The sequence below is a fragment of the Trachurus japonicus genome, chromosome 18 (assembly GCF_045865225.1).
Source record: "Trachurus japonicus isolate A0001 chromosome 18, Traja_1.0".
Taxonomy (NCBI): Eukaryota; Metazoa; Chordata; class Actinopteri; order Carangiformes; family Carangidae; genus Trachurus; species Trachurus japonicus.
Genome location: NC_140924.1, coordinates 26,330,860 through 26,402,948, shown reverse-complemented (window position 1 = coordinate 26,402,948; position 72,089 = coordinate 26,330,860). Strand labels below are relative to the sequence as shown.

Below are 72,089 nucleotides of genomic sequence, written 5' to 3'. Positions count from 1 at the left end.
GCATATTTGAGATTTTCATGCTTGTGCATGCCTGAGTGTTTGTTTTCGTATACGAGCTGGGGACAAACAGCCTGACATTAAAACGAGAGTGACTCCGTTTGAATACCGTTCAGTGGATTAATCATGAGCCCGAGTGTGCTTTGATTGTATTGTCGAGAGCTGCACACGCAGGCAGTATCGGCAGCAACCTGCCACACCATCGACAAAAGAAATAAAATGGAACTTTCTTGGCGAAAACATCCACAGACCAATATTTGTCAGTGTTGACATGAGAATAGAGGAAAATACTAGTGTGTGTGTGTGTGTGTGTGATCCTGGGGCTGTTTTGGTCCAGTGTGTGTGTGCCAGCCAGTGTAATGGCAATGACTGGTGTTGTCTCCCCCAGCACACAATAGCCCGGACGCACAGACAAAATGTCACTCGACAGGCCTGCCTCTTCTATCTCTCTCTGCCTCCCTCCTTCTCTCTCTCTCTCTTTCATTCTTTTTTTCCTCTTTGCTGAAAGGGATGCGATGACATGGACGAGTGCATGGATGAGTGATGGAGCCGGAGCATGAGAAGCTGTGACACCGGGGCACAATACGTACATTTATGACTAAACATCTCGGAGACATGAAAGCGCCCTAACAGATAGATAATTGGCTGTGGCTGAGGCTTCTCCCAGCGAGCCGGAGACAGTGAAGGGGCTGCAACCGTCAAAACATATCAAGGTTAATGGAGTTTTTCCAGAAATGTTGGTTTCTTTTAAAAAATCTCAGTATCAGGGTTGTGGTGGTGGGAGTGGGAGTGGGAGTGGAGGCATCACGCCACACAGCAGGCAAAGCCCTTGACACAAAAAAGATATTTCAGCGCCGTGCCGTGCAGGGATCGCCATCCTGTTTCCCTGAGAGTGGCAGTGGAGGAGATGAACGGCACCTGTGACATTTCTAACAGGAGTGCTGGTGCAAGTTTGACATTTTAGACAGCATCATTAATTTGATTAAAGAGGAACTATGCAGTATTTTTAGCTTATAACTATGCTACATTTTTTACCTTAATTAAACAGTAATTATGATGGTTAAATGAAATAAATGGCTCTCTGCCTTCCACCTATGTCTCTTGGATGAAAACCAAGCTTGTAAGATCCGGAGTCCCAGCTCTCGTCTCTGCGGCACTGTGAAACAAACATGCTCCGTAACCCGCCATCTCTTGTTTATGAGAGATGAGACCACACAAAAACACATCGTAACATCATATGATATACAGTGATGGGAATAACGGTGTTATAAATAAGCATTACTAACGGCACTACTTTTTTAGTAACAAGGAATCAAAAAAATTACTGTTTCCCCCGTTATAACGCTGTTACCTTACTGACAATGCACCGTTACTCGTCACAAAATAACAGTGTATGTTAAAGGCTACACATTTTTTTCCAGTGCATCAGCTGGTTGAAAAAAAGACGTTTATCTGGAACAAACCAACTCACTCAGTATTCCTCCGCACAGGCAGGCTCCAAGCCTTAGTTGCTTTTTTGGGGAAAGTAACTTTACCCAAATTTTTTTTACAGTAACATGCCCAACACTGTATATGATTATTAACACTATTTTGATTGTTTTCTTGCTGGCTTTGTTGTAAATAAATGAACATGGCTGGGAGGAGGGTTAGCAACACACTTGCATAGTTCCCCTTTAAAATAATGCCAACTTTGGAGGCCTTGCTGTGGTGTTTCCATCCGTCTTGTTACCTGCTGCAAAACAGAGCTGCAATGTTTCTTTTTTATTTTGGGATGTTTCTACTTTATTTGCATTAAATTTCCGCATCGCAAAAAAGAACAAAGAAGCATCGCTACAAGACATACCTAACGATGTATCTAAGAACAGCAGGAAATTGGATTTTCAAAACAACCCATGGCGCTACAATAAGTTGAGAGACAAGCGAGATTGCAGGTGTGCATGCATTCGTTTTGAAGTGAGAGAATGGATGGGAGGGAGGCGACTTTCCTCCTTTTTCTTCTGGATGAAAGCGTCTTCTTTCCTTGTCACTGTCGCCCGTCGCCGTTGTCATAGTACTGTGAAAGAGGATGCACCAGGCCACCGACTGTCAAGTAAACGCCGAGCTTGCAAGACAAGCTACCAGTTCCCATTTGTGAGAAGTGCTGCTCACTCCATTCCCTTGTTTAATGCGAGCAACGTTTTCCTTCTTGTCTGCTTCTTTTCTGCAAGAGCTGGATGTTTCCTCGTCGGGCCGCAGCTCAATCACGACAAGAGAGAGACTGGGGGCAACCAATCTGAGGAGATCAGACACATACATGCACACGCTTCTACTCAAACACACCGGGAGTTTAGCGGCAAGAAAAAAAACAGTCACTAGAGAGGAGAGGACAGGCAGGGCGGGCCGGCTGAAGTGAGATGGATGTTGGCTCTCGGAGGAACCTCACAGCACACGGCTGCTGGGACTTAGAGATAATTTGCTGCTTGTCTGTGAAAACAAGATGTAAAGCCATACTTTATTGTTGTCCTTGCTGTCCCATCTGCCACGGGCCGGAATGAAAATGACCTGTGAGTAAATGCATCTGCAGGCTAAGCAAGCATCCTTCTGCATCCTGCCTGACATGCAGTCCACACATGCATGGGTGCACACGACTGAGAGAGACTCGGATAACGGCACACAGAAGACGTCTGCACAGAAAACACACCCACACTGGCCACAGGTTCAGTTCACAGTTGATGATGGAGCCCTGACTCATAAGGCTTATTTTTAATTAGCTACATGGTCATTAAAATGTGTTAATTGTATGCATTGTGTTAATGTAGTGTCAAAGTCAGCTAAGGACGAGGCTCGGTGGAAACTGGTGGTTTAGCGGCTCTCCAGTAATGCAGTGTGACCCTGCGTAATTTCAATATGATAATTGGAAGAAGTCCCTCTGCCCCCTCCATGCACACACACACACACACACACACACACACAAACACGTGCACACACCGTCTCTGGACAAACTTTGGCAAATGAGGAAGCGATATAGCACCCCCTTTTGGTGGGCTCTCTGCAGGGATTAGTGTGTTTTCATTACAGGGTAACATCAACACATCTGCTGGAGGGAAAACACATCAAACATTAGCAGTAATTCACCAAAGCAGTGAAATCCACCAAGGTTTCCCCAAATTGTGGTGATGGACAAATAGCAAAGTGCCGCGCACTAATGCACCCTAGTCTACACCCTCCGCACCGCTGGGCCTATCAGTCAGTGTTATGGAGCAATTTGGTGCAAATGGTGAAGCAGAAATCGGCAGCATTCTACAGCCAAATCACCCACTCTGTGGAGAAAATTAATTATTCATACAAAAGCAGCACAATAGTAGCCTAATAATTCAATCCTGCCATGAATAATGCATTTCAAATGTGAACAAAGCAGAGGTAAAACATTAACAATGTGTTTGTCTTTTTCCATCTGCAAATTGGAGGCCAGTGAATTACAGTCAGTTTGAGCAAGCTCTTATGATTTGATAGGCTTCATACAATTTATAATAGTATCAGTAAGTGATTTCCCCTTTACCTGGCTGCACACAGTCTCTTCTAAAATATTAGAGAGCAAGTTACATCTGAGCAGCAATGACAGTAAAACACCCACACTCACGTATACATAAGCAGAGTAGTCTAAAAGCGGTACAGTGACCATACAAGTGTCGTGTCGGTGTCAGATCTATTTGGTAAAGTTATGAAATTTGCCCGTAGGCTGAAACTGTAGCACGACAGTCGCCATTTTGGTTCAAACCTCCTATTGGATAACGGATGCGAGCGGTGGCCCGGAGCCCTGGAATGAAGCGCAGTTTCATGTCCCCGTGCTGCTGCTTTCAAGCGCTCAAAGAAAAATCGTAATTAGGACCACAGCGTTTGGACGAGTCACAAGAAGCGGTGTACTATTGCTCAAATGATTGAGGTTAGAAAGTGTCACGTTGTTTTTATTAAACAGTTGTTTATCACACTCTATAAGCACTTACGTAACAATAATTTTATAATAATAAACAGCTGAATGTTGGTTAGCCTCATGCACGGGAGAGACTTTCGCGCCGTAGCTCAGAAGTCGGAGCTGAGATAAGGTCAGTGAAGGCAGCATAACCATCAGTCTTCCGCCTGTGGATACTCACACGCAGCTACAAAACATGACTGCTTCTGCTATCGTCCGGAGGCTAGCAGCCCTGTCAGGGGCTTCTGCGGTGGCAGCTGGGGCATACGGAGCTCACGGTGGGTACACAACATTAGCTCACACAACGTACCCATGCACGAGTCTTTTCATTCAGCTCAACAGTAAACAGAACGAGGAGGAACTGTGGTGTCACCGCTCTGTAGTCCAGTCTCCATTCTCTAAAATGCTAATTTAAGGTTCGCTCACTCCTGGAAACATTAGCATGGCTCTGTATAGAGAATGTATGTATGCATTCAGTGTTAAATGCTATAATTGTAAATTCGGCACCCATAAGACCAATGCAGCTGCCCGTTGTTTGAGGGAAATCATCAATTTCGTAATCAAGGTGACCCGCCTCCACAGTGTCATGGAGGAGCAGGCTTATTTAAGCAGTGGGTCAATGGCAGCCAACTGTCCATGTTGGTCTTTTGGTAACCTTGTTAAATGAGTGATTAAGACAGTAGGCTGGCTCATACAAGGGCATTACAAGTATCTAAAGATATTACACTGGACTATTTGACAAGATAAGAGGATGCAACAACATTACTGTGATCATGTCACCACAGGGTTCACCAGCACTGATTAGGCTACTGTCTAAGCATAAGACTTTTGTAGACATCATGTGATTCACATATCAAAATAATGACTGCACTAGAGTTGCAGGATCTCCACAGTACAGTAAAGTTGATGTGTTTACAGCCACTGGGATCATGATGCCATATCGAGGGTACACTTGAGAATAACATTGTCATGTCGTGAACTGCTTCATGTCTCTCATTCCAGGTTTCAAAGACAAAGACCCTGATGATTACCAGAGAGTGGTATGTTAATAACAATATCTGATATTCAAAGTTAGCTAGTTGATGATTGTGGCAGTCTGCTTGTATTGTCTTCACTTGAGATTGTATTGCAAAGATATTTAAATTTACATGTTGTAGTTTTGAGATTGCAGTTATAGTTTGGGAAGTTTATTACTTGTATGTTTTGTGAGCTTACAGACATAATTAAGATGAGGTTTTCCTGTAAGTATAAAGATATTTTCCTGTCTGACCTGACAGACCGTCACCGTCCCCTGTGCAATTGCATAATTAGGCCTAATTGATGGAAATGGTCTAATTGGTACCTGTTGGTAACCTTTTTCCTTAATTACTTATAAATTATCCACTGGCTTCATCAAGTTGTTCTTTGACTCAGTTAAATAAAGAGTAAGGATTGCTGTTTTTTCTTCTCTGAAACCTCTCTCCCTCTCTGTGTGTGTCTACCTCTCCAGCTCTTTGAAACTGCCAATAAGTACCATTTCTACCACAGCTTGGCCCTGCTGGGTGCTGCCCACTCTGGTAAACCTGCTGTGGTGAGTATGGAAGCCTAATCCCAGCTCTCAGGGCACTGAGTGTCCTTTAAAATTGAGCCAGTGCGATAGTGTCAGCCAGTCATTTCCTGTCTGTCCCACACAGAAAATCAACATTCTTTAGGCCGTAATTACAGTGTTTGCAATTTTGTAGCCGGCAACTGAGCACTGAGATGGTTTTGCACTTTTTGTGTTAGTTTTATTACATTATGACTAACACAATTAGCAGTGCAGATTACACACCGACAACACTGTGAATGGCTGCAGGCTATACATTCTCAGGTTCCCTCATTACAGTTTTATTTATCTATGCTATACAGAAAGTTAGAAGTTGCAGCTGCTACTTTCAGGACTGATAAAGCATTTCCATCTCTTGTGGGTTCGGTTAAACAAACACACCTGTTAAAGTGTGTTAAAGTATACAGCGTTGTTGGCTTATGATGATAAATTCGACACAGTGTGAAAACATGACAAATATGATTTATTATGGCGTATACTGACATACAGTATACCCTATTCGCACGGGATTAGTTTTACCTGGGGACATCTGGTGATTTGTAAATTACCCCCCACGTCTGTGTTTCTTGTGGTGCATTCGCACAGGATAAGTGAAGTCTGTATTTTACTCAAATTTACTGACATAAGGCTCCGACATGACGTCAAAGCTGCACGTCGTAACATCCGCTGCTGTCACATCCATGTGAGAAGCAAATGTAAACAAAATGTCAAAGCAGCAACGTGACTTCGCAACAGTGTGCAGTTGTTGTCGCAGTAACGGGCCGTCATGGTATTTGTATTTAGTCTGTTGAAGGCCGCCGTCATCCATCTCAATATCCTCCCAAATTTCGCTCTTTTTATGGATCTGAGCTGTTTATTTAAATGGGTCTCCAGTACCAAGACAAGACTGTATTTGCACCTGTCAAAATTGCCACTCATAATTTCCACCGCAGCCTCCATGTTTCAACCTGTACCGTATGGTTTCAACCGGGGAAGAAGTAGAAAAGGCGCGCAATAAAAAAAAACAAAAAATGCCCTTCAATTACTGAGATGCAGATTGGCACGGGACTAGTTTTACTAGTATAGTAGGTCATTTGCGGGGGAATTTTTACTTTTGAAATTACTGACATGGCGCATTCGCACGGGATTAACTCATTAGATTAGACTCATGTTTTCATTCATCAAGAATTAAAGTCAGAGGTTGGAAGACGATCACATACCGTCGTAGTTCCGACCATAAACGGCGATTCAGCGGCGTTATTCTCATGACTCGCCACGAAACTGAAAGTAAAGAAACGCTGGTCGGCTCGACCAGCATTTCCGCCACCACTATGATAACAAAATAACGATAGAGACAAAACCATACCATATATTTATCGAAAATGGGCCCATTAACAAGTGTGGGTAACGTAGATTCATCCACATTAATATGAGACTTTTTTATTGTCGTTCTGCCGATGGAGAAACTCCTTGTTGTCCCTTTAATGCTCTTGTGCCGTCCCTCTCTCAATGTCTCCAGGCTGGCACCCTCCTGATCGCAGGCATGGGGATGTTCTGTGGCTCTCTGTACCACCAGGCCCTGACGGGGGACCCCGGTCTACGCAAGGTGGCTCCCATGGGGGGCATGGCTATGATCGTCGGCTGGCTGGCCATGATTCTCTGAGCTGTACCAGCTCACACCACCACCACCACCACCTCCTCCTCCTCCTCCTCCTCCTCCATGGGCCCACCGTGTGACACTAAATTGTCCGACCAGAACTGGATGAAGGGGCGAGCCTGGAGACGTTTGTGTGTGCTGAAGTGCTGAGTAATAAAGTCGCCCCTCTGAACCGCTCCCTGCATCCGGTTGTGGGTGTCAGCGGGTGATAAGGTCACGGCAGCTTTATCACTTTCCAACCATTGATGTCTGTTTTTTTGGCTGCTGCTCTTTGCTTTGTGTGAATTCAACTGGAAAAGCAAATGTAGTGCATCTCAGTGTTGATCAATGCTATACATCATTTGCTTCTACAGTAAATCCAGTTTATATATTTATACTGCATATGTGACAAATGCACTAAGAATCAAGATAATATTAAATAAACATTCTTTCTTATGTCTTGTTGTGTTGCCAAATTCTTCTTTATCACCTCCTCACAGTGATCAGCTCCTTTCATCCACTTGTTTGTGAATACATGACCAGACCTTGACAGTGAATATCCATATCAGTGTCATATCTGCTGTACACACTCATACTCAAAATAAGAACAGTGTCCACTAGCTTGCCTCAATTACCCATCTACCATCACTTTAGAACTAGCTTCACAAGTTGCCAATAGCCACTAATTAGGAGCTGCTCTGGTACAGGAACCTTTACTTGAATTATGTTCCCTTGGCCTGTCTTGGTACAGGAAGGAGTGTTTGGTAATCAATGCATCCTGGGTGGATTTACAGCTGAGGTAATGCTGGATCACAGACTGGCACTTAAAGAGGAACTACACAAGTCTGGTCGCTTTTCCACTGTTTTGCTAACCCTCCTCTCGGCCATGTGCATTTGTTTACAACGAAGCTGGCGAAAAATCAATACATGGAGCGGTGGATAACTTGTATAACACATAGGATGGTATCATGTGTGTATTTGTGTAGTCTTATGTGTCATAAACAAATGATTACATTGTGCGTTGCAAGGTTGGTTTTCAGCCATGAGGCGCCAGGTGGAAGGCAGAGATCCTCCATTCTCACTTGTAACAAGTCACAAGTCATGTAGTTAACTATCACAACTAGTTCGGAGCTTTTTAATTCAGGTTAAAATGTAGAATAGCCACAGGAAAATCCTGCTTAGTACATCTTTAAAGAAAGTCAGTGCCCGTTGGAAAAGAGGGCCCTCAGTGTGTGGTTTTCAGTGAAGGGTGGATAAACCCATAGGATTCACCACCTATGGCAGCTGAAGGAAGTCGTCTTTCTCGCAGCTCTGAATGTCTTCGCAGCCTGGAGCGTTTGATCCTCTAAGTGGCAGAACACAAAGGAGTACATTACCCATGGCCTCCCCGCAGCCGGGACCATGTCCCAGCCACTCGGCATTCAAATTGAAAGCGAAATCCATTGAAACACTAATTCGCCTTTCTGACTGTAGGCCCGCAAATGGGGACCTTTAGAAAATAGCTGTATAAATCTTCAGGTCAATTTGCCGGGGTCGGCACATAAGCCGAGGCTCTGCTCAGAAGAGAAGGAGCTATTGACTGAACACGTTGCCAGTGAGCTCTTGATCACGACTCATAAAACCCTCATTAGAATTAAGCAGCTATTGGGAAGTGTTCTGCTACTCCAGGACTGAGCGATCGCACAGCGTGGAGAGCTCTGACACTCCAGTCACATATCGCTCATAAACTTTGAAGTTTATGGGAGACACCTGACTGGAAGTTACAGGATGTTCCTCACTGCCGGATGCATATTTAAAAACACCATCATCAAATTTTCAGATAGGTGTTAAATACTTGAGGGGAAACTCATGTGATTCTTCGACGAGATGCGAGCTGCAAATCTTTTCTCACACCACAGTCTTATTTTAGAGCTATTTATTTCTCTTCTCAGTAGGTGACGCTCCGATGTGCAGATGCTGCTGCTGTCAGCACAGCACCACGTTAAAATCCATTAACTGGATCACACTGTTCTGCCCCAGCAGACCACATTTAATGTGTGGGCACATGAGGGATGGAAAGTGAGATGAAGGGAGACACTGGTGTCTGGTCTCTAATCTTCTTTACCTTCCCAGGTAATTCAGACAAAGCACGTCAGTCTAATCACAATGTATTAGAACAGTGCTTGTCTGTCCTTTATATCATTTTCCGGCAGCACTCAGGGTACACTGCCTTTAAAAAAGATTGACTGTATTTGCATAAGTGTCCACCCCCTCCAAATGTGTTATTAGCATTTTTTGCTGCCTTCATTTTAGCCCTTAGCCTCACAGGCTTGGCTTTAACCTACTGCATGGTTGGGGGCTAAGATTTGCTGTTCAAAATGTCAAATCAGCACAGCACAGCTTAAGTAATTAGACACAGACATAATAGATTTTGACAAAACAATCCTGACTCAAAGTCAACTTATTATTTTCTTGTGCTTCTTTAACCATATCATATGATCTTCATCACCGAATGGAATGGAGTTATGAAATTAAGTCATTCCAGCAGATCTCCATGGCAACTAACCAGACTAATGAATATAAAGTTTTAAAACTTGTTCCGATGCACAATACTGTACTTCTACAAATTCAACATGATGGGAAAGCAGGCGGCTTTTTGAAGGCCTGGGGGTCTGGAGCCTACGTTGGCTGAATGGTAATCCAACCTGGCTCACAAGACTTCAATGGCCTGCTGCATCCCACAGTTCACACTGGGAGATTCTGACGGTGTGTAGACATGTTTGTCTCATCACACCACATAAGATTCTTCCAGCTGACCTCAAAGTCTCCCGTGTGTCTCTGAACCTCGGAGCCCCTTCAGACTTGTCGTTGTAGTGGCCTCCCTCACTGCACTGGCCTCCTCCCTTCACACTTATGGTATTTACGAGGTGAGGATGACCTACTACAGGCAGCTTTACAGTTGTTTATTTTATAAATAACCTTAATTAAAAAGATCCAGAGTAATTGTGATAGTTAAAGGGATAGTACACCCAAAATTCAAATTTCACTCATTATCTACTCACCCTCATGTCAACTAAGAGCTGTGAGAAGTCCTGAGTGCCTTCTCTGAGTTACGGGGGGGTCGGTGCAGCAGTATTTGTCCATATAATGGTTGTCAATGGATACCAACTTTCTTCATCCAAAAAGACACACCAAAAAACATCCAAATACCTCCAATGTCCCTCTTGTATTGAAGCCCCGACATGAGAAATTGTTCTGAAAAAAATTAAACAAGTCTATATTTTAAGCTTGTTTGTAGCGGAAGCTCCCAGTGTCACAGTTCACTGCTCTTCCTGTTATCGGCAGCGGAACAATTTGTCATGTCGGGGCTTCAGGGAAATTACAGACAAGCAGTATAGAGGTATTTGGATGTTTTTTGGTGTGTCTTTTTGGACGAAGAAAGTTGGTATCCATTGACAACCATTATATGGTCAAATACTGCTACGCAGAGAAGGCACGGGGGACTTTGAAACTTCTCACAGCTCTTAGTCAACATGAGGGTGAGTAGATAATGAGTGAAATTTGAATTTTGGGTGAACTATCCCTTTAACTACATGACTTGTGACTTGTTACGAGTGAGAATGGAAGCTCTCTGCCTTCCACCTGGCGTCTCATGGCTGAAAACCAACCTTGCCACATCAGTTACCTGGCCGCTGCCCCGGTGTCCCAGCTCTCATCTCTGCGTACCGCGACACAAACGCACTCCACAACCCATAAGCTTTTGTTTATGACAGTTAAGACTACACAGATAGACACATCGTTACATCCTGTGTTATATAAGTTATCCACCGCTCCATGTATTGATTTTTCTGCGGCTTCATTGTAAACAAATGCACATGGCCAGGCGGAGGGTTAGCAAAACAGAGGAAAAGCGACCAGACTTGCAGATCCTCTTTAATATGCGTCTCCAGTGTCCACAATGAGATCCGATCACACATTTGCGTGGGTAAATTAAAAAAGAAAAAGGAATTAGAATAAATATTTCTGTCCGTGTACAGTAGTTGTATGTGGATACAGGAATGCGTCCATGACCACCTTTGGAGATGGTTTGTCCTCATTGGGTGCGTTTACACGCTTTCATGTGGTCAAGCACTATCCAATTGCAATCCAAAATGTTAATGCCAGGTGTAAACAGGGTGTAAGTGAAGGAGAAAAGGATCATTCTATCAAACCTGTCTGTTACATTCAATATAGGTTACATGCAGCCAGCTGCCTGTTGCCACAGCTTATAGCTTAGCAGTGCATAAAGAAAGACTGGGAACAGTGACAGCTATAGCCTGTGTCTGCCCAGTGGGAACTAAATCCATTCACTCACATATCTCCAACTCATTAATTGACACGTTAAAAGGAGAAAATAAATAAATAAAAAGCCCTTTTATAGCAGATTATGTGTTTCTGCTGATTGCCCAGCGACTGCTTCTCCGAGCCAAGAAACATTTGTCTGATAGCTGTTTGCCCCCTGTCTCCAGTCTTTATGCTAAGCTAAGATATTTTGCTGCTGGCTGTGGCATCACATTTAATGGGCAGGACAGATATGACAGAGGCATTGATTTTCTTATCTTACTCTTGAATGAGAGAATTTCTCAAAAGTCCCTTAATGACTGGTTTACTCCGAGGCATGTTCAGCGACATGGAAATGTTCTGGTATCCGCTCCCTGACTTGAGCTCTTCAGTCACTTGGACTAATCCCAATTGACTTCATGGTGACTTCATGGTTTTTGTCCAGATTCCCTTTTCACAACAGTAGAAAAGCATGTGAGCATGGCCCTGGAGCAGAAAGATATTGTGATATTGTAAAAAACAATCAAATAAAAGTGCTTTAGCTGCAGCCTGTGTGTGATCACTGTCAAATACACCACTGTGACGCTGTAAAACATAAAACACTGAGGCTCAGTCAGGGTGAATATATTTTTTTTTACAGGCACTGTATGTTGCTTATACAGAACATAAAGCAGGACGGTCCACAGAAGCAAACCCACTGGCAGAAACTCTGTCTGGGGTTTCTGTACTGTTGTGAGCGTCAGAGAAAGAAGCAGCAGAGATACTGACGATAGATATTGTTAATTATACCTCCAGGGACTTCCCCTGCACTTCACAAGCTTTCCTCTCCTTTCTTTCTCCACTCGAGAATATATTATTTAGTCAAAATTTTCCCCCCTCTTTTCCTCTCTTGCCCTTTTCTTGTCTTACCCTGCAGACGGATTTAATTACATCAGCTCCTTCTGCTGGAGGGGGGCGGGGGGGCTCCTTGTTTCATTGATTTTCTTTTGGTCCTGGGTTTGTTTTGGTCAAAGATGAAGAGAGTGGCTGTGCGAGAGAAGGTGATAGAGAGCTTATGGGAGTAGATGGACCGACTATGGATGGGTGATTTTTCTCCAGATCCTCTCTTTTAAGACCTGGAATGAAACACTATAGGCCATCTTTACCCAGAGCTTCCTCCGACTCATTCACACGGATCAGGGGATGCACAAATGTACCCACAGACACACACATACACACACAGGCAATATATTAAAGTGCATGCTGTATAATACACACCACAGCAGTGCCAGATCCCCTCTCAGAGGCATCAATCAGGCGGGGGTGGCTCTCACAGCGAAGCGGAATGACTATAATGGCTGTCCTGAACGCTCCCACATCTTGGTCCTCCCGCTAACCTTTTCAAGCCACTTAAATGGTGGTCAGCGCCATCACACCCTCAGATAGATTATTCCCTCACTTCAATGGACAGTGAGGCCCCATCACTTCAGCCCCCTTTTTCACGGCTTTATACCCAATCATTCCACTTCAATCTGCAGCACAGCGATGACGGCCATGCATCAGAGGAGCTAAGTGGATGACACCGGAGGGAGCCGCCACTGTTACCACATCACCATAACCACTATCAGCGGCGGCCGTCTCGCTGAGTAATGTAATGTCTGGGAATTGTTATTAGTCAGCTGGGGGATGGTGGATGGCGGCGGCGGTTGGAGTTAACACGGCGCGCTCTAAATGACATTAAACAAGCTGTGTATAATGACGTGGTGCAAGTCTGCGATGAGGGATAAAATTTGAAAGTAATGAATAACCTCTGCGACCACGACACAGTGTCAACTTATTAGTGCTCACTCATCGTTTGCTGATCACTGCAGGAAAATGCAAGAACAGAAACGGCACGTGTAGACAAGTAGGCCTATCAGTGCCAGAGCAAGGCCAGTGATGGAAAGCAATTAACACCCTGTTTACACCTTGTATTAAAGGCATAGTAGCATTTTTTAAAAGTGGGGTTGTATGATCTACAAATAGCCCCTAAGTACTTTAAAGCAGAAGTAAGTGATATATTTGTGTTAATATAAGTCTTAAATAGTTATATCTTCCGACAGCAATCACTTACATAGAGTGTTTGGTCTGAAACACGGGTCTGTCAGTCACTCTGCTCTGCTCTGAGCCGAGGAGAAAACATTTATCGTATCCTACAGTTTTTATCCAATGAGGAGAGAGAACGGCATGCAGGGCTGTGTGTGCAGCCAAGGGATGCCGTGAATGTGGCGACGTAGGGACGAGGACTGTTATGGTGCGTTCAAGGAAACTCGTATTTTTCCGACCGTGAAGTTGTACCAGTTCAATCTGGTACGAGTTCACCGGTCGGAAGTTACAAGTGGCCGTTATAGTGACTTTCACCGGTAAAACAGGTCGGAAAAACACGAGTGGGTTGCCTGGAACGCTACAAAGTCATAAGTTGTGACTTGAAGCTGTAATTTACGATTTCAAAAGCCTGCCTGGAACGCAGCATTAGCGAAAACGACCGGACCACTTACTTCTGCTTTAATTGCAGTAGAAGACTCTCTGCACTCCTCCCGTTAGCAACGCCAGCCCATAGCCCTGCCCAGAGATTTACAACATACAGTGTTGTGAACGGACCCAAAGAAACGGCCTATTTTCACGGCCTAAAAGAGGTTTTACCTGAAAAAAAATACACAGTTCCATTGTTCGCTATAATATAATTTTTTCCACCCCTTCAAAGTGCAGGAAAAACGCAGTTTTTATTTGGACCTAACCAACTGCTGATCGGCGGGCGCTAACCCTGGGCGGAGGGATACATGAGTTGGTTAGGTCCAAATAAAAACGGCGTTTTTCCTGCACTTTGAGGGGCTGAAAAAAATTATATTATAGCAAACAATGGAACTGTGTTTTTTTTTTTTCAGGTAAAACCTCTTGTAGGCCACGAAAATAGACCGTTTCTTTAGGTCTGTTCACAACGCTGTATGTTGTAAATCTCTGGGCAGGGCTATGGGCTGGCGTTGCTAACGGGAGGAGTGCAGAGAGTCTTCTACTGCAATTAAAGTACTTAGGGGCTATTTGTAGATCATACAACCTCACTTTTAAAAAATGCTACTATCCCTTTAACATGTGTCTCGTATCCAGATTGTAATTTGACCGGATAGCATATCCAGTGTGTCCACATTGAGATCTGTTTGAGATCCGATCACATATTTGTGCAGGTAAATTAAAAAAGAAAATCAATAGTAGAAGTATTCCTGCCCGTGTACTTGTATGCAGATACACTGCCGTTTATACTTGTGTTCAATACGGTCAAAGTGCATCCCCAGACCACCTTCGGAGCTGGTTTGGCCGATTGGATCACAATCCGTCCTCAATGCGTCTTGGGTGCGTTTACACCTGTACTTTCATGTGGTCAAGCACTATCCAATTGCAATCTGATCACTGCATGTTCATGCCAGGTGTAAACAGGGTGTAATACCCTCTATTTGCATTTTTAAGGTAGGGTTTTAAATTCTACTACAACATAAAAATGAGAAACCATGTAGGCTGCTTTTTCCTTTCCCAAGACATTTGTGTCTACAGTAACTGAAGCCCTCATGTTGTTAAATCTCAACCAAACAATAATTTTTCTATTCAAAATTTCTCATGTGGTTTCATTCAGCACATTTTTTTTAAGACATGTCCTTGGTTGTGATTCGATCCCTGTTGAGAACCATCAGATGATAGATAGATTTAGGGACACATATCCAGTAAATGAGAATTGTATTCTTCTTACAGCAACTTTCCAATCATGAAAAGTGTTCATTTGAATTTGTAAATCATCATATTGTACTATACAGTTTTAGGAAAGGAACAAATAAAGAATGAATGAATGAAAAAACTGTCTCAGATGTTTCTTTTAAACTAGCTTGCTGCTGGTCATGATCACATAACATGATCATTTCAATTTGCTTGAAAATAACAGACATCAATTAAACAATAAATCGATCAACCTCAACTTTAATGTTTTGCCTGTCTTCATCCACATCTGAGGTTGTGTCATATTTTGTTATTATATTATTTAAAAGAACCAACATTTCATCAAGCCCAACAATGTGAAATCAGGATGTAAACTTGAAGTTATTTTCAGTCGGTTGCTTTTGTTCTCAGTATTAACCGAGGACTGAGGTTTTTGTCTCGGTTTCTTTTTGTGCATGTCGGAAACCTAAAATAGATTTCCTTCCATCAGCTCTGCCAATCTCTTCTCCTTATTTTTCCTTTACCTCCATTATTCTTATTCTCTCTTTTGCATTTCGTTCTTTTATCATTTTTCCTTCACTGATTTTGCTGAGGAAGCACTGGCTTGGTGCCAGAGATCGAATCTTTGAAGATCAGACCGGCAGATCATCTCTTGATCTGAAACATTTAAACCACATGGCAGCAGTTTTAGCCTGATCTGACTTGCAAAGGGGGGTTTCCATGGCAGAGCCACCTATGGATGATGTATGGTGGAATATCATACATATTATATTTTATTATTTAATATTTTTGTTTCATTATTCACCTCTGTGGGCAAAAGAGATCAAAGAAGGAGAGGAAGAGTTAAAGCAAAGACTTTAAGAGTCGTAGCCCTGGAGGCCAGGGTTGTCTCCTTCCCCTCATTCTGCAGATGGGCAGTGTCACTCCCTCAGCCTGCTCATCAAGTGCTGCTTGGTACAGCATTATCTTGATAAATGTTCAGCTTATACAACTGAATGGGCCGATGAATCAGACGCTGTATGACACTTAATGGACAGCTCTTCTCACAATCAGAGAGACTGCAGTGTGGAACTGAGCAATGATCCAGTGACAGGCTAAGAGAAAAGTCTGACTCATTATTTCAGACACTATCAATTCAAAGTAGTTCAGTTTAGCAGAGATGATGGAAATAATATATAATAATAATAAACACATGAATATCAGTTCACTTGTTGTATTCCTTATTTGTCTTTTGTGCCATCTTCAGTAGGGGCCTTTTTACTGTGATAATATACTGTATAGCCTATATAATGTCATATGAGCTTAATGCTCCAGGATGTGGAGTTTTAAATGTCTGTGGTTCAGTGGTTCTTGCTTCCCTAATAAGAAGCAATATCTTCATTGTGAGTTATGAGCAGTTCAGTCCAAAAGTGATTTAGTCTGCAGGACTGTTGCATCAAATTGTTTTTAAAAGCTTAAGTATTCCTCAATAAAGATACAGAGGAAGTAAAAAAATAAAACACAAGGCTTGACAATTGACTATTCTCTTGCTTGGTTCATCTCTTAATTGAACATATGGGTGGTGATTTACATTCCATTGAAGTATTTTTAAATTAATTGTGGTATTATAGTTAAGCATCTTTAGTTCAGAATTACATCTTTGAACTTTGAGAATGTCAAGACCAAGAGTTTTATGTATTATTTTTATTTGCCAGTGGGGAGAGTAGCTACAGATGGTTCATGTGGTTGGGGTCTTTGCATAGCCTAATCGAAATATTAGTCTACACAAAACCCTTGTAATGATATTGTGTTTATAACTAAAGCTACAGCTAGAAAAGCTAAATGTCATGACATTAAGCTATCTAATATTGTGTATTGTGATTATTGGATTATTTGGCTTTAAACCAATCCTCAGATGAAAGCAAAAACATTGTGTGCATTGTGTTTTGCATCAATTTCGATTTTGATTTTATTGGAAAAGGAAAAGAACAGTAGCCTGGCCAAAATAGATCCTTTAAGAATTATCACCGGTAAATTGCTACATTGTGCCACAGGAGAAAAGGTTATTCATGACCTTTAGCTTTAAACACAGTATCATTACAGAGATTTTGTGAAATATACGCAAAAGCTCTAACCACAGAAACCACTCTCCTGGCTGGTGAATAATTATCCTAGACTTTACATAAAACTGGTCTCAGCACTCTCAAGAGTTCAAATAGTGACTCTGAACCAAAGGGTTATCTAAAGTATAATACCAGATTAATTCAAAAACAGTTCCACAGAAGAGTGTACACAACCTACATGTTTTATTAATAGATGATCAAGACATGATACATGATCCAGTGCAGCAGCCTGCCCCTCTGCTGCAGAGACTCCACTCCACTGCTGGAATTACAAAGGACTGCTTCCATGCTCATGCATCAAAACACTGGCTGTGCAGTCGTGAAACCGCCCTGCCCTGCTGCTTCCCTCTGAACCTCAGCTCTGCCTTATCTTCTTTGCGGGGGGACAGTTTTATTCATAAAGCTGACCGCACCAAATCCTTTTGTAGTTTTGCAATGTGGGGGCGTGCGTGCAACACAAACTACTAATCCCTGGATCCTCTTGAGTAGGACCATGATTTCTGGGACGGTGTTGCCAGGGGGAAGGTGGCGCCTGGGACCTGTTGGAAATGACAGCTGAAGAAGGCGGATTAAAACACGGGGATCACAATAACAGTAAACGCAGAAGATAGCGAAGAAACTCCCTGGCGTCACCGTGTAAAGGGTGTGTGTGTCCGTCCGCGGTGTTTTAACAGCTTTTAGCTTGATAGCTAATGATTTGATGCGCGACTCGCGAGCTAACGAGACAAGAGCTGAGTACATGTGGGTGAACGTATGCGTGTGAGTGTGTGTGTGTATGTATAGATTTAAGAGTGAATGAACCTGTGTGTATGTGTGTTGTATGCACGGTCGTGTTTCGCAGCACTTGACTCCACTGTCCCCACCTGTCATGTTAGCTAGCATGCTAATTTGATAAAGCTAGTTGGCTAATATTAGCTAATAAAAGAAATTAGCTGACTGTGGGCGAGGCACGTCACGGACCTTATCACTACCAGTCGAGTGGTTACTCTTATACTGTCGTACTGTAGTTACGTGAGTCTGTCATTAGCAACCCGGCTGTATTTTTCTGAGCCTATTAACGAACTATGTCATTATCTAATGTTGACTGTCAGGCAGCAAGCAGGCTAATTTGCTAAAGTATTAGCTTAGCGAGCTAGAAGCTGGGAAACTCGCTCGCTAATTGACCTAGTTCTGTGGGGCAGAGGCCATGTTGTCATTCCACCCGACTCAACTTTGTTTACATTATAACTTTTCAGCTTGATAACGTTCAAGGCGGACTACTTTGTGCAATTATTCAAACATGTTAACAATAAAACACTTAATATACGTTGTGTGCGTACCAGTGCATCACTCAGTTAAGGTAATTCCCTTGTACTTAACGTTAAATGCTTTAAAACTAGTTGTGGTATGCAAAATATTCCGCAAAGTACTTGATAACCTTCCACTCCTCTAACCCACACTCTGCTCGTTTACAGAGCAGGATACGAGTCTTTTTTTGTTATTAAACTTTTTATTTGAAGAATAGGGTATACATGTTGCTCTCATCAAGTCTTATCTTTAAAGAGACATAGGTAAATAGATCAAAAAAGAAAGTAATAAAGAAAGAATAAATCACATCATTACAAAAGCACCCACACTCGTTCCTATCACTGTACTCCTCTCAAGGATAAGAAAAATGAGAAATGATGATGAGAACTAGAATTTAAAGTCAAGTAAATAAAATAGATAAATACACAGCATTAGATAAAAATAGACAATAACAGCTGTAATATTAATAAGTTTGTCTGCCCCTTTAGCACCTTCCTTTATCCATGACTTCTCCTGTGAACAGTATCTCATAGCGGGGTGATTGGATATGAGTCTTTAAATCTGGATATGAGTCTTTAAATCTTAATTAGTTTGCTTTATAATTGTGAGCATCATTGCAAGTCTCATATAAAAATACTAATTACACACGAGAGGGCTTCTGGCTCTCCCCCCAGTGGCTGTTAAATAGCCCACTTTTGATGATACTACATTTTGAGCTATGTGAACAAACGAGTACTTTGATGTACAATTTTCTTCAGAGTTTCTAAGATATTTCTCTTCTACAAGTAGTAGCCTAAATGTACTCAGGCTCTTTATTCCTGTTAAACAATCAAGTGTTTTACATCAAGATCCCAATTTCAACTGTTAAAATGTAATATTACTTGTTTATTGTGACATGTTTCTGTACAAGTGCACCTCAAAGGCACATGATTCACACAAGGCTGCAGAAAACAAAGCAAGCATTATACATCAGTGAAAACATCTAGACTTAACAACACCAAATCAGTCTGAACATCGGCTGTAACTCACATCCTGTGAATGGAACAAATCAATAAATAGGTTTTGTTCTTGTGAAAAATACTAGTAGTTATTGTTAGGCTATACCTCTGTCAGGGTTTATGCTTGTTGGTCTGGTTTGCTTATTTCTTAGGGAAAAAAAGTATTGAACCGAATTGCACTGAGCTTGGTGAGGGATGGGGCACAGACCTTCTAGTTCGGCTCTGTAACGGCGTAATTCGTCCCCCGGGGGGGACCCATTCTGACCGTGTTAGCCATGAAAATAGGGTCACACAAGTAGGCTAACAAACCTGAAATGATTTCTCTCTTCTAAAGCTCACTTTCCCTCACCCTGCAGGGTTTGTAGAAATGGAGTCCCTGATGAGTGCGGTGGCTCCGCGTTCCCCGGCCCCTGCCAAGAAACTGTCAGAGGTGGACTTTCGGTCGGGGGCCACCTTGGAGCAGCTGTCGGCGCAGGTGTCTGAGCTGGTGGTGCTGGAGCAGGGGGAGTTTGGAGACCAGACTGCCTTAGAGGTCCACACGGCTAAGGACTTCATCTTCAACATGTTGGGTATGTCACTGATTCATGCACCCTGTATCATCGATGTTCCCGCCAAAATGTCATGTTATTAAAACCAAACACGCAGTTCTGAAAGCCCTGTAGCTATATGACTAGTGATGGGATGTAGGAGGGGAAATGCAGTGAAATCTCTGCTCAGATTGTAAAGCTGCACAGGATATTCTCTCACTCTATTTGCGTATTACTAATTAAATCATAGTGAAATTGAATATTACATTTATTTTGCTGCATGCCCTCAAACCTCATCACTCTCACCACATGATGTGCTGGTTCTACAATCACAATCACTGTAGTGACCATAACTCACAGTGTACTTTGGAGATTGGGAGTTAACAGTATGAGCCATATATAATATTTCCCATTGTAATTTTAACAGAGGGTGATTTTAATGCAGTGGAAGCCTGTGGGACAGTAATTATTTATTGCCTGGAGTTAAAGTTACTGTCAATTAACTATTAATATACTTGCATGGGTTTGAATGCAGAGTTCCATGGTGTAAGAGAAGAGCGTATCCCACTGCGGAGCGTCTGCCTCGTCTCTATCTGTGTGTTTTGTGCCATTTGCATCGTCTTAACATAAAAAAATCTAAACTAGCGAGGCAGCTGTCGTCTCCCAGCAAGCAAATGTGCATATAGATTTATTTACCCAGGGCTTCGTCACTGAGCAGTGAACAATGTGTTCAAGTAACACACCCTTACGCTGGTACACACTAGAGGCTGATCAGTACAGTCACATTCACTCACTGTATTCAAATGTGATGAAATATTAGATAAAGAGAACGCCAGTATCCAGAAGTAAACAGCGTATCATGAGGTTTTTTTTTCTGTATTCTGAAATGAATGAAACATGAAATAATTATTCCCAGTGGAACTAAGAGGTCCCATGTTGATAAGTCGTGCTATACTGAAACGCACCCTGGCATGCTGCTCTTTGTATTTGATATAGAGCTCTATAGATCCCTTCTTGTGGGGAAAAAGATAAATAACTAACAAACACATAAGTTCAAGTCATCTTTTATGTATTATCTGTTTGTTTCCGTGGCTTTATTCTCTTCAACCAGTGACTTCTGAGTGGACATTTTTCCAGAATTGTACATTCCTGATAACACATTTCTTTGAGGCCAAAAGGACAAAGCTGCTGCATTTCATTTAAATAGGATTGGACACATTTCTCTTTAAAGGGATAGTTCAGCTTTTTTGAAGAGGGTTTGTGTGAGCTACAAATGCCCATTAAGTTCACTAGATGCAGTAGAGAGGTCTCTGCTCCCCCTCACTGAGAAACACTGGGACACGGGCAATACATGTTGTGAATGAGGGACAATTAATCAGCATATTTTCGCCTCCTACGAGAAGTCCCGTCTCAAAATAATACACCAGTTCAAGAATACGATCTGAAGTAAAGCTTTACAATGCATCAGCTGGTTGGAAAAAAGTTTTTCCACACAGGCAGGCTCCGCGACACGCTGTATCACTCTGCCTCTTCACACAGCTGAACAGTGGAGTGATACAGCGCGTCGTGGAGGAATGCGGAGGAGTACTGAGTAAGTTGGTTAGTTCCAGAAAAAAAGTAAATCTTTACTTCTGCTCATACTCTTGAACTGGTGTATTATTTTGAGACGGGACTTCTTGTAGGTGGCGAAAATATGCAGATTAGGCTAATCGTCCATCATTGACAACAGTGTATTGCCTGTGTCTTTCAGAGACCTTTTTACTGCATCAAGTGAACTTAATGGGCATGTGTAGCTCATACAACCCCACTTCAAAAAAGCACAGATCCATTTTAATGGTGCAGGTTGTGAGACAGCAGGTGTGAGAGACATGTTTGACACTAGGCTTGATCTGCATTGAGATAATGGACCAGGGACAGTGTGTCAATTAGTCTTCCAGTCTCTGTGGCAGGTGTACTGATCGGGAACATGTGTTTTTGAGCGTCAGATTTCACACACATCCAGTATTTGACTCACATGTTGAGTCTGCATGGGTCCCCTGCTGACTTGCAGACGCCAGCCTGTCTCTGCCTGACTCTTGTTGTCCTGTCAGCCGTGAGTTAAAAGTGAAGTGTGTTTATTTGTCCAATAGGTGGCACTCTGCCCCCTCCCTGCTGTCCTCTGTCATCCCCGCTCTTTCATGTCCCCATCAAGTCTGTCACTGGAAATCTGAGAAACGCACGTCGGGGTCATCATCCGTTAAAGTTTTGTGTGTTTTCTTTTTTCGGCTCTCTTCCCAACTCGCTCCTGCGATTTCACTCCCCCGGTTTCACATTCCTGCAAGTCCTCCTCGCTCTCCGTCTCCTTTTGTCGTGCGGTCGTGCTATTCCTGTCAAATTAGTAGTCTTGCATCGGTTGACAGGCAGCTCCAGCTTCTGATCTGCTTCACTCTTCTTACCGATCTGAAATAGCTTCCATCCAAAAGGCTGCCACCCCCCAGGGAGAAATCACACAAGTCAAAAAAGGAACCCAGGCCTGTTTTTTTATTCTTGTGTTATTGAATCACCACATACAGGCAGAGATTCTTTTTTCTGTGCAGACTTATAACTTTTTTTTTTTTTTTAGCTGTTGCTCTGCCTTTCTCTTTGTTCGGATTTCATTTTTTTATGATTTGGGTGAACAGTCCTCTTTCCTGTTTGTCTGCTCCTGCTCTCTCCTGGTTGAGAATCTCCTGGTAACTTTGTTTTTTGTTTTTTTTACATTTCGAGGCTGCTTCTTCTGGTATAATCACCAGTGGTTTGCTGGAATTGCATACCCGGTGCCTCGCCACCCGCTGCGACAGCTCCGACTGTGTAAAAAGCAAAAAAAAGCAAAAAAAGAAGAGAGTTTGGTGCTTTCAACAGAGGGAGATGGTTTGTGTTGGAGTCTAGGAATATAAAGTCAAGTATGCAGTGGTAGCTGCATTAGCGGCTCTGTGCCTCTCAAGGCCCTGCAGCGGATGAAAGGCAGTACTGAAAAGCAAATATCATCCTCCTGATGGAGGGGCTTTGTTACAGCTTGCCAGCCTTCAGGAAGAGTCTCATCATTGCTGCAGGTGTGTGTGTGTGTGTGTGTGTGGATGCTGAACACGAGTGGCTGTGGCTGTTTTTGCCTGGCTTTTATAAAGTTTGAGCAGCAGAGGGAACCCCACTGGGCTTTGCACACTGTCGGGGAAAAGGAAAGAGAAAAGAGATTAAACTCTCTCATGCGCACACACACACACACACACACACACACACACACACACACAAGTACACTCAGTGATTTTATTTTTCTCACACACTGACAGATCCAAGAAGAGGCTTTTATTTACCCTGCGTTTGAGTAAACACTGTGGTTTGCCTTCAGGCAAGCGTGGGGAGGGGGTGAGGGCGGGGTGGTGGGGGGGCTACTGTATATATCTTTTGAAAAACAAAAGTCTGATGAAGGCAGAACTGGATCTTCACTGCCGGTGAAGAGGAGGCCGGGGCGAGAGGCCCAGACGTAGCCTCGACCCAACTTTTCAGATGTGAAAGTTTGTTAGCGGCGCTTTGGCAGAGCTCAGTTCAAGGTTGGCCCCTCCCCCTGATGTCGGTGAGAATGATACTTTTGATCTGAGTTTAAAGAGTCATGAGCACTGTTGTGTCTCGGCACACATCTTTTTTTAAAATGTTTTTTTTATTTTCCGAGACGGGAAGACAACCTGTTGCAGCAGCGAGTGTTTGGCTCAGTCGTCAGATGCAGTTAAACGGGAACAGGGAGAAAGAAAAGCGCTTCGTTATGATCGTGTTTTCTTCACCGCGTCTTCACTCTGTCCTGCAGTAACCTCTGTTTGTTGCCTTCCTGTTGGGCTTCTTTCATCAGCCCCCCTTTGTTTTCCACTATCTCTCACACTTAGGCCACTTAATGGTATTCACATTTAGGCTTGAACAATGACGAGTGGGGGCGTTAAGAGGGAGGGAAGTGAGAGGGTGAGTTGGTGTCCTTCAGGTCAGGAGAGGCACGAGCCAAAAGTTCATCCTGAACTCATACAAAAAATGGACAATGGAGATGTGTGTGCATGAAGGCCGGTGTTGTTATCAGTCCACTACAATCTCAGATTCTCCTGCGTTTCTCTTGCTATAAAAAATGGAGATTTGTGTGCAAACCTTCTGTGTAATAAGAAATGGTGAGGGCTTCAGACTAACTTTTTTTTAGTAGAAGCACAATGGCCCTTAAAGGGATAGTTCAACATTTCAGCAAATTGGCTCACTGCCATAATCCCTATAGTCATAGCAGTAGGTTTGTTACCTTTATTTGTCAGTGCAAGCTATTTTTAGAACGGCCGAGCCGAGCGGCGAGCTGCTCAGAGCTACGCTACAGAGACTAATGGGATTTCTTGGTTTCCCTCATCAAACTCATCAAATACACAATCCAACAACTCCAAAAGGCTCTCGTGGACAAGTTGTGACCTGCACATTCACCACGCTATGAGATAATAACACAACGTTACGAGACAGAGTTGTTTTCAAGGCAAATGCAGAGACTGCTTGCTGAGAAACTGTCCCTGACAGGAACGCACATCAGCGGTTTTGCATGAATTTACCTCTAAAACAACTCCGTATAGTGACGTTCCGTGATTATCTCATAGTGTGGTGAATGTGCAGGTCACAACTTGTCCACCAGAGTGTTTTGGAGTTGTTGGATTGTGTATTTGATGAGTTTGATGAGGGAAACTAATTCCATTAGCCTCTATAGCGTAGCTCTGAGCAGCTCGCGGCTCTGCTCCGCCGTTCTAAAAACAGCTTGTACCGACAATTAAAAGTAACAAACCTAATGCTAAGATTATAGGGATTGTGAGCCAATTTGCCAAAATGTCAAACTATCCCTTTAACTTCAACTTTTACGAGCCCAAGCGGAAAATGTGGGGGCGTAAATCGACTTGTTGGCAAATATCCACGTTTCCTTTTCTTTCATGATCCTCACACACATTGGCCTGCCACCTGTAATAATGACAGATTCCAGATTTTTGAGTCGTCCCTTTCATATTCCACCTGTGTAAAAAAATAGAGGGTAAATTTACTGGTTGCACATGCACAAGTAGATGAAAAATTTACTTTACTTTACTATTTTAGGGGCAAAATGCCTCCATTTAGGGGCAGTCTAGAGCTCTAGTGATTATGATTAATTACAAGTATGTAAACTGAAGGATTATTGATCAATAAGCTTTAGCTGCCTACTGTACCTTGGTACAAAACCTGCATGATGACACATTTCCATTTTCTAATGGAATTCATTGTCTTATTGATAGAAAAAAGTTTCTGTGGAGAAAAAATGACCAATTTGCACTGTAATGTGGACAAAATAGCAAACCTTGGTGTCTGGAAGTGCAGAATTCCTGCAGGGATTCATTTATTTTCTGTGGCTTTTGTTTTTGCTTCTCACCATCTCACATCCCCAGTCAGTCAGAGCACTGCAGACTTTAATACTGGATGCACTAAATTACTTCTCCCAAAGTTTCTGACCTTCGTGTGGCTCCTCAACCTCTCCTACGATATTATGAATATTTTATTTTGGCCCTTAAAATTTAACCAGGAGGGATTTTATTTTTTAACTACCAGAGTGGGCGACTCCATCCCCTGTCGGGGAAGCGGCTCACTCGGCCAGGCCGTCTGCTGGCCGGCTGGATCCACACACTGTCTGGCCCGTGTTTGACTCCAGCCCATTAACGCTGGTGAACTTGTGTTCGACTGACTCACAGCTGGATGCTGTTTCCGCCGCTCTGACTCCCTGCCTCATTTGAGGACCCCCGGCCCGTACTGATGCAAGTTTTTAGCGGGAGGCTGGGATTCAGGGCCAACATGGCTGCTCCGGATGACTAATTCTCCGTTAATGCCACTTTGCTTTGGAGCGTCTGTCTTCATCTGGCAGCCAGGCCGTATCCATGGCACTGCAACAGTAGATGAGTGAACCGTTTGATTATTTCGGCTTTGTTTCGTCTTCAGTTTTCATCACTGCTGACACACTAGTGCCAAGCAGCAAAGATGATTAGCATCTTATCTGTGATGAACGATGGCCGTTGTTGTTCGCCGACACCTTTTTTGGCATTTAGCGGCGTTAAATCTTAATTGTTGGAAAGCTGGCGCCAGACCAAAAGTGAAGGCAAACATAATTTAGTTGATGTTTAATTAGCTGAGTTCAAAACCTCCTGTAGAGGAGGCTCTTTAACAAATGAACCAACAACTGTCTGTGCCTCAAACACAACAAAAGAGAGCGTCCTGTCTGAACACAGCCACAGACCGACAGCACATCTTACCATTCATTAAGCGTCTTTCATTGTTTCTAATTAAATATGACTCGGTGGCTGTGGCGTGTTAAGTAAGAAGTGTTTTGACATTGCATGACATGTTATCTGCCACCCTGCTCATTTTAATAACCGAGGCTGACATTGTGATTTTCACTCTTTTTATAATCACACTTTCAGAATTCCCCAGGCAAAATGAGAGGAATCATTTGGGTGGTAGCTGTCAGCTGATAACAGTATCTTCCGTGCAGGCTGGAGCTGTCTGGAGTCGCTGAAAAACATATTTTTAAGAAAACTGTGTTTGTCACACAACTCATTCACAGACCGACACTTTTCAGTAATCCTCTAAAAAGTCGTTGCGGCATGTCTTCCCTTCAATCCAAGTTTTTGAAAAAAATACTCACTCATATTATTTCCTAATGAATGTTTTGATTAATTACCCCCTTGGAGGAGGTTATGGTTTCAGCACTTTCAAAAGTATTGAACTGATTTTATTAGATATGATGGAGAGATGGCAGTACTAGCATCGTTCGACATCTCATCAGTAACATATTCTCATCCTTTTCTGTTGCAAGAGCTGGACAGATGTGCAGGATTGATTAGCATTGAAAACACAAGGAATATAATAAGACTCTTGTGTAGCAACAAATACACAGTCCGACTGTAATGGACAGATTGTGAACAGATACGCTGTGTGTGCAGCCGTTCATGACGTTGCAAGGACTTTTAATTTGAAATGACAGAAGTGGAAACGCATGGCAACAACTGGTTGAGATGAGAGGGGGAAAAGATGAAGCGATAAAGACAGAGAGAGAGAGAAATGCAGATATAGCTTGCTAACATTAAAGGGATAGTTCAATATTTTGGCAAATTGGTCCATTGCCATAATCCCTATAGTTTTAGGAGCAGGTTTGTTACCGTTAATTGTTGGTGCAAGCTGTTTTTAGAACAGCGGAGCAGAGCCGCGAGCTGCTTAGAGCTACGCTATGCGAGGCTCATGGGATTTCTTGGTTTCCCTCATCAAACTCATCAAATACACAATCCAACAACTCCAAAACGCTCTCATGGACAAGTTAAGACCTGCACATTCACCACGTTGCGACGTTGCGAGATAGAGTTGTTTTCCAGGCAAATTCATGCAAAACCGCTGATGCGTGTTCCTGTCGGGGGCAGTTTTTCGGCAAGCAGTCTCTGCATTTGCCTTGAAAACAACTCTGTCTCGCAACGTCCCATTATTATCTCATAGTGTGGTGAATGTACAGGTCTAAACTTGTCCATGAGAGTATTTTGGAGTCGTTGGATTGTGTATTTGATGAGTTTGATGAGGAGGAAATTCCATTAGCTCTTAGCAGCTTGCAGCTCTGCTCTGCCGTTCTAAAATTAGCTTGCACTGACAATTAAAGGTAACAAACCTACTCCTAAAACTATAGGGATTATAGCAATGGGCCAATTTGCCAAAATGTTGAACTATCCCTTTAAGTTAAGTGATGATTACTCAAACTGCTGGTGTGTACTGTGTATGTACCACTCAGGCTGGAGTGTCCATCAGCCATGCCGGGACAAATCCCTATGGCTTGGTCGACTGCCAAAAACGATCCACAGTTTTGCAAGTTAATGCCGATCCTGTTGTGTCGGTGCCCTCGGCCCTCGGCCCTGTCAGGGAGAAAGGTCCAACTTATCTCAACTTGTAAACTGTGAAGCAGCAGAACCACAATGTATTCGCCAACACATAACATCATTCTGTTCAGAGTGAATGAGAAATGGCTGTGAGACTGCATAAAAACCGCTATTATTGTGAAACATTTGCAGCCTGTTTGGGTTGGATCAAGGAGGTCACAGCAAAGTGCTTCAGTGTGGATGAATCACAAACTTGATGAGTATTCCACAACAAACAACAGGCTGGAAAATATACCACGATTATTAGGGGTGTCACGATTCTCCAAATCCTCGATTCGATTTGATTTTCGATTTTAGGGTCACGATTCGATTCGATTCTCGATTTTTTTTCTTTTTCTTACAGCACAGACGCCTATGCTATTTTCAGACAAGTCTAGTCTACGATCATTGGTTTTATTCATCAAATTTTGTACAGTAAATCTTATTTCAAAAGATGGGATACATATAAGTGATGCAATTTCCATAATGTATCACATTAGGCACTAATGGTCACATTTAAATAATTTCTTTACAATATAAAGGTAACATGCCCCCAAAAATCATGATCCAGGGGCCAAAATTGCCCCCAAGGTTTTGAAACAAATATATTTATATCTGTACAGTGTACATTATCATAATTTTATTTACATTAATTTACCGTCATGTCTCATTATTCTCCTGATGTATAATATAATGTAAACGAGATTGCGCTGATACGCGAGAGTAATGTGACAGACAGCGGGGCAGAGCTGCAGCTGCTGTGCTGCCATGGACCTGATGATCAGGTCCTGATCAGGCTGGCGGTGGTTCACAGTCAATCAGTCCCGGATCCTCCGCCGTCACAGATCCCCCAAAGCCCCCGCAAATAATACATCGACAAAAAGTGGCAAGTTGCACCTTTTCGTCGGCTTATTATTTGCGGGGTTTTTTTTAAAATCTTATAACGTCACTGCAACATGCGGCTCTCAGTGCTTGTCCGGTGCTGTGTAGTTAGAGCTGTGTCTCCCTCCTGTTCCCCAGGTAGCAGGGGGACAGTAGCCCACCAGGGCTGGGTGATAAAACGCTATAAATTGTGAAATAACTTTTCTTCGATAGAAATATGAGACGTGGTCGATAGTTTTCATTCATCCATGTTTTGGCAAATAGCCAATGATATTGAGAGTTCCGCTGCGCCGAACCAATCACGTGGCTGGAATAGAGCCAGTCAACATGTGCATTTGTTTGGGTTGCTGCAGACGTGCACATCAGCTGACACCGCCAGTAAAAAAAAAAAAAAAAGAGAGAGAGAGAGAGAGAGAGCGAGGGAGAGAGAGAGAGAGAGAGAATGAGTGAGTGTTGTCTCGAAATAAAAAGTAAAGGAAAACTCGGACCAGTGACTGACAAGACGCTTGGTGCGCAATGGGGACAACGGGCAGTTGTAGCTTTGCGGGGGGCGGGGATCGTCGATCCTCTCTTTGACTTCGATGCTCGAGATCGTGACGTAATTTCGATCGATTTCGATAAAAAATCGAAATCGTGACACCCCTAACGATTATATTATAGAACTGATTAAATCATGATGATAAATTCACATTATACTTGAATGGCATTAACATTATATGACAGGCTTATCATAAAGGCCTCCTATACTCTTTCTGAGCTGCTCTGCTTTCTAATTGCTTGTAATAGTGCCAATTAGACACTTCAATGGAATGTTAATGAGATTGAATTTATCTTTTTGTTCTTTTGCCTCTCCTATCAAAGGTCAGGATCAGCCATACGAGGCTTTCTGAGAGACGGAGCTGCTCTGAAGACCACACATGAGAAATGTGAAAATAGACTAAAACTGTGGTGACACTGTTTTTTTTTCTCTGGGTGATAATTGCCTGTCACTCGTCGAGACGTGGTATCGTTGTGCAGTTGGCATCAAAGCCCACACCCAGGAGCTTGAAGACACTGACGGCCTCCCGCGTCCTCTCTCTCCGTGGGTGGTTTGGACACACAATGTCCACCGTCCCTCTCACTCCTCTTTCTTGTATTAAACACATTTGCACACTGTCAAACACACACGCAAACACCCTCCTCTCCCCCTGCCCGACGAACTGATTAAATTCAGAACTTCTTCATTCCTCTTTTTCTAATAGGGCTATTTTGGAGCTAATCTGCCGTCTTGATATAAATTCATAAACAAGGAGCGGGTGGAATGGCTCACCTTTGGCTTGTCTGGGATTAATCCTGCTATTAGTGTGCGAGGTGAAGCGCTGGTTGAGAAGCACTGATAACATCCGGTTGAGACTATATTAGTCAGGAGTCATTTGTAACGGATTGAATTGCTCCTTTTAGGATGAGGCTGCCTTTAAGATTATTGTTATGCTCCGCTGCTGTAATGGAGTTTTATTATCTCGAATAACAGGAAGGTCACACAGAGGTGAAATATAACAACTCAGTCTCATTCTGAGATAGGGCAGCGTTCCATCCTTTAAGATGCCCTCAGTCAAGAGCCTGTGACTTCCAGTGGAGCTACTTACCAGTTAATCTGTCCAAAGCCATCTGTATTAAATGTGGTGATACTGTGATTACTGCTCAGTCAAGAATTTTGACAGTAGAGCAGCCTGATTCTGTGAGGAGGGTTTTAATATAGTTTTCTCTTGAGGAATCTGAGGGTTTGGGTCACTGCACACCAAAACGGCTACAGACAAACTCTGGTATGGAGGCTCATGGGATTTGTTTTTTCGAGGCAAATGCAGAGACTGCTTGCCTAAAAACTGCCCTCGACGGGAACGCACATGAGCGGTTTTGCATGAATTTCCCTCTAAAACAACTCTGTCTCGTAACATTCCGTTATTATCTCATAGCGTGGTGAATGTGCAGGTCACAACTTGTCCACCAGAGCGTTGTGGAGTTGTTGGATTGTGTATTTGATGAGTTTGATGAGGGAAACCAAGAAATCCCATTAGTCTCCGTAGTGTAGCTCTGAGCAGCTCGCCGCTCTGCTCCGCCGTTCTAAAAATAGCTTGCACTGACAATTAAAGGTAGCGAACCTCCTCCTAAAACTATAGGGATTATGGCAATGGACCAATTTGCCAAAATGTTGAAATATCCCTTTAACATTTGAGCAGAGCCAAGCCAGCTGACTGTTTTCCTCTGTTTCCAGTCTTTATTCGAAGCCAAGTGTTGCTTCCGGATCATTTTACCTCAGTATGTTCTTTGTGAGAATTGCCATAAAGACAAGAGTCTAACACCCATGCACATTACAAGCTCATGCTTATATAACTTTACTTTACATATATAACTATCAGTTTATGCCTCTGCAGGCAGGGTAGTGGGCAGCATGAGGTTAATCTCAGCCATTCTTTACACTGTGTACTGTGAGGAGCACTGCTTTCAGGTTGTGGAAGTGTATGTGGGATGATCTGCTGCACATTCAGCTTTGTGCTTGGTATTGAGAAGTAAATGCATGCAGAGTGTGATTACAAGCTTTACCTCCATTGTAGTTTTTTAGTGGAGCTTGGTTTTAAGAACGGAGTCACAGTCTTAGACGATTTCTCTCTCCGTCTTTCTCTCTCTCTCTCTGCAACAGCAACACATGGAAGTCATCAGCTTATTTCGAGGAATCCCATTTTCCAGAGAGATTTACAGAACTATTTTTGGAGTGTATTGAACCAGAGGTGTGTGTGTGGTGGAATACTCTCGCTCCGCTCCGGCTGTGTTGACAGAGGACATCTTTCCCATGGGTTCCTCCGCATCCTCACTTTGTAGCTTCATCTTGATTGATGCGTATCTGAAGGCACCCATGAGTATAGTATAGCCTATATGTATGTATATTAAGTGTGCATTGCTGTTGAAGCGTGTTAAATCTGAAATCTCAAGTAGAGCTGTGCTATTCAGTGTAAAGCAATGATAAAAGTGAAGTAGCAGGGACTTCACAGCCAAATGGCCTGTTGGTGTGTGTCTGTGCTGCGCAGATGCAGTTCAATACATCAATGCGTAATAACACAGTGGCGTATTGAATCGTTAACAAACTCTAATGACAGATGGCAAAATGGTGCTTTGCGAAAATACATGTATTGATTTTAAAATCACAGTTAATTAGTTTTTTAAAAATGACTTTTCCATGAAGCAGTTGTTTCATATTCAGGCGGAGGAGAGAGCGAGGGACAGGGAGGTCTGTTCTTCTGGGGGGGGGTCAAGAGAAAACTCTGCTCTAAAGACACGCACTTGTTTCTCAAAGTTTGGACCACATCTCCCATCACTGTCATTTATATTAGTTGAAAAGTCTGCTACTTCATGCTAGTCCATCCTTCTGTGTGTGATTCACATATGCTCCTTAGTGGATGCAGGTTGTCTCTGATAACTTAAAGGGATAGTTCAACATTTTGATAAATTGGCCCATTGCCATAATCCCTATAGTCATAGCAGTAGGTTTGTTACCGTTTAATTGTCGGTGCAAGCTATTTTTAGAACGGCGGAGCAGAGCCGCAAGCTGCTAAGAGCTACACTACGGAGGCTAATGGGATTTCTTGGTTTCCCTCATCAAACTCATCAAATATCCAACAACTCCAAAACGCTCTGGTGGACGAGTTGTGACCTGCACATTCACCACGCTATGAGATAACACAACGTTACGAGATGGAGTTCTCTGTTTGTGTTAAAACCTCTCCTCTAAAATCAGTTTTTTTTCTCCACTTTTTGTAAAAGGACCATGTACAAAATTAAGCATACATGTTACCATGTAATGCATTGTACCAAAGTTAGCAAGGAGCTGATTTACGTCCCTTGGCAGATCAAATACAAAACATTTTAACACAAACCTCAAAAACTGTAACTGTGCGTTCACACCAAAAGCTTCCAAAGTGTCAACTGCCGTCAGCTGCGCTTCCTAACCCTTCCAAAGCGTCACCAGACGAGAAGTTGAGTCTTGGTTAACTTTATGGTAATTAGCTATGACGCGGTTCGGCGGCAGCCAGTCAGAATAGAGGTGTCCTTTACTCCTTCCATGTGTCCTGCTCCTTCAAATGACCAGTGCGATGGAACATTGACATCAGTCACGTGAAGAGCATCCAAAGCAGCAAAAAATATTTTGCCACTTTGGACGCTGTCTTGTTTGAAGCGCATCCTTGGGCTTTGCCTCTTTGGAAGCTTTTGGTGTGAACGCACAGTAACACAAAAGAGTACATCTGTCAGACTTTAAAGCAGCAAAAGATGCATTCTAGTAGTGTTGCAGAAAAGTTGGTATTAGTGAGCAGTGCCCCCTGATCAGAGATTGCAGTCCCTTCTTATACCCCAATCTATGCCTGTGGTTACTTCATTACTACAAGTGAGATGAGCTTTCCCAGGCAATAAACAATCAGGATGTAATAGTTAACAGACGTCTACCCCATAGATGGTGTTGTAGCAACCCCAGTTGTTTTACCTATAGGAATTTACAATATAGACGATGGAGAGACAGGGTTAGACATAGTTCATCCTGGTGTCCTTCCCCTCACCCCAGGTTTATTGTAGTCAGGACACAGTTGTCACCTCTAATGGATTCAACAGGTTTGCTACAAGGTTTAAACTGCACCTACTTCAAAAGACTAATTCACTACTTATTACAAGGAGAATACTAATGTCATTAAATTCCCACCACAGCATCATGACAAGACTGAGAGTTCTTTAGAAAAATCTTCTTCTTCCCCTTAAAAGCTGCAAATTGAGCTGCATTTTTCATCTTCATCATCTCTTCTAGTTCCATAGGTCTGTGAACGTTTTAATTTTTTTTTTAAAGATAGGTACAGTATAGATAATTCAAAGCTCTCTCCAGGTAAAACTCAGCAGCTCTTCCCGGTGTTTGCTTATGGTAATCATAGCTTTCTCCCAGGATTAAGGTTGTGATGATTTATTGATGTTAAAATCAGATATTGAGTTTTTCCCCAGGCTCATCTCCTGGAGCAGGTCGTTTCAAAGACTCTCTCAGCATCATGATTGCTCCTTGATTGCAACACGCACATGATTTTTAACCTTGAGAGTTTGGTTACTGCATCTAAAAGAGCCAGAACATGTCCTAAAACCTCAACCTGTGCACTATGTTTGTTTTTTTTAATCATCTTATTATTGGTCAACCACATTCCCAACAACTTCCATATTTTTATTGTACCACAACCTTTGTTAGATATACAGGTAATGAATGAGAGGGAGTAAGCTGCCTCCACATCTGCAGTGTTTATCCGTCCTAATGGAAACGCTCGGTGCCGTGCAGGTGTGTGTGTAGGTAGACTTCCCTGTTGGCACACACTGAGACTGATGGAGGAGCCAATAGTCGTTTCACAGACATGGAATTGGGTCTAGTCTGAAAATAGCTCGTAAGGAAAAACTTCCCTCTAATGGAAATCTATATTAAAAGACATTTTTTATAGGATTAGGTTTAATCCGTGGCTGTGAAACCAGCCTAGACTGTCTCCATTCCAGCTCTATTCTCAGTCTGTGTGCGTCTACAGTCATATGTGTCGGGAGTGTGTATGTGTGTGTGTGTGTGTGTGTGTGGCAGTGTGAGCATTGATGTGAGAGTTTGGATTAAAAAAGTAGATTGTGTTCCTCGGAACAACCTCAAACTTGTGGCAGCCAGCGTGGAGATGGGAGAAGCCTTTCGCTAATTGATACAGTTTTCCCTCTGCCCTCCTCTCTCCTCCGACCCAAGCCCCTCGCTGCAGAGATAAGATGTTCTTTTATTCTCTTTTTCATCACTCTTTTCCTCCTCCTCGCCCATTTGACCTAATTTATCAGTGGCAGATAAAACCAAACAAATCAGAGGAGTGGCAGTTTGAGACCGGCTGCCCTTTGGCTGGCGTCTGATCCGCTCCTCGCCCCGACGCTGTCTTCTCCCCTCTCCTCCTCCCTTTGATCTGTCCGTCCGCCGCTTTCTCTCGTCTTCCTCCCTCGCTCCGGCCGTACAGATTTCAACTCCTGATGTTCGATTGGTCGTAATTTGCCTCCTCGCACGTTGCATGCACAAACACTCACCTCAGACGGAGGAGAGATGAGTTAAATATGATGCACTTTTTTGCAACTTACCGAAGACGCAGGAGCCGCCTTCGCTGCTTAATTATTTACGTCGCGTTGAGCATCTTGAATGCTGATGAAGCAGAAATACGAAAAGAAAAAAAAAAAGACATTAGACCCGAAAAGTGTTTATTGATCAAAGATTCATGTTTTTTGAAGTCTTTGTTGCCTGCTCTGTGTTGTGGCTGTCTGCTCAGCCTTCCACTGTTGTTTTTAATCATCTCAGACCAATGTGTGGAGCTGCTCAGGAGACCAGAGGGGACCGTTCCATCAGATTTTGGTCACATCGTTTATTAATAAGTAAAGGGAAGCAGGGAAGAAGAAGGTATTCACTTTCTGAATTACCATTTAAAATGTCCAAATGCAATTAAAAATATGAACATTTAAAGTGATTCAAATGGCAAGTGTAATTTTGAATTTTGATAGTTCAAAATTGAAATGTAATTTATTGCATTATTAACCCACTAATCAAATAACCACAAGGACTGGAAGAACCAATACAACTACTTGTAATGATAAAAGTAATCAAACAGTGACATTAAACTACATTTTACTGGTGTCCTATCTCGGTTTATTTGATATAAATACAATAAAAAATGTGTGTAATTGTTTTTCTTGTGCAGAGGAGGCGTGTGCGTGCGTGTGTGTGCACAGTCCCAACACGCTCCACCACTCAGTGTGTTAGTGTAGTTGTTGGTCTGAGAAGTGAAACCACTTAACTGCTGCAGAATCTTATTAGTCTGAGCACATGTAATCACTGAACACAACCCACAGCAAAACATCAGCTCCTCTTTTTCCTCTTGGAGTTTCCATAAGTCGACAGTAAGAAGACGCTGTCGAGGGAAAAGCTCATCCAATCAGAAAAATTGGATTCTGAAAAGTGTGTGGGGACAGCGACACTGTAACCTTCATAAATGTAGTAGAATCCACTGCAGGCTTTTTGTATTGCACTGCATTTGTTTCAGCCAAATGGGCCTTGAAATTGCTGTTCAGATGTGTGATGTCTTGAAGAGGTGCAGCTCCCTGTCATGGGTTCAACCGTCTGACTTTGCCAGAGAGGAGCCGTCCTGGTCTGGTTGCCGTGTGGATACCGGTCGGTGACCCCTAATTCCCACATCCTCCGTTTCTGTAGCGGTTTGGCTCCGACTGACGGATCAAACAGCTGGAGACCTGAGATCACGGGAGAACTACAAGCTATCGGGATAACAGCCGTGTATAACGTTTGATCAGAATGTAAACAGTTGATTTGCTGTACAACACTACTTTTTACTTTTTTTTTAACTTTCTGTTTGTGTTCTTGGAGAACGGATGTATTGTTGCAGTTTTCCACCTCCATGATAACATTTTCTTCTTCCGTGACGTCCTGTTAGCTTCAGGTTCCTCCGACTGATCGACCACTTGTTGCTAGTGCCAGCAGGTGAAACTAATGTTGACATAGTGATGATTTTACAATCAAAAGTTGATCCATTGTGCGTTTGGCTTCTTGTGTGTGGCGATCTCATCCGTATGGATCGATGCCGATGGCTGCGTGATCCGGCAAAAATCTTATATTATTAGGAGCTGTGATGGGCCGCGGCGCTCTGATTGACTAGAATGGAAGCGCATTTGTTTTGGCGTGCGCAACAGAGGTGGAGGCGGAGTATGTGGAAATTGGGGGTTAGGATTGTTAGGAAATGTCCTTTCTCATCATAATTCACAGCACATGGGAAAGTCATTTTCAACATTCAGTCTCACCGCCACAGAAGTATTTCCTTTAAAGCAGTAACACTTTGATGAAGTGAAAGGCTTCACACATATTTGATGCTGAATACATCCAGGATCTCCTGCAGACGTGATGGGACGGCTCACAGCCTGACGAACCTGAGGATCCTGCAGCAGTCTGGATAAAGCTGGGTGGGAGCTCTGGGCTCATGACTGAGCTGCTGCTAGTCTAGTCAGGAGATGAATGGGGGGGGGGGGGGCTTGTGGAGGGAGATGAGCCGATTCTGCTGAGAGACGCAAAGATCCAAAGATGCCCCGTCACACACCTTTTTTTTTTTAGTTCCCCTCGTTCTCTTTGACTGCTTCCCCCCATGGTGGTGTCAAATGAGGAACTTTCATTTTCCTCCTCCTTCAAAGCGAAGCACCGCAGAGATCCTCGTCAGCACACTTGACTTTGTCTCCTACTTTAGTCACTTGTTCATTTTCATTCTCTTGATGTTTCCCACCTATGTGTCTGTGTTCCATCCAACCGCTCTACTTTTTTGATTTGAAGCAGCAAATGATAGTATGGTAGTCAAGAGGCTGCTGCTGTCAGGGAGGGATATGTTAGGTAAACTCTGACAAGCCAGGCCTATATATTAAACGGATATTTCAACATTTTGGCAAATTCACAAATTTTCATAATCTCTATAGTTTTAGGAGTAGGTTTGTTACTTGTAATTGTCGGTGCAAGCTGTTTTTAGATCAGCGGGGCAGAGACGCAAGCTGCAGGGTATTATCATGTTTCCCTCATGGTTCCGGCTATGCATTTGCCTCGAAAACAACTCTGTCTCGTAATGTTACATTATCTCACAGCGTGATGAATGTGCAGGTAACAACTTGTCCACCAGAGTGTTTTGGAGTTGTTGGATTGTGTATTTGATGAGAGAAAGGCGAAAATACCATATGCCTCCATAGCGTTAGCTGAGCAGCTCACTGCTCTGCCCTGCCGATCGAAAAATAGCTTGCACCAACAAGTAAAGGTAATGAACCTACTGCTATGACTATAGGGATTATGGCAATTGGTGAGTTTGCCAAAATGTTGAACTATCCCTTTAAGCTCTAATCATGGGAATGAGGTGTAATTTGATTGAAAATGGTTTCACTTTGGAAAGTAAAAGCATCTAGAATGGCTTTCTGTTCGTCAGTATCAGTTTCTTTTTCCTTTTCTCTGCCCTTTTCTCCATGACTCACCCTCTCATCCAAACACATCTGGGCTCTCACACATGGCTCCACATGAAAACATCACATGGCACCCTGCCACCAAGGTTGTGTGCCCATGTAATTGGATGAGAGGAATCATGTTAGGAGCTTTGAACCCTCGGCCGTGGCCCTGCCGGCTCGGTCTGATGCCCCCACCACCACCACCACCACCTCTTCTACCCTCTGTTCCAGCTTTCTGCTGCCACTTAACTTGCCCTGGAGGGGATAAACACTCAGGCTCAAGCTCTCACAATCTCGTCCCCTGTGAAGGGTTTTCAAGTGCCAGAGCTTTTTTTTTTTACCTTTGACCTGTAGCAGCTAGCTGTTAGCTCTGCAAACCAGCACAGGTTTGGCTTTAGGATCAGCTCTTTTCTCAGTTGCTCTCTTAAGCTGTAAAAAAAACATGATTTACTTGACTCCAGTGCTGCGGCTCCCATGGGCCCAGAGCCTGGGAAGTTTACAACACAGCTGAGGAGACATAAAGGGATTTGGAGGCAAGTTTCTCTCATATAAACCGTGCAGAGGAGGGCGAGGAAGGCTTTTCAGCACTTGGGAAAATGATACCTAAAATATAATCAGAAAATAACAAGACTGTTGTCTGTATTGCTCATATTTCTTAGCACATCAGACTTCCATTCAGTGATATTTCTGTATCTCCAGAACTTTTGGCGCTGAAGCAACCGACCTTCCTGTTCACCATAATGGACACAAACCCTCCTGTCAATCACAGCCGAGTCGTGTTGTGTTTGTCGAGGCTGCGGAGGGTCTGGAAGCTGAAATGAAAGCTTGGCTGAGCACACATGTAGGCGAGCCACTGAAATTATCATTAGTGTCTAGCCCAGTGGTCACTGAGGGGGCTGTTAATTTCACACTCCTCCTTGTATCAATATCGCTGTGGCTCAGGCTCATAAATATATGCAGCACCTTCTCAAAACAAACTAAGACCGACATTTTCTAGGCCCGCTCTCTGTCCAACCTGCTGCTTCCTGTCCTCTTGTGTGTGTTTGTGTAGGAGCTGGTGTGTGTGTCCTCTAGAGGTTATGATGTCTGTGCATCTGTGAGCAGGAAAAAAAACACCTCTGCTCATTTGCTGAAACACATTTCCACACACAAATAAGTGTGAATACATATTTTGCAGAGTGTGAATGATTTCTACCTGTCCTCCTCACCCCCCCTTTACCCTCTTCCAGGCTTGGTCCAGAAGGTGGACCAGCGCCTCCCGGTGGCCAACGAGTACCTGCTGCTATCAGGCGGGGCCCGGGAAGGAGTGTTGGACCTGAACCCCGAGGACCTGGGGGACTACGCCAAAGGGGCCGATTTCGACCTGGACTTCACCCTGCTGGTCCCCGCCCTGAAGCTCCACGACCGCAACCAGCCCGTCACCCTGGACATGAGACACTCCCCGCCCTGCCACTCGTGGCTCAGCCTCCGCCTGTGCGACTCCAACATCCTGTCGCGCTGGAGCATCTGCTGCCAGGAGGAGAACGGGCTTCCTGCCGAGGAGGACGAGGAGGAAGATGGGGAAATGGGTAAGTACCGTAGGTAGGGCTGGGCAGAATGGCCAGAATAAAAATCTTTCACCATTTAAATAGATTTTTTACCCCCTACTTAAAATGAAGATGACAAAGAAATTGTTCAAAACAAGTTTTAAAGGGATATTTCAACATTTTGGCAAATTCTTCCCATAATCCCTATAGTCTTACAAGGTTTGTTACCTTTGATTGTCGGTGCAAGCTGTTTTAAGATCAGTGGGGCAGAGATGTGAGCTGCACAGTATTTTCACATTTCCCACATCAAACTAAATACACAATCCAACAACTCCAAAACGCTCTCATGGACAAGTTGTGACCTGCACATTCACCACACTATGAAATAATAACGTATAATTATGCAACATTACGACACAGTCTCCTAATGTTCCATTATTATCTCATAGCGTGGTGAATGTGCAGGTCACAACTTGTCCACCAGAGCGTTTTGGAGTTGTTGCATTGTTTATTTAGTTTGATGAGGGAAACGTGGAAATGTTGTGCGCCTCCATTGCGTTAGCTAAGCAGCTCACGTCTCTGCCCTGCCGATTGAAAAACAGCTTGCACCGACAATTAAAGTTAATGAACCTACACTCAAAGCTATAGGGATTATGGCGAATTTGTCAAAATGTTGAACTATCCCTTTAACTACTTTCAAACTGACAGTGACACAAATGCAAACCACATAGCCAACTTGCAACAACAAACTTGTTAAATCACCTGTAAGGACAACGCCACTTAAAAGGGTAGATTAAGATCATACGTACATAGGTCTTTTTTTCTTTCTTTTTTTTAACCTTTATTTACCCAGGCAAGCAAATTAAGAACAAAATTCTACTCTGTATGTAAAAAAAGAGTTAAAAATAGAAAGATCACAGTGGATGTTGCACTGCACAGCTGTAGCAAACGTGTGTGTGTTTCATGACACCAGCAAGAAAAAAAGAACAGTCGATTGGAACAAGACTAGGATGAGCTGACTCTGAACTACGGGAGCCCAGCGGGGAGCTATGGCTGATGTTCAAGAGAAACTCGATTTTCATTAAAACAAATCGACCTGAACTACACATTCGAATTAATCAATAAAATCGATTTATCGCCCAGCGCTATAAGTAGGTGATCACTGCAATGACAGAGGAAGAACAGTGAAAGAGAAATTGGTCATGAAGATGAGAGAAAGGTGGAACAAAGGCAAACTGATGTAGAAAGAGCCACAGAGATGAAGAAGAAGAAGAAAGTGACAAACTGAAAGATGAAGCGAATAAGATGAAGAGATGAGAGTGAAAGGAGGAGAGGGATAGACAGCTGTGAAGGTGCTGTAGCAGCGCAGGGGTGGAAAGAAGCACAGCTGATTGAATTTTGTTCATGTTTCCCTCAGATAATATGATGCATGATGTTGTGAAGCAATTTTGCCCGGAGAGCTGCAGCGGAGGCCCCCCGCTCCTATAACTCCTCAGATAGGTGAAACGAGAAATCCTCCCCAGGAAATAAACGCTGAAACATTTATGAGTGTAACTCAACAATCGAAAAAGTTCAAGATTACTCGCCAGCCTCCAGATTGCACCGCCGCATCAATCTGCCGCGAGCTTGCGGGGTTCCAAACTTCCGAGATGAGAAAAAGTAATGACATTTATTGATATGAATCTCTTTAATTTTCAGCAAATTGGGAAAAATTCATTTCCTGGTGGCATCGTAACATTTCCCACAGGATTTGAGTGTGTTTGTGGCAGCAGGAGGGCGTGGTTTAGCTGACAGCATGAACATGTGTCACTTAAATGCTACAGAGAGGTTAAACAGAGGGCAGAGGTGTTGAGAGTTCAAATCAGATTTTTGTTCTTTGCAGCACAGCGTTGGTTCCTCTCTCCAACTTTAGTAAACTACATTCACCCAGAGGTCTGTCTGAGGGCTGCAGGCAAAGATTAATCAGTCTGCATCTTCTTTTAGGTTCTTCAACAGTTCAAACTCCTTTTTTTTCCTATACCATGTCACTGTAGTGACATACATAAAACAAATAACCTGTGTGGAGTTTGCCTCTTCTCTCCGGCTTCTCCGGCTTCCTCCCACAGGTCAAAGACATGCAGGCTACTGTAGGTTAATTGGCAACTCCTAATTGCCCATACTGTAGGTGTGAATGGTTGTCTGTCTGTATATGTTAGCCCTGTGATTGACTCTCGCCCTAAGCCAGTCCAGATGAGGCTCCAGCTCCTTTGCGACCCTTGTGAGGATAAGCGGTACAGAAGATGATTGATTGACAAAATGAATAAATGAATGAATGAAACATAAATACATAAAAAACAGAACAAAACTAAACAAACGGACAGAGAAGCATGTAAACAAAGGACAAACACCCACCTTTACAAATAAGACAATTACATAAACAAAATGATCATTATTAAAACAAAAGAAAAATAATTTAATAAACATAATATGACTGGAGTTACGGATTAAACGTAAAAATAACAGAAATTTTATGTGTTCCCTTTTTGGTTGTTGACCCCTCCAATTATCTTTTTATCCAATAGCAAGCTATTCAAACTCCTAATATATCAAATTTCCTATATATAGTTTTAATTGTTCAATAATGTGATGGAACAGACGCTCAAATTAACTTCCCCAGCATATTTTATCCCATATATCCTACATCCATGCCCAAAACGGGAACTAAATGAAGCTGCAGCCTGATGCTGCCTATTTTATACAGTAGTAAATTAATTAATATTGCGTAACTGTATAGTAAACTGTACTTTCACATCCAAGGTGGTGCTGCATTTACAATAGGCCCATGATTTCATCAAGTTGTCAGTAGGTGTTGAATATGGACAGACATCCTAACAGTTACAGCAATTGTTTTTTTTTTTACCATAATGGAAATAAACAGACAAAAATATAGCAAAGCTGTTTGGATCACTGACATAGTTAACATATGAATAATGAGGCTGGCCTCAGACCAGCCCTTTACCTTTCATGATTAATTTAGTTTCTGAAATATTGGTGATATGTCAAACCTGAAGCTAAATACAAGTATGATAATATAGTACACACTGCTTTGCATGCTGAACACTAAGCCCACTCTTTTCCTTTTTTGTTGCAGTTCAAGTGAACAACTTCACAGTTTAGTTTTATTTGTTCATTATCTGCTCATCTCCTTATCACTGAGAACACACACATTATCTGTCTCTGACCCTGGGCTACATCTTAGTGTAGTTTATCCCTTTAAATCTAGAGTTTGATAACAACCTAGACTGAAGAGTAAGGACCAGATCTTCAATGCAATGTTTTATAGAAGGACCTAAGACTTTTCTGTAGAAGTTAAACTGCTATTATTGCTGGTGACTTGGCTAAATCTGTTTGTATGGATAGACACAGCATGCACATCTCCTCTCCCCTCTCCCCCCTCCTCAGGCAAAGGCTCCATCCCCTCCCTGGGCTCCCCTCAGTCTCTGGATGGATGCTACTTCTCTCCCTCCCTGGTGACAGACTGGTTCTGGGGGGTGGTGAGCGAGGCCGTGGAGGAGCTGAGGCGCAGCCCCCAGAGAGGCATCCCCACCCCGGACCGCTTGGAGAGGAACGGACCCCTAACTACCATCATCCTCCAGGTACGCATTAGGTGACGGTGGTTCCCATTAAGTCATGATAGATCAAGTACAGGCGCATCTCAGTAAATGAGAATATGATGGAGGTCATGATAGTGGAGCTACTGAACCAGACTAAGAGACCGTAATGGCTCAGGAACCTTTGAAGGTGTTTGGAGTTAATCAGCTGATTAGAGTGAGACACCATTAGGTTACAATAGTGAACTTTTTCAATGTATTCACATTTTTTGAGATACTGAATTTTGGGTTTTCATTAAATGTAAGCCATAATCATTACAATTAAAGAAAATAAAGACATTAAATATTTCAGTATGTGTGTGTGTAATGAGTCTGTATAATATACAGTGATGGGAATAACAGCGTTATAAAATGACGACCTTACTAACGGCGCTACTTTTTCCAGTAACGATCAAAAAAGTTACTGTTTCCCCTGTTAACGCTGTTACTGTTACTGACAATAAAATGCGCCGTTACTTGACTCAAAATAATACACCCGCTTAACTGTACGTTATATACACATACACATCAATTAGTCGGTAAAAAGCTGTTTATCTGGAAATAACTAACTCACTCAGTATTCCTCCACACATGCAGGCTCAGTGACGCGCTGCATCACTCCGCCTTTTGCACACGCTTCTGATCCAGACAGCTGATGGGCGGAGTGATACAGCGTGTCGTGGAGCCTGCCTGTGCGGAAGAATACTGAGTGAGCTGGTTAGTTCCAGATAAACAGCTTTTTTCCCGACACTCGTTAGGCTTATTGTTAGGGGGGCGAGTCCAAGTAATTTGACATATTTGTAAAAATGTAACGCAATAGTTACTTTTCCTAGTAATTTGTTACTTTTATAATGTAGTAACCTAGTTACTAGTAAGTAACTATAACTAATTACTTTTTAAAAGTAACGTGCCCAACACTGATAATGAGTTTCACTGTTTGTATTGAACTACTGAAATAAATGAACTTTTCCATGATATTCTAATTTATTGAGGATCTGTAAGTGAACTCTGTATTGACGCAGATTGTTGTCAAATGTTAAAATAATTCTCAAGAAAGCAGCAACAATGTTTCTAAGAGCAGTAGAAAGCCAGTAGCACTCTAACCCTCTACACTGTGTGGCCCGTGCAGGCGGGCTCCAGCCGCGTGCTGTACGACCTGCTGCCTGTGGTGTCGTTCCGGGGCTGGCCTGCTGTGGCCCAGGGCTGGCTGACTGCCAACCACTTTTGGGACGGTAAAATCACAGAGGAGGAGGCCATATCTGGCTTCTATCTGCTGCCCTGCTGCTCCCCGCTGGGTGGCCGGCCCGACAGGGAGTGGAGGCTGGCGTTCTCACGCAGCGAGGTGAGGGGATTGGACGATGTAATTTATTTAGCGTGTCATCTCTGGAGCCACCTTGAAATAGGTTTAAAGCATCAGTGGGATGATCCTGTCTGGTTTTCTTTCTGTATTTCATTGCACTCTTTCTCCCTTTTACAGTACACCCTTCCTCTCTATTGATTTTTCCTATTAAGTTAAAGGGATAGTTCAACATTTTGGCAAATTGGCCCATTGGTATTATCCCTATAGTTTTAGGAGTAGGTTCGTTACCTTTAATTGCCGGCTATTTTTGGAACAGTGGAGCAGAGCTCAGAGCTACGCTACGGAGGCTCATGGGATTTCTTGGTTTCCCTCATCAAACTCATCAAATACACAAACAAACAACTGTCGTGTCCTGTCCGGGTTTTACAGCAAGTAGTCTCTGCATTTGCATCGAAAACAACTCTCGTAGGGTTCCATTATCTCATAGCGTGGTGAATGTGCAGGTCACAACTTGTCCACCAGAGCGTTTTGGAGTTGTTGGATTCTGTATTTGATGAGTTTGATGAGGGAAACCAAGCAGCTCGTGGCTCTGCTCCGCCGTTCCAAAAATAGCTTGCACCAACAATTAAAAGGTAACGAAACTACTCCTAAGACTATAGGGATTATGGCAATGGGCCAATTTGCCAAAATGTTGAACTATCCCTTTAACCGCAGTGTCTTTAATCCTGCTTCTTGCTCGTCTCTGTCTGTTATCACCAGGTCCAGCTGAAGAAGTGCATCCCCTTCCCCATGGCTCAGGCTTTCCAAGCAGCCAAGGCCGTGTTGTCTCGTATCCTGGCTCGTCCTCGCACCGGCCTCAGCCTCTACCACCTCCGTACCCTCCTCTTCTGGGCCTGTGACCGGCTCCCCGCCGCCTACCTGTCCTGCTCCGACGCCGACACCCCCGGTCGCCTCCTCCTGGGTCTCCTCGACGATCTGGCTCATTGCATCCTGGGTAAAAACTGCCCAAACTACTTCCTGCCTCAGTGCAACATGCTGGAGCACCTGACGGACGGCCAGGCGCTGCTGGTGGCCAGGAAGCTGGCCCACGTGCGCTCGGACCCCAGCGAGCACCTGCGCGCGGCCCTGGACCAGGCCCAGCAGGCGGGCCAGCTGAAGAAGGAGCTGACGGGCGGCAGCACCAACGGCCACGGCTCCCCGGGACACCACCCGTCCAACGGCATCATCTCGCCTTCGGAGGACAAGCTGGCGCAGCGGCTGCAGCAGCTGGTCACGGAGAACCCCGGGAAATCCATATCCGTCTTCCTGAACCCCGACGACGTCACCAGGCCGCACTTCCGCATCGACGACAAGTTCTACTGAGGCTGCCGCGCCGCCGGGAAGACGCGTGGAAATGTGCGCGTGTGTTTTATCTTTCAAACACACTCCGGAAAACTCTCTGAGGCGTCGCATCGGAGATGATGGAGACTGAAACCCCTGGCAGGTGTTTTTTTTCTCCAGAGCACATCTGGCCTGAGACCGAGCACACTCCTGTCCACCACCCTGAGGCTGCACCAAGCCATGCTGCTCCACTGACCCTTCAAAACCAAAAAAAAACTAAACAAAACAACAACACACGTGTCCTACTACTGACAGATGACGTCCAGTTCAGCGGACGGACGTCGCACAACAGACGTGACGTCACCGAGCTGCTGCCACGGAGACGGCCCTCTCCTAACGAGCCGGCCTTAACGAGACTTATCAGCTGGTGCTACAAAGACTAGAACCGGCTTCAGTCGTGTGAAACGAGTCCAATGGAGATCAACACAGAAAGTGTGCGTGTGTGTGTGTGTGTGTATATATATATATATATGTATGTGTACATTTCACATATTACTTAACACTTTGTAAAGGCGGAGGGAGAAAAGCGCCTTGATTGCTGCGTTTCTACCCTTTTTATTTTGGATCAGAGTGGGCGATGGCTGAGTTAGTTACGGAAAAACAAGGTGTGGCTGATGTAACTGAATGTAATGTTGTGAGGAGAACCACCGAGTCTTTCAACAAAGAGTCTCCTTCTCTCTTTCAACTACAGTTTAGCTTTTTTTTTTTTTTTTCCTTTGACCCCCCAAGCCTCAATTTCTGGCATCTTTTTACACTTATTTTTAGTCTTTCTCAGGTATTCACTATTCATACTACTTATCATTTTTTAATGTATATGATTCCATTCTAAGGTCTTTAACTATATATCTATCTATCTATCAGAGCCGCTTACATTTCATTAGGTAATTGAATGTACCAAAGAGCTATGTTTGAACATGCATCTTCAACATCCCTGACATCTTGTGTTGACAACTCATGGTCAGAGTGTTCATGTACCTTTTCCCCCTCCGGAGGCCCCGGTCACATTCACATGTTGCAGAGTGAAATTTAGCGGAAAAATCGGTTCATTCCAACCAACTCGGCGTGACGAGTGGATTTGCACATTATCTAGATAAGTACATGAGCTCAAATCGATCACGTCGACCAACGTCACTGACATTTGAGAAAGGCTGTTGTAGCTCATTAGCCTCTGCATCGTCCAGTCATCTGCTCCACACAAGATGGTTTGAAGTTATGACACAGGAGTCAAGAGTGCACATGTGTCCCTTGAAAATACTATGTGGACTTAGACACAGAGCTAATTAGCTTTCTGACTGACAGTTATCACAGTTTTTTTTTACTCAGTGTTGACACATGTAGAGTCCTGAGGGTAAAACACCTGGGGGAGTAACTCAGCTCTTTTGACTGCCTGATCCTAGCCTGTCCTGGTCTACTGGACAGCTACAGTAGTAGAGTACTACCACAGCTAGTTGTCTATTAACTTAATAATAACTAACTGGCAACAAATTTAAATAGCTTTTTTCAATCCTTTTCATAAAAAAAAGCCAAATATGACCTGATTTCACTTGATGCTTCTATTTTATCATATGATAGTTAAGTGAATACCAATAAACAAGCCTTAATCAGCATTGTTAGAGCTTTCTGACAGTGTGTCCATATTGCTGTTGCTCTATTCACTCCATCCTGAATTTCACACAGCAGCACTTAGTGGTGTGACCGGGCCTTGGACACAGGTTGAGACTGAAGAGAGGGCGAGGAGGTAAATGAATTAAACTGGTTAATACTGCAGTCCTTAAAAACTTCAAGTTTGGCTTCTTGGTTTGGTTTGGGTACCTGAGCTGACAGCTTGTCTTGTGGCCGGCTTAATGAGGGATTTAGACCGTTTCAAACGCTGAGCACAGAGATGTGAGGAAGGAAATTAGCAGCAGAGTAATGTCAAGTAAGAAGAAAAAAAAGGTCCTAATTGTACAAAAAAAAGACAGGTAGAGGGTCGCTGCTGAGCCGGGGGCTTTCTGTTCTGATTATCCTCCGTCGTCACGACTTAGTCGAGGTACTAAAACATCCCACAGAGGCTCCAGTACGTCCAACATGTTGCACATGGCGTGTGTGTGTATTAAGTTTCCATGGAGGACAGTTAGGAGTTTTGTGTGTCTCATTTGATTTTCTTGGAGGCTGGTTTTGACTTGACTGATTCTGATAATTGTCCCCCCGTCTCCTCTGCTTGGTTGGTCTTTTTTAATGAGCTCCGTGTGCGTGCGCGTGTTTGCAAGTGTGTGTGCGTGGCTGTGTACTCACCGAGTGACGAACCATGCAGCAGGACACACACAGACGCCCAGATGCTGCCCGCTGAATTATCCCCTCAGTGGGTGTGTGTTAGTCACTGGGCCATATCGTCTCTCAGCAGACGGAAGCTGTCCACGGGGGGGGGGGGGGGGAGATGGGTCCTCTGGTCCTTTTGAAGAGATTTGAAGTGGGAGGACAGGGGCCTTGCGGGGCCTGGACAGCTGCCTCTCTTTGGATCTGTTGCTGCTTCTCTCTGCCTATTTCCTTTTTTTCTTTTTCTCAACTGCTTTCTCTCTTTCTCCAGTTTCTCTCTCTATCTCACAGCTTTTTTTCCTCCTCCCTTATCCTTTTCTTCCTCTCTTATCCCATCTACATTTCTCCACAGACGGTTGGCATTTCCCCGTCTTCGCCGACTGAAGGTCTAGAGCCGCAGAAAAGCTTGGTACCACTCCAGCCTTATGTTTACACTGTTAGCAAAACACGTTGCTCCAGTGCCACTCAGCTGATTTGATTACAAGCTGTACAGCCAGGAAGCGGCGGTGCCGTGGCAACAACAAGGACAACCAGACAGACACAGTCATCCTCTCCCCTCTACTTAACACGACTTGGACTTGTTTTATCTTAATGAATTAGAGACGTACACTTGTCTAAACACTACCTGCAAACAAAGCGAAGGGTAAAATCCTGGATTAAATGAAGGTTTATTACCCAGCACTAAACAGAACAGGATGTTACAAGCACACACATCAGTTACAGTGCAGTTTACATGAATATAAAGGTGGTGGGAGTCGGTCGGTGGTGATTTTTAAGCTACTTGTCAGCTCTGAATCAAATTTCACGCTCGTACTACTGAATGAATTTTTTTTAAGAACCGCTGGTGTGTGTGTGTGTATGTGTGCGTACGAGAGTGAGTGTGTGTGTGTGTGTGTGTGTGTGTGTGGATAGAATCGGAGGGAAAAAACCAAAGTGCGATGCTGAGGTGGAACAGAATGTCTAAGCAGAGGTGTGTGTGTTTTCGGCACTTTGTATGAGACGGGCCCGATTGTTTCTCCCAAGTTTTTAAAAAGTCATAAAAAAGCATTTATATAAAGGAGAGTACAGCGAATGCAAAGGTACCTTTTACTGTAGAGTGGTGTGTGTGTGTGTGTGTGTGTGTGTGTGTGTGTGTGTCTCCCTTTGTACCTTAACGGGCCTGGTTAGAGATTACAGGACACGGGGGGGGGAAACAATCAACTGTTTTTTCTTGAATTGTACACATGGAATCTTTGTGGAGAGCATCACTTGTTGTATTTTACAATGGTGTCAGAATATTAGATATGCAATCCAACCCCTCCGGTGGAAAAAAGGCCCGTCACTCACAGCTCCTGCTCCTAATTGTACTTCAGTGTAGATTTACTGTGGTTGTGAAACAAGAGGGGGTGGGGGGTTGTACTCTCTGCTGTCCAGGGATTGCATGAAACACAGACGACACTCCCGGGCATCATTCTCCACTCTGTGCTACTCTAATTTATGATTATTGTGTTTTTTGTTTGTTTTTTTGTGCTGAAACTTCTGATGATTCATTCAACTGCTGTGGATAATTAACTGACTAAATGCAATGAATGTATCCACTCTATTTCTAACTGCTCATCCTCATCAACAGATGTATTCAAGTGCTGAGGTGAACTGCTACTGAATCACTCCACAGTCTGAGAAATTGAATTTCATATCTCTTTAATACTTGAGTTTTTTTTTTTTTTTAATAACAAGTGCAAATTGTTCTATCTCTGTATCACGACTGATTTGCTGTATTTATTACTGTTCTTTTCTGGGGGTTTATAATGATCAAGCTTTAGCATGAATTAAATCACTACATTTCAAATTATAAGTGTGTGGAAATGCTTTTGTCATGTCTGCAGTATGTTTTTTTTTCTCCCTCTCTGTAAGTGTTGTATCACAGATTCTCAGTCGGCCGGTGGACCTGGTTTAATGTGATGTGCAACACGTGTTTGAGCCAACAGAGGGCGCTACAGGACAGTGTTTGTGCTGCAGCTGCTTCACATGAGGCGGATGTTAGACCGACAGATGCTGCGAGTATCAAAACACAGACACGGTGAGTCTCAGTCCACAAATAGTTTTTACATATTGTTAAGGCTGTGCCGGAACATTAATGATATTTATGGTTAAATTTGTTTGACTCACAGACCTCTTGTTCTGTGTTGTAAAGAAACGTCCATTGATGTGTGTAAATATGGTCGTGTTTGTATAATGTGAAACAATGGAAGCTCTTCTCTCCTCCAGAAAGGTCATGAGTCAGGCTCTGGAGTCAGAAGACTTTTACTTGACATCACATCTTGTTGACATGTTAGAGGAGGGTGTCAAACTCAATCACACAAGGGGCCAAAATGTAAAACACCAAGTGTGCCATGGGCTAAACAGTATGGACAGACTAAAACTGGCATTGTTTAAATCAGAAATATGAATTTGAACCACCAGCATGCTGTAAATTTTCATAATAAAATTAAAATTAAACAAAAATATAATTAATGAAACTAAAAATAACTGTTTACATTAACGGAGCATTTAAACAAAACAAGAATATATCAGATATGAACAAGCTGGTGAAAACTGAATGTGATTCAAAAAAACAAAACAGAACAAAACACAAGTATTTAGCCTGGTCCTCTCTCCTATGTCCATGATAGGACTTGGCACTTGCCGATCTATTGCTTGGTCATGTTGGGGTGTATTATGGGATTTGTAGTGTGAGTAGTGTTAGCGCTATACCGGCAGGCCATTAATAATAGAAATATGACATTTTCTCGCGGGCCATGTAAAATTATATCTCAGGCTGGATCTGGAGCCCAGGCCTTGAGTTTGATATGTGTTAGTGGGACTCTATGACTACATGCATAATACTAACAAGTACCTTCAAGGACACTGTATTCATGTACATGTACTGTACATGATGTGTGTGTTTTAGCAGCCAGGATTATTGCTGTCGAGCTGCACAGAGCTATTCTCACTTGAAGGTATTTACAGATATCTACAGATACAAAAAAGTAAGTAAATATAATCTTCGTAGTGTTTCTTCCTTTGTGTAATTATACAATATGATGCTCATTGTTTGTGGACTTGAGTCAGTGATGATTCATAAATGATTGAGTCTAAATTCAAAAGACAAAACACTCCCAGACGTCTGGAGTGAAGCAGCCTGAAAGGTCACACGTCACTCTGCTGCTCACCGACCTACAAACGGCCACCGGAATCACATCCAGCCACCGGTGCTGCCTTCACACTGACTTCAGTGTCTGCACCATCCACTTGAACTCAGCCCTCAGCCTCTTGCTCCTTCCCTGGTGCTGCAACAAGCTCCTGAACGCTCCTGAATCAGAGCAGGGACGTCCTTCTCTTTCTTCCTGAACACTCACTCTTCAACACTCTTCAACATTTTGGAGCCCTAGATGTCCTGAATGTCACTTCTTCAACCAGCCAGTACGTGTTAGTATTTGTCAGAAGTTTAAACACTGTACAGATGCAGAGGACGAGCTTTCACTTGGACCAAACAGGAGTAACTGGGGATAAATTAGTGGTGTCCCCAGGCGATCCCTGACATTTTAGAAATATTTAGCCATTATCTGTCATTAGTTCTGTGATGATGGCACAGATGTTTTTGCCACAAACACACACCGTATCATTTCCCATCAATCCAGACCACGAACGCACACTGACAGCAGCAATCTGTTGACGTCTATTAGGCAAATTATGGAGCGAGGAATCTGCTGGATTGTGTGACTCACAGATGTGACGGTGTGCGCTCTGACCTCCTGAATGAGACAGACTGACAGACCTGCATCATGTCACTGGAGTTTGAGATTCTCTATTATACATTTTAGCCTTAGTCATCTTACTCTGGGTCTTTGTTTTATGTTTGGTTTAATTGCTTTTTCATTGACATTTTCTGCTTGGTAATTATGAAGGAGGATTTTCAGATTTTTATGTCTACAAGTGCCCGGTCAGTCCTGTTGAATGTCCTATAATCCGGATTGAGACTTCTCAACTGATGACATGTACATTTACATTCATGCTTCCCAGAAGATGCTGCGTAGCTGCTGTTGTTGTTGGAGTCTTCCTTTACTTGAGAGTTGTTTTTGGCTGCTTTTGGCGCCTGTTTTCATAGACAAGTAGTGTTGTGGTCAAGACCACCTAAATTAACCTCAGACCAAGTCAAGACCACTTTCAAGACCATTACTGTATTCAGTACCGGTACTCATAATAATCATGTGGCTTGATATTAACATTATTCCTTTGCTAAAAACTAAAAAAAGTTAAAGCAGAAGTAAGCGATCCGGTCGTTTTGGCTAATGCTGCGTTCCAGGCAGGCTTTTGAAACCGTAAATTACAGCTTCAAGTCACAACTTACGACTTTGTAGCGTTCCAGGCAACCCACTCGTGTTTTTCCGACCTGTTTTACCTGTGAAAGTCACTATAACGGCCACTCGTAACTTCCGACCCGTGAACTCGTACCAGATCGAACTGGTACGACTTCACAGGTCGGAAAAACACGAGTTACGAGTTTCCTTGAACGCACCATAACAGTCCTCGTCCCTACGTCGCCACATTCACGGCGTTCCTTGGCTGCACACACAGCCCTGCATGCCGTTCTCTCTCCTCATTGGATAAAAACTGTAGGATACGATAAATGTTTTCTCCTCGGCTCAGAGCAGAGCAGAGTGACTGACAGACCCGTGTTTCAGTCCAAACACTCTATATAAGTGATTGCTGTCGGAAGATATAACTATTTAAGACTTATATTAACACAAATATATCACTTACTTCTGCTTTAATTTCATAGAAATTCTAAACCATATTTAACTGAAACAAAGTTTGGATTGAACAGAAGAACACAGTACCGAACCTGCTGAAGTCTGCATCTGTTGACATGTGTCATGTGTTTTTCAGATGGTTACACAAGCAGATAGTAGAACTATTTTATGTATCTTAGAGTGATTGAATTATATGGATATACTAAAGTGAGAGACATTTGTGGTAAAAAAAAAAAAAAAAAAAGATGTCACTGCAGCTGTGGTCTTGAGTGGAATCCGGAATCCAGCTCGACCAAGACCACAAGAGCAAAACCTTGAAAATGTGGTCTTAAGGCCGGTCTTGAGTACCACAAAACTTTGATATGGCTGTGAAAACCCACTCCAGGAGACAGCCACAGTTAGGCTCTGGCTGGTGAATATAATGGAGCATTTAGTGATTTTTGGGGACATAGTGTGTTCCTGACTGTTCAAGTGAGGGTCAACACCATGGTCAGTTTGAAAGAGCTGTCTGAGGCCTTCAGAACGAAGATCGTAGCAGTTTGAGTCCGGTAAGGTATTTAAACAGATCTCAAAACTATTTAAAAATCGATTCCACTGTCTGGAAAATAGTCTACAAATGGAGGACGTTCAAAACACCTGCTAACATGTCCAGGTCTGGCCTTCTGAGCAAGTTCACCCCAAGAGCAAGACCACAAGATGCTGACAGAAACAAGGAGGAAATCTTTGCTCTTTAAGAGAAACCTGAAGGCCAGACTGAAAATTGCTTGAGAGAACAATAAACAAAGACCAGAACTTCTGGAATAATGTTCACATGACTGTTTTGTGTTTACCCTCAATGGTGTGTGACATCTTAGCTATATGTATTCCTGATCACGTGTAGCGACCGTCACTCAGCAGTAGTGATTGATTTGGGAGTGGACTGACTGAAGTATCTGATTTGAGCTCCAACATCAGCAGCATGTCTGTGGACTGGTTCCTCTGCTGCTCATGTCCTGTCCTCTACCTGCATGTTGAGTGTGTCCTCACCATCATGGTGTCTCATCTTGCCAGTAACTGACCTATAATCTCCCTCCTAAATAGGCCACTGTAACCTCAGCCCCCAGGCTGCTTGTGTGTGTGTGTGTGTGTGTGTGTGGCTCTAAAGTTATGTGTGTTGGTGTGAACGAGGCCAGGCTGTAACTCCATAGCAGAGGGCTGTCTGTCTGTTACTGAGAATCTGGGGCTGAGCAGGGACGTGTGTTCACCTGACACACACACACACACACACACAAACACACACACACACACACACACACACATAATTGTATGGCTATCTTTGTGAGGACACTCATTGACATAATGTTTTCCCTTGCACCTTACCCTAACTTTAACCATCCAAAACCAATGCCTAACCTTAACCATTACTCTTAACCCAACTTAAAGGGTTAGTTCAACATTTTGGCAAATTAGCCCATTGCCATAATCCCTATAGTTTTACGAGTAGGATCGTTACCTTTATTTGTCAGTGCAAGCTATTTTTAGAACGGCGGAGCAGAGCCGTGAGCTGCTCAGAGCTACGCTATTAAGGGTCATGGGATTTCTTGGTTTCCCTCATCAAACTCATCAAATACACAACTCCAAAACGCTCTGGTGGATAAGTTGTGACCTGCACATTCACCACGCTATGAGATAATAACGGAACGTTACGAGACAGAGTTGTTTTCGAGGCAAAACAGAGACTGCTTGCCGAAGAATTGCTCCCAACGGGAACGAGCATCAGCGGTTTTGCATCACCTCGAAAACAACTCTGTTTGATGAGGGAAACCAAGAAATCCCATTAGCCTCCGTAGCGTAGCTCTGAGCAGCTCACGGCTCTGCTCCGCCGTTCTAAAAATAGCTTGCACCGACAATTAAAGGTAACGAACCTACTGCTATGACTATAGGGATTATGGCAATGGGCCAATTTGTCAAAATGTTGAACTATCCCTTTAAAACTCAAACTGGTCCTCACATGTATACAGTAGCTGTACAAGTACACACACACACACACACGGTGGTGGTCAGATACCAGCACACACAGAAGCACTTCATTAATGCAGCATGTGACTAGGATGACAGGGTGAGTTTACAATGGCCCACTGGCACTGAATACTGTTAGTGTGTGTGTGTGTGTGTGTGTGTGTGTGTGTGTGTGTGTGTGTGTGTGTGTGTGTGTGTGTGTGTGTGTGTGTGTGTGTGTGTGTGTGTGTGTGTGTGTGTGTGTGTGTGTGTGTGTGTGTGTATGTGTGTGCGTGCCACTAATGTATTGACAGAGTCCGAAAAATATCCCACAATGCTCAGTGGAGCTATCATAAATCCATAACCTTGACCTAGACACGTTTAGCTGGGTGTTGCAACCTCTTTACTGCCTCACTTACCTGATGGACTTCACACTTTTTGGAGTGTGCGTGAGTGTGTGTGTGTGTGTGTGTGTGTGGTTTAAATCCCTGCTATAGGTCCTGGTGATTGGTCAGTGCAGCACTTCCCTGTCCCTGAATCCAGTCTATCTTTCATCTCTGTCCTCGATTCCGTCCACTCAGGACACCCCTCCACACATACCACGTTTTATGTCCACACTCGCTCTGGCTTTGTGTATGTGTATGTGTGTGTGTGTGTGTGTGTGAAATTTGTTCCGATGCCAGTGTGCATTAATCTCCATTACTGAATCACGTGTATTAAGAGTTTGCAGGGGGGGGAGAGAGAGAAAGAGGACAACCAGGAGAGGAGAGAGCCCTGCATCTGTCTCTGCATAGTTCTCATGCAGATCACACATGGGGGGTGTCTCCCCACCTTTTTACCCTTGTGCTGTACAGTTTGAGATGGTCCTGTGCAAAACAACAGCTCCTCATCACGACACGTTGTAAATCTCACCTCATTAAGATGATAGTTCTCAGCTCTGAGTGACCGTTGCACAGTGGAGCTGTTGTTACATTCCTGATGAGCACGTCCTTCTGACCATGTAACTGCTTGTCTGGCTGCACTTTGTACACTCACTCTGCTTTCTCCTGCTGGGTTTTAGCTTTGTCACTGCACGGCTATAAACTGTTCCCGCTTGAACTTGAACTAAAGCCTCATTTCCTGGGACAAGTGTTTTATTTTCTTACGGAAACATCAATTTTGTAAGGCGTTGTAAGTCCTCGGAACAACAAGCTGTTTACTTCCAAATTCAGGTCCAGTGAAGTGGCAGCTGCTACAGGCTGAGCAGGGAGAAATGTCACGAGGCGAACCGTCAGGAGAGGCAAACTAGGCAAAGGCTCGGGGACTGTAATGAGAAAAGGGCCCCGATGTCCCCTCTTGTTGATACATTATGCAGTTTTACCTCCAAGTCGCTGTGGCATGCATGTGATGTGTTTTGGGAACAGTCTGTATATGGGAGGAGAGGCTTCTTCGGTGGGCTATGATGGGTTTCTTTACTTTGGGCCCTGCAGGGTCCAGGGAAGAACATACATTCAGTCAATCATTATTCTAGGCTGACTGCTTACAGGTGTCCTTTAAATTCCACTAGCAATGGGCTTTATGCACAGCTCCGCTACCTCCTGAACTTAAGCCAGCTCCTTTATTTCCTGTCTTACATTATTGGACAAACTGATTAATCCCATTGTTGTGAGGTCAGACACACCTGGATTAATCAATTGGTCCAATAATGTAAGACAGGAAATAAAGGAGCTGGCTTAAGTTCAGGAAGTAGTGGAGCTGTGCATAAAGCCCGTTAGCCAACTTTTTTAGTGACATGAAGCCTTACTGCCCTAGAGCAGTGTTTCTCCACCAGGGGTACTCAGACCCCTAGTGGTACTTGGTGTAATTGCAAGGGTTACTTAAAACAATGAAATATCATTGTATTAAGTGACCTTTACAGACATTTATTTAATTTACTAAAATAGTGACCAGAGCAATCAATATCATTAGGCGACCTTGAGTGCCATGAAAGGCACCATACAAATACAATTATTATTGCTTAAACTCTTTACTACAAATTGAACACTTCCTGTGTTATTTTTTAAATTATGAGCCCCCCCCCAGCATTTCAGTGGGCAGTCTCCATTAATATCTATCTATCTATCTCAATCAATCAATCAATCAATCAATCAATCAATCAATCAATCAATCAATCAATCAATCAATCAATCAATCAATCAATCAATCAATCAATCAATCATATTTATATAGTACATTTAAAAAACCACAGGGGAAGCCAAAGTGCTTTACATTGAGACATAAATTGGGCCCAATTGGGCTTTTATTGTGAAATATTGCACAGGAAAATGGTGTGAAAATAGACTTTTCAACTTCAACTTTCAAATTGTTATTCACCTTCAAGAGCGTACATAAATTAGTTGTTTATCACACATTTGAAAACCACAGCATTGAAATAGCATATTTACCTTCAGAACCGTTAATAAGTATGTGATGATGCAATTAAATAGGCTTGAAAATTGGCGGGGTCCTCACATTTGTTAAAAAAATATGCAGGGGGTCCAGATACCCCAAAAAGATTGAGAACCGCTGCACTAGAGGACCAGCTGCTTGCAGCGGTTCTACTCACATAATCAAAGGAGGGTTGAAATTGTCTTACACAACTTTCTCTTAAAAGTGTATGGGGAGTGGAGGTGAGGGTGGGGGGTAGTGGAGGGGATTCCAGATGCTGTCCGACAAACTAACAAGCACTTAGGTTGACGCACACTAACACCTTTAGTCCTGCATGAGTGATTCAGTATGCTGCATGGCAGGCTTCAGCGCCGTCTGGCACGGCGTCAGCAGCATCACTGGAAGTGGCCTTCATTTGACATCCCACTGATGCACTAAGGTTGCATGGTGGGGCAGCGCTCTCTGCTGCAACAAGAAGAATCACCTCGCATTTCTCACCAGCTCCTATACGTGTTTTTCAACTTTAGAGAAAGTGCAGTGCTTACGACGCTTACGACGTTCACCATTTGCTGACCACTGACCTCTTGTGGCCTTCTGGGTAATGACTTTGGCTCTGAGAAGCAGCAGTGGGTGGAACACAGCTTTTATAGCACTGCAAAGCCAGAGTGAAGCCAAACCTGACCACAGAAATGGCAAATCAGAAGATAGTGATGAATCATTTTAATGACCGTTTATCAGGGATAATCAATTAAAAGTTTAAGCGGTCCAGTTAGACAACGTTCCTGATGCTGAGGCTGAGGCTGAGGATGGTCCTGGTTTTGGGGGAGGGTTTCATTTTTTTTGTCCGTTTTAATTTATTGTTAACTCCAACAGTACAATTTTCTCAAATTTTTTGAGCAATTTAGGTTCGATTCCCAGGCCCAAGACCTTTCTAGGTGAAGTTTGCATGTTCTCCCTGTGCTGCGTGGCTTCTCCTGCTGCTTCCTCCCACAGTCCAAAGACATACACACTAGGTGGATTAGAGACACTAAACTGCACGTAGGTGTGATTGTGAGTGTGTGTGAGGTTGTTGTCTCTACAAAAGTAGATAACACATCATCGTGGCACCTGTTGGTGCCTGGGAAATATTTGATGTGTTAGAAGCAGGAAAAATGGGCATCGTAAGGATTTAATCCAGTTTGACAAGGACGACTGGAGAACTCCGATATTAGTCGGACTAACACGTTTACGTTCACTCAGTTGTCCAGTTATAGTCGGATTAAGGTAATAATTTGGTTTTCTCAAGTGTCATGTAAACGTACTGATTACATACATGTGGGGAGAGAAGGCTGGTCAATGTGGTCTGATCCAACAAACCAGCTACTGATGAACTGCTGAAGAAGTTCATGCTGGTTCTGATAGAAAGCTGTCAGAACAGTTTGTTGTGTATTCGGCAGCAAAAGAGAGACCAACACAATATTAGGCAGGTGGTCAGAATGTTACACCTGATTGGTGTCAACCCCCTCTGATAGATGGGCGGCCTGTCCAGGGTGTACTCAACCTGGCCCTTTGACAGCGTAGAGAAGCAGTATAGACCCTGGATGGATGAGAAATTTATAGGTGATCTGGACAGGACAGTGTCTGGATCTGGATCCTCTGTTACATGTGTTTTCTGAAGGCACTGACACACAATGTCATCCTGTCCGAAAACTTTCACACGGCTCAATACAGAAGACACTAAAAGTCTCTGCATTATTCAAGCACTAACCATTTGATTTTGAGGTCCTGATTATGAAGCAGTGATTGCAATGATGTGAAAGGCCATTCCCTGTCTCCTACACAAAGAGCACTTCACAAAGGGAACCGCTGATTCAGATGATCAACAACATTTGGACAGAATCATTGCCAGGGAGCTACAGCTCCAGGTTCTATCAAAGGTCAGCTCTGCTTTAAATTCCTGGGACACCTGGGGCCCCGGCCAATGTTGTGACACATCTGAGCCGCGGCTCTGATTGAATGCTCTGAAATATCAGTGGGTCACATTTTCACCAATTGTCTGTGTTAAGCTAAAACTAATCTCTATTGTGCGAGGTGTGAATGCCTTACACAAATGAGGCCCCATATGTTTGGCTCTAAGCTGAAGCAGAGTGCCAAAATGATTTTTTTGTGCTCATTGATTTTTGACACTGTAGTCGATACAGTTGACTTTGTGGCTTGGCCAGATAATGTAAAGCCTCCAGCCGCAAGTTTTCTCATCTCCAGGCTCAGGAGGAAAAAAAAACAACAACACACACACACTTGCACAAATACACACAGAGTCTTTGGCTGAGTACATCTTCCTCATGCTGAATGTTTTCCCCTGCTGTTCTTCACATAAGCACTTTTTCTGTTGGGGTTGTCATTAGTTCAGGCCTGTCATCAAGTTTGCTGGGATTGGAAGACCCACTGCATCTGTGTGTCTGTGTGTGTGTGAGGCAGAGAGAGAGGGAGAGTGTGTGTGCATGTTTTGGTTGGAATGAGTAATCACTAGGGGTGTACAGCAAGTGCACTATTCGGGTTCGAATTCGGATTCGGGCTTTTAAAAAAAAACTTCGTATTCGGGAAGAAACCGGAAGTGGGTGCACTGACTTCAGCGGAGCTAGTGCTACGCCAAGCTAGCCGGCTAACTTCCACTTTAGCTCTCGGCTTACTAGAATGGGAATAAAATAATTTAATCGTGCTGCTCTTTTAGACTTTTCAAACGTAATCGGACTGAATGGAACAAATTCTGGTAGTGAAACAAGTCGTTTCACGGGGGTTGTGACACTCAAAAAAAATTATCCACCGGTTTATAGCCGATTCTTTTCCCATTATTGTCTATGAGAAAAATTTTAAGTTGTTGAACGGTGACCCTGGAAGTATCGGTGAGCACTTCCTGTCTACTGTAATGCAATGCATGCTGGGAGATGCTGTTTCTTAGCAACCCTAACGTGAACTAGACACACTGCCTGCTCGTGTTTGGTACTCTACCAGTGTTGTTTTTGACATTTTAGATTTAGTCTTAGTCTTTTTGACTAAAATACGTATTAGTCAATTTTAGTCATTTCTATATGTGATAGTTTTAGTCTAGTTTTAGTCGACGAAAAATCTAAAAGTTTTTAGTCTAGTTTTAGTTTAAAAAAAAGAAAAGTCTTTTAACAAATTAATTCAATAAAGGAATGGTTTTACACATAATGTTTCCACCCAATGGCAAATACTTTATGGTCTAAGGATTATGCATTAGCCTACACACAGATAAAGTGGTAACAGTAGTGCATTCAGTTTTTTTTCTGCTGGATTATATTTAAAATATGTCCATATATCTTCTGGTCGAGTGTTGAGCAGAATGTGCGCTGCATGCCAGGTGGTGGGTGTGACCACACAAGGATGGGATGCAGCAGCATTACAGATACTTTTTGATTTTAATTGACAGATTGCATGCACAATAAGCAGAAATGTCATGCATTTTGAGCGTCTGAACACCCACCCGTCAGCGCCGCGGAACGGCTGCACCGCACCGACCACGGCGGTCTTTCTATTTTTGACGGAGCCGTTGCTAAATCGTGAGAAGCTTAGAGTAATGACAATCCACAATATGAAATTTAGAGCCAATCGCAGCCCTACCACTAACATTTACGTCCGTTCTCGTCTCGTCAACGAAAACTCACACACATCTCGTCATGTTTTCATCAACGAAATATTTCGCCATCGTCATTGTTAACGAAAACAACACTGCACTCTACTCGTGTTGTGCTTCTATGGCGGCGCACCAACATTAAGGTGGATTACCGCCACCTACTGTGTTGGAGTGTGAACCAGAATCAGCTGGTTATGTGCTGTTGCTGATCCAAACGTTTCTTTTTCTTTAGAAAAAAGCCAGATAATGAAGAGAAACTATTCGGGATCAAAGCATTATTCGTGTACTTCCGAATACATATTTGGGTTCGGGTACACCTCTAGTAATCACTGCCTCTCGTCATATGAGTTCCTGTCTGTGTGTGTGCAGATGTCTGAAGCATAAGCTGCTTGACGACGCTACAGTTCATTGTGATGCTGGTATCATGTCTGTCATTGGATACAATTACTTTTATTGATCAACACCTCCACCTCCTCTCCTTCACCCTCCTCCTTTCAACTTTGCAGACGTTGCTGTTGGCATCAGATGGAAGGTTTTTGTGTGAGAGAGAGATTTAGGGAAAAGGGGATAAAGGCAGCATCATCTGTTGAAAACTGTTGCAGGGATTGTATATTTTGTGAATGTGTTTAATTGTGTGAAGTGTGCTACTTCCTCAGACCCCCCCCCCTCCCAGCCTTTCATTTGACCTCTGGTGTGTTTAAAAGTCCTTATATATTAGTGATATGATTGCCTTCCCCTCTTAGTTGCGCTTCAATTACTCACAAACATGTTGCTAACAGATGGTGTGCACCAAGTCGCCACAAACAAACACACCGACGTGGAAGTTTTACCAATATCCCCATGGGAGAGGGGTTGTTCAGCGGAGAGCAGGAAAGAGAGGAGGACTTCTAACACAAGGGTGAGGATAAATGAGCAAGTCACTGTGACATGTGCAGTGAAGTTTTGTGAGTCAGATTTGTTGAAAACAGTAGAAGAAGCTTTTCCTTTCATAAACAAATGCTGTCAAATTGCTCCTTCACTCGCCCTTCTCCCTGTGCTTTCTTTCTCTTGTACGTGCCTGTTGCCTCCTCTGATCAAAATGAACCTAGCCTGTATCGTGTGCTGCAAATGCTACTTTTATTTCTGGTTTTCTAAGCTGCAACACAGCAGTTAATACTTCTCTTGCGATCTATAGAAGGGGTCAATAACAGCAGGACCCTCACAATAGCATTATAACCATACTTACAATGAGTTATAATGCAGTTATATCGCTGTATAAATATAGTTATAAACACTCATAAATGATCATAAGGCTTTATAACAATAATCATAACACATTATAGAGCATTTTTATAATGGCTTATAAGGTGAGTGCGCAGCTGATGTGTTTCCATGACAACAGACACACATATTCATCGGATTCAGTGTGGACAGAGAGCGTTGGATGCTAGCCCTTGTCCAGCCACTCTGTGACAGTGAGTCAGTGTAGAAGCCAGTGCCCCGGGGAAGCTGCTCAGATGACATATTGTAACCTTTTGTTTTGTGAACACAATGGCTGAAGCTCGTGACCTGACTTATAAGTAAACATCTGTCAATGCTGATGTTGGCTAGTAGCAACATTTAGAAAGGTCCCTTAATATCCCAATTGTCGTCCCAGCAGCATCACTGAGTATCAGCATGCAAACCGAGGACCACAGACGCTATGAGGACATGTTAAAGGTGTAATCATGCAGACTGATGGAAAAAAAAGATAGTAAAATAATGTGGCAAAAAACTGACCCAAAAAAATGACACAATATGACACACCTGAAAAGACAACCGCTCTTCTTTAAGGGCTCTATGCAAATAATGGACTGTTTCAGCAACATTTTCTCATGTGGTCTCACCTGAATGACAGACAACTTGCAACCACCCACCCATCCCTTCCCTTCTCTTCTCTTCTCTCTGTCCCTCATTCCCCTCCATCCCTCATTAGCCTGTCGTCAGTGCTGAATTATCCCGCCGTTTTATTATTCTCCGGAGGCGGCCGGTGCTGACGCATCACTACTGAGGAGCTTCTTTTTTTTTTTTATCCCGCCCTTCGCTTCCGCAGCCCAGGAGAAAAGGATACTAGGGAGGAAGGAGCAGGAGGAGCAGGCGGGAAGTTACCATCCCAGAGGGGACACATAGACAGAACAACCTCAGTGCTAGTGAAGACACGGAGAAGCGAATGGGACAACGTTAAACTTCCAACAAGAAAAAGATTAGACAGAAGGGACGGAAGGATAAAGGAGACAACGGAAGAAAGACTGACATATTATGAATCCACCAGAGATTATTGGCTGTGGCACTCATTTGAGATCTAAAATAACTCATTCTGCCTTCTCTCACTAATCTCCCACTCTTCTCTTTTTTTTCCACCATCTTTTTCTGTGTCTTCTCCAAGCATAAAGTTCAAAGACCCTCCTGTTCCTCCCTTGCTGTTCCCACATTAATTAAATCCGTGTGTAATCACTGTCATTGCAAAGGGAATCTGAGCCAAGCAAGGAAAATTGGTCACAGCCTTGGTATCTTTTGAAGTGAAATTACTTGAGCGAAGTTTACCGCCCGAGTGTGAAGATGCTATAGTGTCATGGCGTGCAGACAGAGGTGGGGGCTTTTACATCCTGATGTCAGAAATGCCAGAGCTACCCGGGCTCACACCTGTTGTCGTCTGAACCCACGGTGAGGACATGAGAGGGAATCCAATCCAGACTGGGAGGGGTGGAAGTTAAAACGTTGATCCGTCCCCACAGGGATCAATAAAGACTGTGTGATGATCTGGTTGTGTAGCAGCAGATCAAGGCTGCTTGACCTCATTTCATGACCTTACAGCAAATGTTTCCCTTTAGCGTCTTTTATGGTTTATTTATGAAAACAGCTCGTAATTATTCATTAGCTGCCACAGGGACTGGAAGGCATCTAGGTTGGTGTACAGTGAGTTAAACCATGACTAAAGATATTAAATATTCCACATTGTATTAGACTAATTAACTCGTTAAAGCTGCTCCCTTGATATTTTTTTTTATTTTAGAAATAGATCAAATTTATGTGAAAAACGAAAGGAGTTATATGTAATGAGGAACCCACAGAGAATAAGACTATAATTCTCCACTGAACATTTTAGTGTCTTTTTGCATGTTGTTTTGATTGTATGGCCCAGCCTCGCTGTTTTGTTTCACTCTGTTGTCATCCTTCAGAGGCATGTGAAGGTTGGTTATGTCACAGCGTTGGGACAAGGCCTGTCCCAATTCGAAGGCTCCTCCAAATGCGACCCACAAATCTGTCCCTTTCTTGCCTGTGTGTAGGACACACTACACCTACTTCATGGCCTCTTGTATCTCAAGATTCTTTGTGCGTCGTTAGTTATAGCCACCTACCATGCTGGCAATCAGAATGTAGAGGCGGCTCCGCCCTGTAGACAGAGGAGTCTCACCTCGCTCTGCAGCAGTGGTGGACAGTAACGGAGTAAATTTACTTGAGTACTGTACTTAAGTACATATCCAGAGTACTTTACTTGAGAATTAGATTTCTTTGGTACTTATTACTCTTACTTGAATACATTTCCAAGACAAATATTTTTACTTTTACTCGAGTTAATTTAAAAGTACTTGCTACTTTCAGGTCTGCTCTTTTTTTTTTTCTAAAATCCTATTGGACACAAGCTGTGTTTGTCAAAGAAGGAAACCCTAACCCCTAAAAGCAGCACATCAGTGCAGCTGCTTTCAAAGATTTAATTCTCAGAAACAAGAGTTAAAAGGTCTTTAAATTCATTTAGAAAAAATTATAGTAATTCATTGATGTGAAAAATAAGAAATTTACTCTTACTCTTTCTTTTACTTAAAGGGACAACGAGGAGTTTTGGAAAAGCGAAGCGTTTTCACACTACATTTATGAGCCTCCGCGCGCACCGTAGAATTCTTTGACCGATGCAAGACAGACTCATGTTTTCATTCATCAAGAATTAAAGTCAGAGGTTCGAAGACGATCACATACCGTCGTAGTTCCGACCATAAACGGCGATTTGACTGCGTTATTCTCATGACTCGCTGCGAAACCGAAAGCAAGGAAACGCTGGTCGGCTCGACCAGCATTTCTACTACCACTAATAATAACAAAATAACCATAGAGACAAAACGATATATTTATCGAAAATGGGCCCATTAACAAGTGTGGGTAGCGGAGATTCATCCACATTAACGTGAGACTTTTTTATAACCAAATAGAAACTCCTCGTTGTCCCTTTAAAGTAAATTTAAAAGCATGTAGGCTACTTTTGGATACAGTACCTTTAAAAGCTTTTTTACTCTTACTCGAGTAACATGTCGACTGAGCTACTTTTACTTGTAACGGAGTAAATTTTGACCAGTAGTATTTGTACTCTTACTCAAGTACTGGGGTGGAGTACTCTGTCCATCTGTGCTCTGCGGCCAGCTTGGAAGGATGGTGGCCCACTGAGCAGGGCTCTGCTGGCTGCACAGCCCGAGGCCATGGAGCTGAGGAGCCATCGGAAGTGTAAAAAAGCCACCACTTTGAAATTTGTGACGTTCTGACCCAATCAGGAAATGTCCTTAAGGCTAGACCAACGGTTGACGCAGCCATCTGAGGAGCCGCCGAAGCTGTTGCCTTGGTCGACCTCGTAGGCTCCGTCGTCTGAAGGATGCATCCTCTGAATTGGGACACAGCTACAGAACCCATTCCTGCTCTCTGATTGGCTCTCATCAGTCTCAACTGCCAGTGGTGGAAGGAAACAACATGGATAAAGAACAACACGTGTTGTTGCCATTGTTGTCCTTGCTAGCAGCTGTTGTGCAGTTAATTTTTAATGCTACAGCTGCCTTTGTTCTTCCCTCTTTTCTGCAGCTGCAGATTAAACAGTCTGATTCCACTCTACACTACTACACGTGTCCGGTGCACATGCTCATGTGATAGGCTTTTTCAGTTGGTGGATGGTGTGGTGGAAATTTTATTGATGTTAGCATATTTTCTGTAATAATTAGTGAACTACTCTTTGAAGTAGTCTTAAGTCTCTGTTGTTTTAGTCTTGTAGTAACCTGTTAAAGTCAATTAGAGGTAACCTACAGTACTGAAACCTGATTGCAATAAACCTTGGGGTGAGTGAAGACAACCCTAACCCTATGGGACACATCTGTTGATTATTGCACCATGATTGTTGATTATTGCCTATAGGAGAGCTCATCTATCCACCTTTTTCCGATCGTCACAAATGTACGCCAGTTTTGCTCTTCCGGTTGAATTAAATGTTTACTTTTCCATGGTTTCAGTAGTTGCGGTAAACGCATGGATCTTTCTTTTTTTTCTGTAAAATGCATGGATCATCATGCCAGCTTTTAACAATGGATATCACACGAATTGACATCCATTGTTAAAACCCAGCGTTAATAGATCCATGCTTTTACCGCAAGTATGACTACTAGTGAAACCACGGAAACGTAAACATAGAATTCCACCAGAAGTTTTTGACATTCGGAAACTTGTGGATAAAATGAGGTAACCAGAGGCATTAGATGGAATATGAAGGGGCTGCAACCACTGATCAGTGTGCACAACCCTGAGCTACTAGACTGCTGTGTGGTTCTGTGTTGTGTCCCTTGCTAGAATAAAATCCTTGTGCATGATCTGTCATTGGTATTGTTTTTTCGACTTTCAACAGGCAGCAATGGTATGGTTTTAAAGATTTGGTGTAGCTAATCGGAGTGTCTGGAGAAGAACTTGGAAGTCAATAACCCTGTGAGAGGACAGGAATATCATCATCAAACAAAGCTAGTGCGACCAACAATGAATCTGCAAATGATCTAAATCAATGTCTCTTTTGACACCACTGACAAGTGTGAGGAATGTGACATAACACTCACTAATGCAGATGAAGCAGGTGCGTCTTCCAGCACCAACTGAAGTAGTTCAGTCACTCCATCCCACTAGCTGTAGCCTACCATAGACATTTCCCTCCAGTGATATCAGACAGCTGTGATAGCCCCGACTCATCACTAGCTTTAAGATGCTACTGTACCTGCTAGCTGTTAAGGTAATCTGCAGTTGTAAGTGTTCTAAAGCAGAAATAATGTGATTTCTCACTTTAACCCCACCATTTTGTCTTGGTTTCAGTTTTCACAGCCATACGCCACTCCCCATCTCACCGAGGTGTCAGACTGAACTAATAACCTTTGAGCTGTCAGTCATCCTCTTTGCCTGTGGGCTAACCTGCTGCCATCATCTTTTCTTCAGCCTGTGATTATCCTCCCTCCCTCTCTCTGCCCTCTTCTCCTCCTGCATGTACCGCTCAGGCCAGGGGAGGACAGAAGACATGAATAATTCTACAACAGAGCTATATTTATTATTGCACTTAGTTTAATAGGAGACGGTGAATAATACCTGCGCGTGTGTGTGAGTGTGTGCGCTTGTGTGTACATGTATGTGTGGGGAAATAATTGTCAAACCTCCTCTTCTCCTTCTATATCCCTTTCCTCTACCCCTCTTCTGCACCCACTGGAGCTCACCAACACACACACACACACACACACACGTTTGTATGGCTATCTTTGTGAGGACACTCATTGACATAATGCTTTCCCTAGCCCCTTACCTTAACCTTAAAGGTACATTGTGTAGGAGTTACTCCCATCTAGCGTTGCGGTTGTATATCGCAAGCAATTCAGTCGTATTTTTCATGCTGCATTCACGTGAAATTGGGCAGACGGCAGACGCACGACAGCCGCTGCAGGTAACGGCATAAACAAGCCTCTATGTAAACAAGTGGTCCGTCAGCACGAGGCAAAACAACACACAATATGTTGTCATGGCGATGTCGTATTGTTTAACTGACCCACGTTTTACCAGCTTTCTCTCGACTTCTGTGACTAAAACAAAATCTGGTTTGTTACCAACGGCCGTCTGCCCGACTGCAGGTGAATGCAGCATCAGTGTAACGCTCCATTCCTCCTCACTGCGTTACTGCGGTGACTTTTCACAGACGCCACCTCCACCTGAGCCGACAGCTCCGGTGTCTCCGCTGAGTTTCCTGGTTTCCTACCGTCACGCTGCCACTGAACGTAAAAACATGGAGACACCACATGGCAGCAGCACCGAGCTTACCCGCTCCATGGAGATATGAATGATATGAACGGCTCATTCAGAGCTGAAAGGAACACTTCACTTTGTTGATGGGGGGATTACTGATTAATGAAAAACATAGCTACTTTTGAACGTAATAATCGATTTTCGTGAATATAGATAACAGGAGAAGTTACACAATGTCCCTTTAACCATCCAAAACAAATGCCTAACCTTAACCATTACTCTACCTAACTTAAACCTAATTATATTAACCTAGTTATTATAAAGTCTTACCCTCAAATAGCCCTTGGAAGGGGTCTTCCCAAAATGTCCTCACGGTTTAAAACTCAAACTGGTCCTCACATGTATAGCTGTACAAGTCTACACACACACACACACACACACACACACACACAAACACACAAAACAGGACATGTTGCATTGTTCATGTAAACTGGATGTTGGACCTGCATAGTGCACACACATACAAATCAATTCAACATTTGCACAGAACCTTAAGCTACACACACACACACACACTCTCACACACACCCACACACACACACACACACACAGACATTTAGACACACCATGCACATATTAAACATCGACACACACTCAAACACACACAGAATACAAATGAAACGAGGCACATGGTGAACTTAAATGGATTTCGTACGTGAGGCCCAGTCCCTCCTCATTCAGACAATGTCTGTGTGTGAGAACAAATGATTGAGTGATGCCGGACTTGATCTGTGTGTGTGTGTGTGTGTGTCCCTGCTTTTATTGACATTGAGCTAAGAAAGGGACAAAAGGAGAGAGAAATGGAAGGAGCTGGAAATGTATTTAGTGTGTATTGGTATGCGATCGTGTGTGTGTCTGTGTGTGTGTGTCTATACATCAGTGTGCTCTTTCGAAATTGAAAATCGTTTGCATTTATGTCCAAAAAGTACATGTCTATCCTTGTATACTGTATATGCAGACACCAAACACACATACACACACACTGTTCTATTATAAGCCATCCTGCAAAGCTTCTATTTGGGCTGAAAGAAATATGTTTCAGAAATAATTTAAAAAGCCAGGTAATCCATTTTTGCACACAGCTTTTTTTTGGCCGTGTGGGGGGTGTGGGGGGGTGGAGGATGGGCGGGTGCTGCGAAGGAGGAGAGGGAGTGAAAACAGGCGGATCGGAGGAGAGGTAGAGTACTCCAGGGAGAGATAATGGAAACAGATGAAGGGAACGAAGAAGAAGAAAAATATGGAGGTATGAAATGGAATAATACTCAGAATCCAATATTACTTTTTATGTAAGGGCACTGGTGTGAGCTGATTAAAACAGTGCAGTTGCGGGAGGAGAGAGATAGTGTGTGTATGTGTGTGCATACATATCCACGTGTGTTTTTTGTTTGTGGGTAATCCATCATTGTGGAGTCTATGTGCAATACAAAGCATCCCTATAACAGAATATACAGCACAAAATACAGTATACAATAGGACTGTTATTAGAAATGGACTGTCACACACACATGAACACACAAACACACACATTGTTATGGCACTAGAGATCAGACATCCTAAGTGCAGAACACTGTTCACACCAGCTGCCTTGTATTGTATGTTCTCCAGATTCAACACACCCACAGTACATGAACCAAATGTAAATGTGCAGATAAAGGCAAACACTGCAGATCCTTTCACTACACTGCAGAGCCATTTGGATGGAGAGAGGCGTTCAAGTGCACACTGGTTGGAGAAGACTGGAACAACCTGAAAAAGCATAATGAATTGGAGATTGGGTATCCCAACCGGAAAAAAAAAACAGGTTTGGAGTAATTGTGAGGGTTAAATGACTTGTTACAGTGAAAGCTACAGGAACTGAAGTAGGAGAGAACTTTACATTACTCATTACAGTTTGTATGGAGCAATATTATTGCGGCTCCATAAAGTTTGGCCTTCACAGTTAGGGGTGTACAGCCAGCGCACTATTTGTATTTGAGTTCGGATTCGGGCTTTTAAAGGGACATTGTGTAACTTCTCCTGTTCTCTATTCACGAAAATCGATTATTTTGTTCAAAAGTCTGTTTTTCATTAATCAGTAATCCCCCCCATCAACAAAGTGAAGTGTTCCTTTCAGCTCTGAATGAGCCGTTCATATCATTCATATCTCCATGTAGCGGGTAAGCTCGGTGCTGCTGCCATGTGGTGTCTCCATGTTTTTACGTTCAGTGGCAGCGTAACGGTAGGAAACCACGGAAACTCAGCGGAGACACCGGAGCTGTCGGCTCGGTTGGAGGTGGCGTCTTTGAAAAGTCACCGTGGTAACGCAGTGAGGAGGAATGGAGCGTTACACTGATGCTGCATTCACCTGCAGTCGGGCAGACGGCCGTCGCTAACAAACCAGATGTCATTTTAGTCACAGAAGTCCAGAGAAAGCTGGTAAAACGTGGGTCAGGTAAACAATACCACATCGCCATGACAACATATTGTCACGTGTATTGTTTTGCCTCGTGCTGACGGACCACTTGTTTACATAGAGGCTTGTTTATGCCGTTACGTGCAGCGGCTGCCGCCCGTCTTCCCAATTTTACGTGAATGCAGCATAAAAAATTTGATGCGATATACAACCGCAATGCTAGATGGGAGGAATTCTTACACAATGTACCTTTTAAAAAAACTTTGGATTTGTTATTTGTATCACTGAGAATTTGTTAACTTATATAGGTGGATCCAAAGAGCAGCAACATCTTCTGAACTTGTGAGGAAAGTTCTCCTGTTGGAGAGGAAGATAAAACTCAAGCTGGAGGTGAGTTCAAACTGATCATCATTGGGTGTGGTACTCACATCCCTTTGTGTCCACTCTGCATCAGTCAAGTTCTTGGGTTACTCGTCATGTTTCGTACTGTAATGGTGATTTATATTCTAATCCTTAAACACAGCCATTTCATTATGTTTAAAACAACCTCTAAATTCTGTATCTGATGTTTGTTAATGTGAGCTGACATTTTTGAGTGCTAACAGCTGACTCACATCTCTGTTTGTTAGTGTGGTGACGCTACATGAGTTTGCACAGATTCTAAAACATAAACTGAACAAAAAAAAACAGTCACCTTCAAAATAAAAGCAGCTGTATTCCATGATGCTGTACACTTATTTACGTTTGATTCCTGATCTCCTACAGTCAGTCGGCCAAAGGGCCGGGGTCTGTGCAATGCCTGTCTGGTTTAGACACTTTAGCTAGTTGAGGGTCAAGGAGGCAGGTGATGAGTTTAGAGGCCAACGCAGACTTAGACAGTGAGCACAGGAGCTGAGACAGATTTGTGTTGAAGTCACTGGCACAGATTTCAACAGTGTCTGTCACTGCAGTAACAGCAGCCAGCTCCACCAATGGAGACTGGTGTGACTCCAGACTTATATAGAGATATATCAGCGACCACAGGGGGGGAACTGAAGGTATTAAAAAGCCAGACAAACTTCAGAGGATCACAGGCGTCATTTACTGAGGTGACCTGTTATTAGAGTCTGAGGATCAGGTCTGAGACACATTCTCCTGAGGCTTTTTTTTATTTGGTGAAGAAACAAAAATAGAATGAACAGCCACGAGATGATAAAGAAAGACATAAATAATCATATTTCAAGCAATACCTATTTTCATTATGTTCAGTATTTTTGGAGTTAGTCCTTTTTTCCCCCAATTAATTTGTAAGGAATAAAGTAAATAATAATAAAGGCCCCACCCCTGTTCTTCCTATCCATCCCTGCACCTAAAATAAAATATCTTAAAAATATTATTGTTTGGATCTCATGTCATATTGATTGCACTGCCTTTTATCTGCATATTTTATTTCATTTGCAAGAAATATCAACTTACCAGATTTGAAGTTGATCAACAACTGAAATGATCCCTTTTGTAGGTAAAGTTTAAGTTCTAAAGATAAGTTTGATATAATGAAACTTCTGCGTGCCTTTAAATTCAGGACTCGATCTTCCTACAGGGGCTGTGTCCATGCTCAGGTAGTCAAGCATGATGCATTATGCGGCTCAGTTAACCAAACATGAGCGTATCAAAGCAGAGATGGAGCTCTCAAGCAGAAGAAGCTCATATCCTCTAAATAGAAAGGAACATGTATCCCACACATTGAATATGAATGAGTATTTGAGGACA

The 72,089-nt window shown here is 43.2% G+C and overlaps 2 protein-coding genes across 4 annotated transcripts in view; both read left to right on the top strand.

Annotated features, from left to right (window-relative positions):
* The window catches only part of tmem256 (transmembrane protein 256), a 68,402-nt gene extending 60,800 nt beyond the window's left edge, over positions 1 to 7,602 (top strand). The window contains exons 2-5 of one of the 2 annotated variants that reach the window (XM_085806194.1): positions 4,133 to 4,224; positions 4,949 to 4,986; positions 5,436 to 5,516; positions 7,030 to 7,602. In XM_085806194.1, the coding sequence (XP_085662320.1) occupies positions 4,143 to 4,224; positions 4,949 to 4,986; positions 5,436 to 5,516; positions 7,030 to 7,173 (345 nt within the window). In that variant the 5' untranslated portion in view covers positions 4,133 to 4,142 and the 3' untranslated portion in view covers positions 7,174 to 7,602. Of the gene's footprint in view, positions 1 to 4,045; positions 4,225 to 4,948; positions 4,987 to 5,435; positions 5,517 to 7,029 lie in introns of those variants that run through there. The other variant, XM_085806193.1, reaches the window with a different exon arrangement.
* A 9,990-nt stretch (positions 7,603 to 17,592) lies between these two features.
* tmem102 (transmembrane protein 102) lies at positions 17,593 to 49,892 on the top strand. 2 transcript variants are annotated; one of them, XM_085806190.1, is made up of 6 exons: positions 17,593 to 17,910; positions 19,909 to 20,121; positions 39,164 to 39,502; positions 42,902 to 43,095; positions 44,219 to 44,431; positions 45,149 to 49,892. In XM_085806190.1, the coding sequence occupies exons 2-6, from the start codon at positions 19,920 to 19,922 to the stop codon at positions 45,749 to 45,751; spliced, it is 1,551 nt and encodes a 516-aa protein (XP_085662316.1). In that variant the 5' UTR covers positions 17,593 to 17,910; positions 19,909 to 19,919; the 3' UTR covers positions 45,752 to 49,892. The 2 variants fall into 2 exon arrangements, with proteins under 2 accessions (XP_085662316.1, XP_085662315.1); XM_085806189.1 differs by having other exon boundaries at positions 17,595 to 17,918; positions 19,918 to 20,121.
* Positions 49,893 to 72,089: the final 22,197 nt, after the last annotated feature.

Coding starts and splice junctions, on each gene's coding strand:
- tmem102 (XM_085806190.1), top strand. CDS start 19,920: ATGGAGTCCCTGATGAGTGCGGTGGCTCCGCGTTCCCCGGCCCCTGCC. Junction 39,503..42,901: donor GGAGGAAGATGGGGAAATGG/GTAAGTACCGTA, acceptor CCCCCTCCTCAG/GCAAAGGCTCCATCCCCTCC. Junction 43,096..44,218: donor TAACTACCATCATCCTCCAG/GTACGCATTAGG, acceptor TGGCCCGTGCAG/GCGGGCTCCAGCCGCGTGCT.